Source organism: Amblyomma mixtum, chromosome 7 (assembly GCF_055824585.1).
Source record: "Amblyomma mixtum isolate Tamu chromosome 7, ASM5582458v1, whole genome shotgun sequence".
In the NCBI taxonomy this organism is placed as follows: Eukaryota; Metazoa; Arthropoda; class Arachnida; order Ixodida; family Ixodidae; genus Amblyomma; species Amblyomma mixtum.
Window position 1 is genome coordinate 131,186,268 of NC_143018.1, and position 72,089 is coordinate 131,258,356.

Consider the following 72,089-nt stretch of genomic DNA (forward strand, 5'->3'; position numbering starts at 1 on the left):
GTGTGTGCCTTCTTTGTTCTTGTCTTGCGTCTATTTTCGCTGGTTCCCTTTATATGCAACATGAGTCAACTAGCCCAGCAGTTTGCAATCCAGTCATGAGGGACGATGGAGGATGATAATGATTGCTGGAAAATGTGGGACAAAATAACACTGGTGATTTCCTTGGTGCTTTCGAGCACTTTGGCATTGATGCCCCCGACGCCAGCTGATGAGGTGAAATTTAAAGATTCGATAGTTTCAAGGCCGTATCGCACTTGATATCAGTGATCACTTACCTGTTTTCTTGCGCCTAGACAAACAAATCCATACGAAGGCAAATGCACAGGCTCGGCGGCAACTTATTTCGCAAGAAAGGCTTGAGCAATTTAGGAGCCGCATTGCTTTAGTCGTCTGGGATCCCGTATACAGAGAAAACACAGCTGAGGGCGCTTATCGCAAATTCCTTGAAATGTTTCTTTTATTGTACAATGACTGCTTCCCTGTGGTTGATATAACGCCTTGCAAGAATGCTCGTAAACCCTGGATGAGCCGTCGCCTTACACGACTTGTAAAAAAGAAACACAAGATGTTTGCACAATTTATTAAAACTAGGGACGCGGACGTATTAGCCAGGTATAAATCATTGCGCAATCGTTTAAATAAAGAAATTAGGATAGCTAAGGTCACTTACTATAACAACTTGTTTGATAACCAGCTCCCTAGCAACCCCAAAGAAAAATGGAGGCGCTTAAACTTGCTCTTAAATAGAAACACACATGGCAGGAAGATAACAAGTTTAATAATCGATGGTACAGAAACTTCTGGATCACACCTCGCAAACACATTTAATAAATTCTTCTCGGAAGTAGGTACTAGCCAATTTAATGCTGGCATCTCCAATTTTTTAGGCGGCAAGTTAAAAGCATCTCTATTCTTCGGGCCAACGGACGAAGCTGAAGTTTTCACAATATGCAGAAAGTTAAAAGATACGTGTAGTCTTGATGCACACAGTATACAAAGCCGACCAGTTAAATATATTCTTGACATAATTACGCCATGTCTAACCTATATATATAATACCGCACTCATGACCGCTCAATTCCCTTCTGACATGCAGCTAGCCAGGGTAGCCGTGATATATAAAAAAGGCGATGCAAACAAATTGGGGAACTATAGACCAGTGTCTATACTTCCGTATTTTTCTAAGGGCTTAGAACAGCTAATTCGCATCCGTCTTCAACATTTCCTGTCTAAACATTCCGTAATAACTGACTGCCAATATGGATTTAGAGAAAATAGGTCTACGGAGCATGCACTCCTGGTTCAAAAAGAATACATATTAAAAAATTTTGAGTCACAGCTTTTAACCCTTGGTATCTTTGTTGACTTCAGCAAAGCCTTCGATTGCTTGAATCACGATGTTCTTTATGCAAAACTTGAGCACTACGGCATACGCGGGCATGCTCTCAGCCTAATTAAATCTTATTTGAGTTCCCGGTCCCAATATGTGGTGATTAATCATTCCTCTTCACAGATTCTAAGAATTTCGAATGGGGTCCCTCAGGGTAGCATCTTGGGGCCACTACTGTTCAATATATATATAAATGATATTCCTAACATTAGCAACCATGCAAAATATATTATATATGCAGACGACACCAGCCTATTCTTTTCTTCCAATGATGTACACCGCTTAGTAGATACCGCAAACCGTACGCTATTATCACTTGCCGCATGGTCATCAGTTAACTCACTAAAGATAAATAAAGAGAAAACTAAAGCAGTACTGTTCCTTCCTAAAAGGAAGCAACTATTTCACCGCCCCTCGCTATACCTCAGTGGCAGTGTGATCGAATATGTGGACACCTTTAAATCATTGGGTGTAATATTCAGCAGTACGATGACATGGGATGCACATGTTAATAACATTGTATCAACACTTTCTAGAATCGTCGGAATTACGTTGCGTAACAGGCATAGTTTACCTACCAAAACTAAAATTACTTTGTATTATGCATTTTTCTATTCCCACCTAAGCTATTGTTTCCTTGTCTGGGGCAACACAACGGCATCTAACGTCCTAAAACTGCAAACATTGCAAAAGAAAATGCTTCGTGCAATCGTCAATGGGTCATATGATTCACCTACTAGACACATTTACCTACATTATAATATTATACCTGTCAACAAACTATTTGACTACAGATTTGCATGTTTTTACAAAACAGTGGTAAAAAAGGGTGATTCATTTATTTCTCAGATTGTGCCATTGACATATCGCCAATCATCGTACGACATCCGATTGCAATGTAGGTTTGTACTACCAAAATGCAGAACAAACTATGGATTCTGTATGTTAAGGTATATTGTGCCAAAGTTCCTCAATACCTCATTCAGTGACCAAGTGAATATTTTGTCTTTGTCTGCCATCCGGAAAAGCTTTATTCAGCAATATGTGGTACAGTGATGCGAAGCGTCTGGGTGTACTACGCCACTCTGTGTAATAACCTCACTGTCTTTTATTATAATTATTACTGCCAATTGCTAGATATGTTTCCTATAATACATTGTTCTTCATAAGCGGACTTGTATCCACTTTTCAACAGTGTTTTTTTTTTCTCTCTCTCTTTTTGCCTCGTGCCAACTGCCGACTTGTAAGGATGGTGAGGCCCGTCAAGCGGTGTATCATTCACTGCTTTTTTCTCACCATCCCCAGTTTGCGTGTACAAACTGAAATAAAGATTTGATTTTTGATTGAAGATTCCTTGGGGTGAAAATGTGATATCTGACATGACGGGATGGTTATACGAGGAAATATACGGGAGGTTATCATCTGGTTCTCTTGTAAAAATAGAAGAGAAGGTTAGATTGAGTATTTCCGCTACCTCGTCCCTGGGGATAGGCTGACCTGCCTGATTCATTAATAGAACTGATTTTTCATTCTGTTTGGGGTGAATTACTTTCCAGAATTGTTTTGGGTTAGTTCGAAGTAAGTTAGGCAGGGTAGTTTCATAAAAGCAACGTTTAGATTTAGTAATCTCTGAGTTATATAATTTGGTCCCGGTGCGGTATTTCTGCCACGCCTCTGGACTCCTAGCAAATTTGGCTACTCGGAATAGGCGATTCTTCTTGTTTTTAAGACGCTTGAGTGCAGAATTAAACCAACGGGGGCAACTACGCTCGCCAATGCTTACGGTTGGAATATAGGCATTGATTAGTTCCTGCATTCTAGACTTAAACATTGACCAGTTTTCCTCGACAGATCGCGTGCTAAAATCAATAGATATTAATTCCCAAAACCTGGTTAGTTCTTTGTTGAAATCTAGATAATTACCTTTGTCATATACGGTCAGTTGTTTGTTGCTTTTGGCTGCGCGGTTCAGTCTGGTGAGGAAAGTGTCATGGATTAGCTTATGATCATTAATTTCATCTAGGTATGACAGCGAAGGGATTCTATCGGGGTGGGTTGTAAGTACAAGATCCAAGATGTTAGCTGAATGATGGGTATTACTAGTTGCTGATTCAACAATCTGGGATAGCGAAAATGTTAGCCATGTGTTAGCAAAATTGCTTTCAGTATTATCTTTCGAAATGGAGAGGGAAAGGTTAGACCAAATAATATCGGGAAAGTTGAAATCACCGAACATAACAATAGGGGCATGCGGATATAGAGATCTTACAGAGTTAAGTGTGTCATGGAACTGGGGCACGAATGAGTTGTCGGAACCAGGAGGGCGATAGCATACGCCTAGGATGATATGGGGGTGTGCAGCTGTACAGCATACGAAAAAAGTATGAATGGATATTCGGCGGCAATTCAAATCAGGATGAGTAGCGATGAGAACTCCACCGCCGCGTCTGTTGTTGCGCTCCGCACGATAAATTTGGAAGTCTGGGTGGGAAGGAAAAATCTCTGAATTATCTATAGATAAAATTCAACCATGTCTCGGTTAACGCGATGATATTAGAATCTGATGAATAGATAAGGTTATCAAGGATGTCGCGCTTGGGTAGCACGCTCCTAATGTTGGTGGAAAGGAAGGAGAGAGATTTCTTTCCACTGTCATCGTTGGCACATGCCACTGCTATGTCGAACGAAGAACAACTTGTTGGCTGGTCGGGTCACAAACGTACGTGTCCTTTCCTGCTTCCAGTCTGTTGTGACGAAGAGTGCTGCGAAAGCTTTTTTTTTTAAATTCAATAAGCGTTTTCTGGGCTAAGCGAGTGGCTGGAGAAAGGTCTTGGGCAACACTAATTTTAGAGTGTTTGTTTGCCCTGCTAGTGGTCAGCAGTTTTTCTTTATCCTTAAAATGGGCAAACTTCACTAGAATTGGTCTCGTTTTGTTCTGAGAAAAGGACCCAAGTCTATGGGCACGCTCTATGTCCCTCGCTTCAATGCACAATTTCAAGTGTTCTTTGGAAAAGGCAATTACATTTTCCTCTGGGCTCGCCCAACTTTCATCGCACCCATCGTCCACCCCGTAGAACACCAGGTTGTTTCGCCGCGCCCTATCTTCGGCATCGTTTGCTCGAGCAGTTAACTGCTCAATCTGACAAGAGTTTGCCTCTGCGAGCGTCTGAACATTTTTTATATCTGCCTTGATTGTTGTTAGAGATTGGCACGCTTCTTCAATTTTAGTTATTCTTTCTTTGATATCTTGCAGCGTTTTATCGTTTTCAGTCTGCTTTTCCCGAATATTTCTAACGTCATCTAATAACGTCGCCTGTCCATTCTTAAGGTCGTCCAGAGCTTCTAACAGAGCAGATAGTTCGTCGCCAGCAGCGGCACGAGTAATGGGACCCGGCTTTTGCACGTGCACAGTCACTAAGAATAATAAAAGCTGCGTGTGGGCCTGGCAGCACTAAAAGACCGCGATAGCGCGTGCGCTTAGTTAATAAAGAACAACAGTTGGTTACCTGCGCAAAAAAATAGTGGCGTACGGTGAGACGATGTCATCGCGGCCGTGCTGCCAAGCACACTGAAGCTCGTGACGATGTCGACGATGTGACGGTACTTCAAACGAGGGGCGCCTGTGTTTGGCGCTTCTTGTTAGTCGGCGTGAACAGTGGCCGCAAATCAGTTAATTTTGCCAGCTGTGCTGGCGACGGTGGTCAACCCGTCGTTTTAGGACTCTACATCGGAGAAGGCGACAAAGTGTCGAGCCTCACAAGGGCGGCGGCGCTGGCCCGGGCCAGCCTGGTCGTCGCAGCAGGGCAATACGTTGGAGCCCGTTTGACGGCGGCAGGGTGGCAGGTCTATTATCAGCAATTTGGTACTTACGCGTGGGTAGCCAGAGATCGTATTGCTGACTTCCAAGTGCGCGGTGTGAGATAGCGTGCGTAGTGTTGTGATTCGCGGCCAACGCAGAGGGCGAGGACGAGCTCAGAAGGGGGCGGCTGGTGCCGGCCCTGGGTTTGAGCCACAGTCTAGATTGTTGAACATTGTTTTGGAATGATATAACTGCGGTGGATGTACGTAATCATAAAGGAGGAGATGACGGGCTTATAAAATCAGCGTGTAACTCTTCTCGATGTCCCTAGGAAGTTTTCAATGTGCCCAGAATGCACGCGTTTCTATACAGACCGCACGACCGGTGAGGGGGAAGAACGTTTTTCGAAGAGTCTCGGCCCCAGACAACGCCGTCCCTCAGTTACAAGCACGGCTGAGCGAGGGCGAAGAACTGCATTCGAAGTCTACCTAGCGCACGCTATCTGCTGTGCGTACATATATTTCCAAACACCGTGGCGAGTCCGCGCACGTTCGTTTCATCCTTTTTGTCCACGTATTTTCGCGCTGTGTAATCTACATTACAACCTCGCCTTCACGACGTGTGTTAGCCGGTCTTCGCTGAGTTCTCAAGGAGTCGACCAACTGACCAGCCAAGGTTTGAAGCAGATCATTAGAACAATGGTTGGCTGTACATCACGGTCTTCTTTTTCGTTCACGTCGGTGGGCTAATAAAGTACTTCGTTCCTTTTCCCATTAGATGGCTAACAGGGATCTCACTGGCCAAGTAAGGATAGGGGCATGACGGGATCGTTAGCGCATGTAAACGAAATAACGTTGGAATCACAGTGTCCCGAACAGAAGCACGAGACTTATACTGCGTCCAGGAATCCATCGTTCCCAGCATGTCATACAATGGAAGAGTGGGAGAAAAAAAAAGTTTATTTCTGTGTCACCTCGGACAGTGTTCGAACGAGCCCGGCCTCCGGGAGCGGCAGGTGACGGCCTCGAGAGCCGCCCCACGCGTGAGCCCCAGTTGTTCCCCTTGGTGCGGCGGGGACCTGTGGAAGAACAAAGCGGTGGCATCACGACGTGTAAACACAGCCTAGGCGCAAAGTTGTGATCAGGCTTATGTTGGACTCGCGAATACTTCAGCTCCAATGTGGCGCGTACTGCCGAGATTCCCGGCCGTGGTGGCTGCTTCTAGACAGAAGCTCGCAGTGCGAAAATACTCCTGTACATAGATCCTGGTGCGCGTCAACGGTCCGCAGGGAAACAAAACTAACCACAGACCTCCGCTCCGGCGTACCTCATAAGCGCAGCCCTGTCGAAAAACACGCCAGAAAATAATCTTGGACCCATTAGAAAACCTGTTGGTCCCCGGCGGCACTGTGGTCAAACCTAGCAGCTCCAGAATATGCGAGGCGGATGATCTACCGTATGGCCACCGATGTACCAAGGAAGCTCCACTAAGGACGAACCCTATATTATGGCGCCGTGAGCTATGCAGAAGACCATGTATGCTCTGTATGGGGTCACTGTGGGCGCGTGGAAAGGAATTCTAGAGTGAACGCGCTGTGGGCTGCCCCGCAGCTGTGTACGCCGTTCAGCCAAGTGATGAAAGGAATGTTGACCTCAAACATCAATTAAAAAAGCTTTTAACCAAGCTAAAATAAAAAGAAGCATGATTATAAATTACTTCTACTGACAACATATTATGGAACTTGTTTTGAAGGAGGCGCGTTAAAAACGGTTGGTTGGTTGGTTGGTTTATAACATTTAACGTTCCAAAGCGACTAAGGCTATGAGAGACGCCGTAGTGAAGGGCACCAGAAATTTCGACCACCTGGGGTTCTTTAACGTGTACTGACATCGCACAGTACACGGGCCTTTCGAATTTCTCCCCCAAAGAAACTCAGCCGCCGCGGCCGGGATCGAACCCGCGTCTTTCAGGCCAGCAGCCGAGCGCCGTAACCACTGAGCCACCGCGGCGGGGCGCTCCACTGTTAGGACCGTATAAAGTCTTCCGCCGCGTCGGCAACGCGAATTTTAGAGTAGTTCCTAATGGAAGTGCGGCCATGGGCGGCTACGAACTGATACTGTACCTTTGCGTGGCTCGAAATCGCAGCTCTCGCGTGACTGCAGTGCTTCTCACTCTGTATTTTAATCTACGCTCTCGTTCTGTGCATGATATTCTTAACTTTTTTTCGGTTTCCTCTCCTTATCCACTGTATTTATCAACTTTCCTCTGTGCTTTTCCTGTCGACATTTCCTTTTTTGCTTTTCAATTCATTTGTAAATATTTGCTTCGCACCAACTCGATGCTTTCGTTTTACGGTAGAGGGACTAATGCCACTCGCCTCACCGGCGCTACCTCCGCGCTGATTCAAGAAGAGGACTAAGAGGACACAGTCGCATTAGTGGCGGTTGGGCTGGGCTAGGTTTTTGGGAATCAACTCGGCCGCTCAGAGGTTTCCGTCTACGTCTGCGGCCGCCATTCTTCTGGTTAGTCACAATATTGATGGTCTCTCTTTTGGAATCGTGCCACAGAATGCGCTCGCTTCCACCCACAATTTGGCATGTATTGAACGTATGGGCTTCTATATGAAATGAACGCTACCAGTATATACATGGGGAGCCTGTGCTGACGTTTTCCGCGTGTATTGCAACGCCATAGCAAAAGCCAAGCGAGAGCAGCAAGCAGATTTCGTTGCACTCGGTGAGCTATCTGCACCGAGAGAAGCTAGGCAATAAATGATGTCTGCCGAACACGGGCCCCAAATCTTTAAGAGTGTACACTCGCGTTTGTAGCCGTGCAAGCGCCTGACAGCATCAGGTTTTAGTCGGCAAATAGAACAACTCCAGTGCCACCTGTGCCGAGGCAGATTCTTTATACTTTTATCTTACCTTCCCTGAAAACAGCTATCAGAATGACTTGCTTAAGAGACTGCGACTTGTGCGTCGATCGATAAAGCGAGTAAGTCACCTACATTGAAGAACGGCATTGGCCTCCAGCTGCCGTCGTGAACACGTGCCGTTTCTTCCTCTTAGCTAGACCACTCGATGAGATTATTTTTGTGCCCAGCCGACACAAGAATAATCCCGTGAAAGGCCAGGTACTTAGCTAGCGAGCATTAAAGAACGAAGAGTTATGTGGACAACCAGCCAGTAACTTGTTACAGAGACGCTGGTAAGCCTTTAACGCATATGCTTCTAAAAAATGCGGCACATGATTTCATATAATGTGATAACTTTATTGTACGCAATTTTTTTCATTTTCGGCGCCCTTGACAGTGCTTCTTCTGCGGTAAATATTTCCACTTCTTTCATAAAATCTATGCAGGATGACAAAGCATAGAATGATAGTGTGCCTCTGAGTGACGCCTTGAGTACATTGCGCCCGGCAGAGGGCTTGACGCCAGTCATTAGATGAAACCACCCCTAAATACGGCCTGAATAGAATGAGATGTATTAGCAGCAGCACTCAGAAGTGCAATTTTAAGCCACACATCTACTTGTGGGCAATGTAAACAGCTGTGCCATGGAAGTGATCGCGGTTGTTATCTTATCGAGAGGGGTGTGCACTTCCTTACGTCGACGAACGCCGGCTAACCATCGCCGCATCAGTACCACAACACTGCTCCTGAATGGCGGATATCCAGATGTTAAAACTGCAATTTCTGCTGCGTGGATTCAGTGCAGCGCAACTGTTGCGCTTGGACGAAGAGAACTTGCCGTGGTTGCCGCGACTTCAGGAACTGCCGCCCTCCGATGTTGGCGGTGCTTTATGAAAAGCTGTCCAAGCTGCTGATAGCGACGAATTCCGTCTCCGGCGGACAGCATGCTTGTGCACCTGGATGGCGCAGCGCCAGCGCTTAGATGTGTGGCGGGTCTTCCGTCTTACGACTGTGCCTACTTTTGATGAGTGTCCCGCTCTACTGAGGCTCATTGCGGCTGCTTTGGCAGTTGGCCAACTTGAAGCAACTATCGACTGGACAGTGCACAGAGGTGTGTTCACCGCCTGCCTGCTGAACAAAGAGCCAGACTGCCCTGTAGAGACGTACTGCGCCGTGTATGTAGCTCTCTGACCGGGGCGGCCTTTGCTGGCCGTCGACTGCCTGCGGGTCACCATTCAGCAGCGATTGCTGACAGCTGTTCTCGCAGCGCTGGGATGCAATCTACTGTTGCTGGCATGCGTGGATCACGACAACATTGACAACGTCTACCGCAACGGCTATCTTGCCCTGTGTGATGTGTCTGGCACACCTCCACCTGTGATTCCATGCAACATGTAATTCTACGGCGGCTGCGTGCGCTCGAAGTTCTGTCGCCTCGTCGGTTGAAGGCAAGTGTACGACATAAATTAGATTTTTTTTCTTCTCAAGAACCTTTTAGCTTTAAAATAATGTTAACAATGTTTAGAAAATACGCATTACGGTTTAATACAATATTCACATTAGTTTGGCATTAATTATTAGGAACTGTTTAGGCCATCTGGAATTTGTTGATCTGGAGCATGTTGATCTGGAATTTCTAAAAAATAAAAAATGTACACAGTCGACTTCATGCCGCCGCCATAACGCGGAACGCCTCTCGCTGATTCTTGTGGAACTATTGCGCAGATGCGATGAGAGCCGAAGGCAATTCCTCTAGATTCGTCGTCGGCTTCAGCCTGCTACTACAGCTGCTGGGGGCCGAAGCAAGCGCAGCGATCGACTGTAGCGGCCGGCAACGCCGGTGCACCCTCCTTCTGATTTCCCATGACCTCCTGGTTTTGATCCCATTTTAGAATTCTTTTTAGCCACAGACACAGGTTGTTGTTGTTGCCTGTATTTTTTTTTTTGTTGTCGTTGAGCGTTTTCCTTTGACTCTGCTTTCGCTTCACCATGTTGACTCTTAATTCGCTGTGAATTAAAGACGCATTCTGTGCTTATGAACTTCGTTCCTCCCTCCAGCGTTTGGCTGCACGACAGTGAGATTTTACTGGTAACTGGCCTTCAGAGATAAATTTGAGTGTTGCGTGGGCGCTGGTTGCACTTTCATGGTTGCTCATGCCACTGGGCTCTTGGCGTATTGGACAGTATATAATATGGCCTGTTTGAAAACGAAAATTTATTTGGTAGTTCAGCCCTTGTCCTGCGTTCTTGTGTCTCTCTTTGATTCTTGTTGGTTCGCGCTGCCGCTTTCCCCGATTGTGCTGAGCTGGCCGAGTGCGGCTCGTCTGTCTCTTCTTCCTTTGTACTCATCCCTTTGTTGAGCTGAATTTTCCAAGGTATCCAAACGCTATGTGAAGAAATTCGGAACGCCCCGTGGCACCCTTAGCAGAGGCAAGCGCTTAGAAAGAGCCAGCCGAATGTAGTAAAAGTGCCTGGTTTCAGCCGGTCGAATGTGCAGCGTGCCTCTTAGCGCACAGAGCGCTCTGAAACAAACAGCATCAGATACTATCAGCCTCTCTAATAAAGGAACAAGCAAAATGTTTACTGTGAGATTCGCTGCAAAACACTGAGCCTTCTGCAAGCAGCTAACTTCACGTGGATTGCTTTGAACATTTCAAACAGTGCGATAACTGCAGAAAACAACCGCCGGCCGTGCGCAGCTTAAGGAACATACTTGGAGATCACGGAGACCCAGTGGTGTGCTTCGTGCGCATGCAGCCACTCTCGTCAAGTTTGCCGACTCGTTCTATGATAGAGCACTGATCTAGCGAACAGTCGTAGCTCGAGTGATATTAATAAAATAACCCAAGATAGTACAGCTTCTTGCTCCCTGCAAACCGATGAAACCGCAGATAGTTTTTTTCCTCACCGTCTAATGTCAGGTGCGTGACCACTGCCTCAAAAAAAATCACTGAGGTACCCCACGATAAAGTAATCAGTGGGCTCGGCTGCACTCTACGTGGTCGCTAATAAGGAAAGTTGTGTAGGAGAGCGGCCTATAGATTGAGCACACACCCCCGACCTGCCTTGTTGCACGATAACGTGAATAGTCCTGCGCGCTGGTTGCCTGTGTTTCTTCGCGATTGGGGCGTCCAGAGTAGCCCTTTGAACTACTGCCAGAGCTCCTGCTGCTGTGGTTTCTTTTCGTTAGCAGCGTACTTCGTGCAGCAGCCGAATCGCATGACCAGTCATATTTCAAAACGCGAATTGGTCGGATGGAACGGTGTACGTAAGAGAGAAACTTGTATATAGTGCCGATGAAAGTTGCCAGTGAACAGCGCTCCAGCGGATTAAGGGGTAAGGTGGACAACACAGTGATATTTGACGTGTAGTATGTATCATACATGAAGGGAACACGGCAACGCGCGGTCCGCGCTTCTCTGAGCTGCAGCGTCGCGAGAAGGCCAGAGTTGGAGCATGTGCAGAAAGCTCAAGAGGCGGAACCTATAACGCGTTTTCAGGTCCGTCGTCACGCTCCTACTTGGCGGTTCACGCTAATTTTATCTGACAATATCAGACAGAGAAGCAGGCGACGCCGCACAACAAAACACGACGACGTTCCTAAAGCATGACCATAGTTAATGCAAAGTAACACATTCCTAGCAAAGCAGTGCCACGGTAAAAGTATAAATACGAAAACAAGTAGAATTATTAGAAAGCAGCAGCAAGAACGAAAATATTCCTGTAATTCACAAAATCTTCGAGAGACGTTAGTTCCCGTTATGATATCGAAACTGATAGGATGCCTACCTATCAATTACTGGCTTTGTAGAGAGAGAGAAATGAATTTTACTTTGGGGGAAAACTGGAGAGGTCGGCCTGCAGCTGGCCATGGAAATAATCGAGGCTTCATAGATCTCCAAGCCTTTTTTATATGGATGGTTTCCTGAACTAATTTTTCCAACCTCTGCAGTAGTAGAGCGGCAACCTGGGCTACATGACGGATGCTCATCTTGAAAATGTGGTCACTGCGCCAGAAAACACGCCCAACACAAACAGAAGTGCACAGAAGTAGAACTTGTATGCTACATTACTGTTATAGCGCCCGGCGACGCTATCAAGCGCCGGCGCTGAGATCGGCGTTACAGCGCGTGCTATAAGAAAATAAAGATGGACAGCGCGTGCTCGGAGCGCACGCCCGGCACGAGCAGTTCGGAACTAGAAGCCTGCCACGCTGGTCGTCTCTCTCTGGTGCTCCGCTGCGACACCGCAAACCCTCAACACTGTTATACATGTTACGCTGCGTTGCTGCGTCAGGTACACCAACCAAGGGGGACGGGCGTCGTCAGGCTTACTATTCCTTTTGAACGCTCCCCCACCTCAAGTGTACAGGAAACGCACACTCACAATTGAATTTTATTCGATGAAAGTAGATATATCATCATCATCATCATCATCCTGACTACACCCACTGCAGGGCAAATGCCTCTCTCATGTCTCTCCAATTAACCCTGTCCTTTGATAGTTGCGGCCACTGTATCCCCGCAAACTTCTTAATCTCATCCTGGCACCTAGCTTTCTGCCGCCCCATGCTACGTTTGCCTTCTCTTGGAATCCACTCCGTTAGCCTTAAGGACCAGCGGTTAGCTTGCCTTCGCATTACATGCCCTGCCCAAGCGCTTTGTTCCTATTGATTTCAACTAGGGTGTCATTAACACGCGTTTGTTCCCTCACCTACTCCGCCCTCTTCCGACCCCATATCGTTACACCTATCATTCTTATTTCCATAGCTCGCTGCGTTGTCCTTAACTTAAGCTGAAACCTCTTTGTTAGCCTCCACGTTTCTGCCCCACAGGTGAGTACCGGTAAGGTACAGCTGTGTTAAACTTTTCTCTTGAAGGATATTGGCAAACTGCCATTCATGATCTGAGAGAACCTGCCATACGCGCTCCACCCCATTCTTATTCTTCTTGTTATTTCCCTCTCGTGATCCGGATCAGCGGTCACTACCTTCCCTAAGTAGACATATTCTCTTACTTCTTCGAGCACCTCGCTACCAATTGTGAACTGCTGTTCCCTTGCTAAGCTGTTGTATATTACTTTGGTTTTCTACATGTCAATTTCTAGCCCCACCATTCTGCTCTGCCTGTCTAACTCATTGATCATGCTTTGCATTTCATGTCCTGAGTGGCTTAGCAAGGCAATGTCATCAGCAAATCGCAATTTACTCAGGTATTCTATATTAACTCTGATCCCCAACTCTTCCCATTTCAGGCCCCGGAATACCTCCTGTAAGCAGGCGGTGAATATCACTGGCGAGATCGTGTCTCCCTGCATGACACCTTTTCGTATTGCAATTATATATATATATGATGATATACATATATAGATGATATATATGCGTGATCAAAAAGCACGTGGGCAAGGCTATCAGTTAGTTGCGGTCAGTTCTTCACGTCCAGAAATTGCACCTCACAGTCTAAAAGTGCAACGGAAGGATCGATAGCCCAAACGCGTCGTTCTTCTTTATAACATAGGGTTCGAACAACTGTAATGTACCACGTCACTGTGCCTGTAAATAAATTTTGTGTTGTCTAGAAGCAGAAGGCCCAACTTTTTCAGTTTTTTTTTCGCAGGCAAAACAATGTTTCTCAACGTGGGAATTCTCACCAGAAGACAGATTGTCAAAATCTTCCTTCACCATCTTTCATACAAAAAAATTCAGTTGTCAGTCTGCCCGCATCCCTTCCACTTCTCTTGTGCTGTCCGTGTTTTTTGTGCTGTTTCCTTGTTTTCAAGAGGAACGCCAGCTCTTTCGCTCTCTCTTTGAAATGCCAATCCATATTGACAAATATAGGAACCGCTGTGTGACAAATAAACTTCGTGCACAGTGCCTTTTGCGCCTTTCTTGGAATCCGCAGTTCGTCATTATCTGCATTTGTAGTTCTTTTTCTTGAACACGATACGGATGAATCTGATAGCTTGCATGGTGCAGGAGACAGCATTTTTGTGTTGTGTCTCCTTCTCACCTTTCTTAAATTATTCGAAAGCTTGTGAAGCAGAGGATCTCATATAGACGCTGCAGTTTTGGTCTACAGGAGCTGATTATTTTCAGTCAATCAATCAATCAATCAATCAATCAATCAATCAATCAATCAATCAATCAATCAATCAATCAATCAATCAATCAATCAATCAAATCTTTATTTACATCATCCAGATCATCTTTATTTACATCATCCCTTCGAACGCTTCGCTTGTGCCTCAAAGCTATCTCTCCCGCCATGATGACTGGGCTTTTTTTTTTTCAAGCATCTTCAATGCTGCTTAGTTGTATGCGGAGTTGCAAAGGGTTGTATGAGGAAAACACTCAGAATTTCAGTTACATAGGGGACAAATATAACAAAAACTCGCTTAAAGACTATAATAATGAGTTTTTTTTCTGGCGTCCTGTGGCGAACAGAGAATAAAACTAAACCTATGTTTTGAAAATAACGACGGAGATGCATGCGCAGCCTAAAATATTTTAGAAAGTGCAAAGCGTGTTGAGTCCAAGCGTTAATAATAACACGTAGTTCTATCCTTTTCTTTTGTCTAATTCTATGATTAATTTCTCTAGTACTTGGTCAGCAGCGCACCACAACTTTGACCATCCATATAAGCTTGTGCTGTAATGGTTTTGTAACTTCCACTGCCTGGATGTAATAAAAGCTAGGTGGTCGCAGTAGCTTTACTGTGCAACTAGAGCGCTTGTCTCTCAGTTTATTTCAACTAGCTGTTGCTATTTATTGAAACCCGGGGCTGAGGCATCCACCGAAAGTGAGGAAATTCCCGCGCCTTCCATTTTTTTTTGTTGCATGCGTACTACTGCCAGCTGTCACTGAAAAATATTCGAAGCGTCGCAGGTTGAAGCGTCGCAGGGTATTGGTTGCGGGTTGAGAGCAGTCAAGCCCTCAATTTAAGCCCTCGGTTGCGTGCCAACGTTTGCAAGGCATTTTGCCTTTATTCCGCGTGCCTCCTTTGTGTGCAATAACTTCAAAAACGAACGATTATGAGTTTAGAAATGCGGTCGCACCCTTAAAAAGAAAAATAAACCATGCGCTGACACAGCGAGAAGCTGATTGTCCGCGTAAATACCTTCATTAAATAAACTAAAATTAATTTTTAAAGGTGATTACGATAATAAATACAGCAAAGTTTGAGCGCACCTTTATACCGTTTCGATTTTGTGATATATTCAGGTAAAACACTTGAGAGACACGTGTAAATTGGTACAGTTCGAAAAACAATCTTTATTTTCAACACAAGTTCTTTTGGAATGAGGACAGGGGTCCTCTGGAAGGAATCAACGTGCCTTTGGCACTACGAACTCCTGTGTGCTCTCTGCGGCGGCTATGATCGTGTGCTTCGCAGGCGCGAACGGTAGGATTCTCTCTGGGTCGGCCCTGAGCCTCTGCTCGGGCAGCTTGTTTACGACCAGCGGCAGACGAAGCATGAGACTATTTTCAATAGTTATGGCACTTGCCGGCTGATGCCATTGTCCCTAAGGATTTAATGGTGCTTGCTTACTGCGGAGAACTGGCCAAGACACAGGCGGCGACCACAAGATGGAGAACAACGTGTTCAGGTAAAAAAATGACTGCAGATTAAGTGGTTTAAATTAAGAACAAATCGCAAACTGCGAGGTCGGTAACTAATTGTAACTAATGGAACCGGGGACATACGTGCACTGTTTGGGATGCCTTGAGTACTTATTAATTTTAACATTAATAGCCATAAGAGGGAATTCAGAAAGATTTTCGGATGGCAGCCATTTTGTACCTAAATCGAAACTGAATGGTGGAGAACACAACAGGCAGCTGGTGTTTCCTCACATATCTCCCTGTTCTTTTCGAAACCGCACAGTATTTGGTGATAACGATGATGTGCAATGCACTTAGCAAGTGTGTGCTGTATTTTCAAATCCAACTGACACAACAACAAGTGTGCGCTGCAGTTTAACACCACGTGTGATCGGTTGTGAGAATACGTGTCCGCATGGCGGAATAGCGTGGGTCCAATAGTTAGTCGTATACAGTACTTTGCGGCGGGCATGTGTTGTGCAATCGTGGATTAGCGGACAGACGACAGACGAGAACTAGGTTCGGGAATCCTCATCAATCAAGTTAATGCTGGCAACATGAAGGAGTTGTAGAAGTATTAACGAGAGGATGACAGCTATCGCAACTAGGCTTAATAAAGGGTACAAGCTGATGGTGGTGGAGGTCTACGCGCTTACATCCAGTCATGATGACCAAATTGTTCAAAGATTCTCTGAGGACGTGGCATCGGCAATGAACAAAGTAAAATCACAGTACACTGTACTAATGGGCGGCATCAGTGCGAAGGTAGGCAAGAAACAGTCCGGAAGCCAGCCAGTAGGCGACTATGGCATAGCCTCCAGGAATAGCATGGGAGAGTTATTAGTAGAGTTCACTGATAGAAATAACTTACGCAGCAACAATATCTTCTTCCTGAAAAGAAAGAACAGGAAGTGGACGCGGAAGGACCCCCATAGTGGAATAAAATTTAAATATATTTTATACTATGCGCTCGTCCTGGCATCGTACAGGATGTGGTGGTGCTCGGAAAGGTGCGTTATAGCGATCACAAAGTGGCAAGGTCTCGAATTAGCTGAGACCTGAGGATAGAATGAAAGAAATCAGTTAAGCGAAAGCCGATTAACGAGTTAGCGGTAAGAATTAAAGTAGAAGAATCCAGGATATCGCTACACAACAGATATTCCGCCCTAAATCATGAAGACGATCTTAAACTTCAAACAATCTACGATAATGTCACGGTTATTATTAGGGAGTGCACAGTAGAAGTAGACGGTAGGATCGTTAGACAGGATACCGGTACGCCATCTGAGAAGAAAAAAAGTCTGATATAGAAACGCCAACTGGCAGAGCTACGAAAGTTAATAAATTAGCCCAAGGTAGCCGACAAAAGGAAGTTTATAACAGAGAAATAAAGCGGGCTCTCAAGAACGCAGGTACCCTCAAAAGTGGTGAACAGGAAACTAGGCAAAGGTAAAAACCAGATGTATGCGCTAAGAGACGAAGAGGGCAATGTCACTAGCATGATGGATAAGATAGTTAATGTAGCCGAAGAATTATACACATATCTATGCAGCCGCCAATGTAATCAGAGCGGTAATGAGAGTTGCAGGAGCGCATAGCAATGGGACATACTGCCAGTAACGATATTGGAGGAAAAGAAAGCCTTATGAGCAATGTAAAGGGGCACGCAGCTGGTGAGGATATGGTAACAGCCGACCTCTTGAAGGTCGGCTGGTTAAGCGAGAAAAACTAGCCACACTGTAGACCAGTGCCTTATGACCTCGAGCATAGCTATAATTTCTATGCTACTTACAATGTATAAGTCCTAATGAATGCGGTACAGTGTTTTAGTGTTTAAGTATGTTTCAATGTTTAGAAAGAGCAGGCCAGTCTCAAGTGCGAAACTACCTTTCGCTTCCTTTTCCTTGATTTGCGTAATGTAAGTAAGAAATAAAGAAAAAGAAAAATTTGAAGAAAACTAACTATATCTTAATTGATAAGGAGACGTCTACGTCTTGAAAAATTTTACACTGATCAGCTTCCTGCCCGTCGCCTACAAGGTATGTATACTGATGATAGGGAATTTTTATGGCGCAAGGGCATCTGCAAGGTTTTTACGAAGTTAATCACAAATAGAATTACTGCAACCTTAGATTTCAATCCACCAAATGATCAGGCAGGCTTTCGTAAAGGGAACTCCACATTAGACCATATTCCCAATATAAATCAGATGATAGAGAAATGGTCAGAATATCACCAACCCCTATGTATAGCGTTCATTGGTTACGAGAAAGCATTTGACTGAGTAGAAATCTCAGCGGTCATCCCGGCATTGCGGAACCAGGGTGCAAATGAGTTTTATGTGAAAATACTGGAAGATATCTCTACCGAATGCACAGGTACCATAGTCCTTCATAAAGTCAGCAATAACACTATAGTAAGAAAGGGTGTTAGGCAGGGAGATACGATCTTGCGGATGCTATTCACTGCCTATTTACAGGAGGTTTCCAGGCCCGAATTGCGAACAGTTGCGGACAAGAATTAGTAGAGAATACCTAAGAAATTTGCGATTCGCTGACGACATTTCCTTGCTAAGTCACCCAGGAGATGAGCTGGAAAGCATAGGCAATGAGTTAGGCAGCGCAGAATGGTGGGTATAAAATTAATATTCACAAATACAAAGTAATGCTCAACAGCCTCGCTATGGAACCGCGAGGTGGGCGCATATGGCAGGTTCTTTGAGGTCACGAATGCAGGTTACCAATATCCCTCAAGAGAAAATCATAGAGCAGCTGTATGTTACCGGTACTCACCTATGGGTCAAAATCGTGGAGGCTACCAAAGAGGACTCAACTTAAGTTAGGGAGAATGCAACGAGCTACGGAAAAATGTATGATTTGTGTAGTTTTGAGTGCCATGAAGAGAGCATATTGGGCCAGGGATCAAAGACGTGGTAATGACATCCTCTTAAAAATCAAAAGGAAGAAAAGGGCTTGGTCAGAGAATCTTGTTGGTAAAGCTAGAAACCATTGGTCCTTAAGGGTGTGGGAATCCTGGCTTTCCGCCGTTGCCTCTGCGCGGCTGTGCCGGCTTCCCGCGTTGTTTCTCCTCTTTCCCTTGCTCCCGCCTCAGGCGGTGGAGAGGCGGCTAGGTGACTAATCGCTGTCATTTGGCCACAGCTCCGCCCCGGCTCCCCAACGGCCTTTGCGATTGGTGCCTTTTGGCGGGATTTCGGGACCCGCCTTGGCGGCCGCGTACCGCGCGACTGTCCGAGCGGGGCCCAGAGAGAGATCCCTCCGAGACAGCGTAAGGTGCGTACTACTGTTTGTCCCTGCCGGCCTTTGCCGCTCGGACCAGTGCATATACTCGAGCTCGCCCGCACGTGTCCTCTGACCTGCAGCGGCTCGAGCCTGTCCAGCGTGGTCCAGCGACCTCCGACAGGCGTACCTTGTGTTTATTGCCCACTCTCTCTCGCAACCGGCCCAACGGTCGACACGAGAGAGAGATCACAGCACTGTCGCGGGGACATTCTCCTGCAGCGGCGTGCTAGCGGCGCGCATTGCTCGAGTCGCTTCGTGCGCGCAGCGGAGCCTTGCTCCTCGCGCGCCCCCGGGACGGGGTGACTATTGAGTGCGTGTGTACCTGCTGAAGGACGACGTGAATAAACGCCTCCTTTGTGAACTTGGAGGACTATTTCTTTGCGGCGAATCGCTCTCCTCGCAGCGGAGGTTGAGTGCACTGCATCTGTGTCCCAGTGTGTGTGTAGTGACGGCTGATCGGGGCCCTTGGCTCGCGCGAAGCTCGAACCCGCGGTGGTTTGTGGCCTGTGTCCACGTAGAAACCCACAACTGGCGCCCAACGTGCTAAGTGATTGGCGCTTACGCCTTTGATGGCACATTAGCCGAGCAGGTCGCCTTGCCGCTCACGCTTGCGCACCATGTCTAACACCCCCAGCAGGGCACTCGGCAGCTACATGTCGGCTTCCTACGGGGTTGTAGCGTCGTTTTATCCGCTGGCTGCTGTTCCTTCGAATAGCTAGACACCGTGGTTTGCCGCAGCCCCCATTGGGGTCTACGGCGACACAATCCAAAATGTCGACCGCGCGGCTCCCATTGGAGCTGTACCGGAAGCACCCTGCGGTGCATCCGCTGGTCACATGCCTCAGCTGTGTAAGCTTCCGCCCAGTGCGAAAGCAGTTCGTGTCACGCTGCCGCAACCGGCAGTTTCGAACAGCAGCAGCCGTGCCCCGCGAGCAGTCAATTCTGCTGTGGGAACGGTGAGGCGCTGGCCCGGTTCCCTGTGGAAACCAGGCCGCTCATCGAACTAGGAGCCTTGCCTCCCTCGTTCGTGCAGCCCGCCCAAGCCTCCACTAAGACAGGGGTGCAGTCGCTGAGGCCGGGGGCTCCATTGAGCCAGATGCGGAGAAACTTCGAGCCATACTCGAATTTGCCGCGCCCAAGGACGTACGCGGCCTGCGCCGTTGTGTGGGAATGGCCAACTTTTATCGTCCTGTGCCCGCGTGCAGGCACCCTTGACCTAGCTCTGGGGAAAGACTATCGCGTGGCGATGGGAGCCCGAGCAAGAGCGATCCTTTCGCCTCCCGTCTAGTGCCATTGCCGAGACAGCGCAGCTCAGGCTACCCGACCTGACCAGACAGTTCGTAGTCCAGACTGACGCGAGCGATCTGGGTTTAGGAGCAGTTCTCCTACAGGAATTCGGTGGCATGCTGCAACCGCTGGCCTTTGCCAGCCGCTCCTTGCTGCTCTCGGAGAGGAATTATTCCGTGACCGAGAAGGAGTGCCTCGCCATCGTGTTTGCACTGCGCAAATTTGACGTCTACCTTGATGGAACGCAATTCGTGGTGCAGACAGACCACAGTGCGCTCAGTTGGCTGATGCGGCTCCGTGAGCCTACGGGTCGGCTGGCGCGCTGGGCTCTCCTGATACAGCATTACGACTTTTCGGTGCAGTATCGAAGGGGAGCACGAACGTGGTAGCTGACGCGCTATCCCGTGCCCCACTCGACAGCGGCACCTGGACGCCGGCAAGCGGAGGGGGCGAAACAGCGGACGAGCCGCCGGGCGGCAAGGAGGGGGAGCCCGCAAACGGGTTAACCCATTCCGCTAACCAGGCAAGCAGCGCTTCGCAAAGCGGACGAGAGGCAAAGCTCTTCGTGAGCGCGTCGGAAGTGCCGACGCGAACGGAATTTTTGGCTGCAAACCTGAGTGGGGACGAGACCAGGCTCCCCTCTGGGATAACTGGAATCGTTTTCAGCCCTAAAGAGCTACTGAAAGCCCAGCAAAATGACCCCTTTTGTCGCGAGGTGAGCGACGGTCTCAGGGAGACGGAGCGCCGTGACGCTACTGGTATTGTAGCGGGCGCAGGGGGGCAGAAGCCAGCGTGTGTCGCGGCGAACCCCGGGGAGTCATATTTGCTGGACCATGATGGGCTCGTGCTGATGTACATAGCCACCGATGACGAGTCCATCGACCCGTTCAAGGTGGTTATCCCCAAAAGTCTAAGAGGCGCACTTTTGCGATTCTCTAATGACGAACCACTGGCCGGTCATCTGAGTGGCGCCAAAGTTTTTGCAAAACTGAGTCAATCGGTGACGTGGCCCGGCATGAAGCGTGACATTTTCCGCTATTGCCGTTCCTGCCATGTCTGTCAAGCGGTGAAGTCACGGGGTGGCAAGCCGCCTGGAATGATGAAACCGATTGACAGTGTGCGTCCGTGGCAGATGGCCACCTCCGATTTGATGGGGCCTTTCCCCAGGAGCAAGCAGGGGTTCATTTACCTGAAGGCCTAAGCGTCACAGTGTGACGAGCTTGCGCCGGTACCCATTGGTATCAAAGGCAAGCGCAAAGGCACAACAGGTGCTGCGGAACGCAAGCGTGCGGAGCACCGGTACAATCTGAGGCGACGGTCACCGGTGTGATTGATGCCGGACGGCGGACTTTTCCGCAACCGAAGGCACGCAGCCTCAGCTAGCTGGCGAGCTTTCTCGTCAGGCCCTACCCAGGCGAAGCACGGTGTGTTATTTTTTTTTTTGATTTTGCAGCATGCTCAGTTCCAACCTTGTGTGTTTATCAGTTTATTTATTTGTTTGACTCAGTTTCTAGCCACTTTCGTTCCCCGCTTGTTCGTCTGGTTTTGTTCTAACTTACCGAGATGTACATAGGCAAACTTCAGCCCGCTCGTGCTTGCTCTTATCTTCCAGAAGGAATAGATTGGATTAGGTGTCGTTTGCACGGCGCGCCTTTTCTCATTTCCGGCCCGACTGTGGGTGGTTGGCTCGTTAAGGAGCCGTGTGTCGCGGTGCGAGTTTTGTGCGGCCCGTATGGAGGGGAAGTTGGCGGGGCGTTTGGGGCGATCGGGGGCGGAAAGTGCACCCTTTTACCCTCGCCGCGGCGCCTCTGGACGCTTCTGATGAGGGGACCGTTGTCGCCGACCAGCGTCCGCGCACGTGCCGGTGTATGCGTGTTTGTGGCTGTGCCTGTGTGCGCGCGTAACCATGAGCCAAGGCGACGCCTGTGAATTGTGCCGTTGTGTGCTTCTGCGTGAGCGCGAGGATGAGAAGGACCCCTCGCTGTGGCCAAGGTTACACATCAGGACGCCGCCGAACGTCCTCGCCCGTTTCAGCCGGCGTGAAAGGGGTGCACTAACTGGCTTGTGCCCGAACGTGATGTCGTGCCCAAGGGCGCGAGGTTAGTGCTCTGCCGCGGCCCCGTCGTCATCAACGGAAAGAAGACCGCCATCAGTCGTCTGCCCTCCCAACCCGTTCAACTTGAAGTCTGCGAGCGGTGAGTCGCCGACCGGCCCACTGGACCGCGCCATCGAACTTTGAGGCTGGCATCCACCTGTCACATAGTTGTACAGTTGAATTCACATCTCCTTGTGTACTATGTATATAATCTGCAAGCTGTTTTATTTACTGAAGCGTATGCCAGTGTTTGCTGGTTGCCTAGCTTTCCTTTGTTTGTGTTTTTTCTACGTTGTTCTGGCTGGAACTGAAGTGTAGCTAGTTTTTTTGTGTATTCATTTCTTTATTTTGTAACTGAAGTGTAGCTTATTTTGTTTTGTGTATTGATTTTTTTATTTTGGCCGCGTGCTTTGCCGATGGGTAGGAGGGCATTTAAGGAGAGGGGGATGTGGGAATCCTGGCTTTCCGCCGTTGCCTCTGCGCGGCCTTGCCGGCTTCCCGCGTTGTTTCTCCTCTTTCCCTTGCTCCCGCCTCAGGCGGTGGAGAGGCGGCTAGGTGACTAATCACTGTCATTTGGCCACAGCTCCGCCCCGGCTCCCCAACGGCCTTTGCGATTGGTGCCTTTTGGCGGGATTTTGGGACCCGCCTTGGCGGCCGCGTACCGCGCGACCGTCCGAGCGGGGCCCAGAGAGAGATCCCGCCGAGACAGCGTAAGGTGCGTACTACTGTTTGTCCCTGCCGGCCTTTGCCGCTCGGACCAGTGCATATACTCGAGCTCGCCCGCACGTGTCCTCTGACCTGCAGCGGCTCGAGCCTGTCCAGCGGGGTCCAGCGACCTCCGACAGGCGTACCTTGCGTTGATTGCCCACTCTCTCTCGCAACCGGCCCAACGGTCGACACGAGAGAGAGATCACAGCACTGCCGCGAGGACATTCTCCTGCAGCGGGGGTGCTAGCGGCGCGCATTGCTGGAGTCGCTTCGTGCGCGCAGCGGAGCCTTGCTCCTCGCGCGCCCCCGTGACGGGATGACGATTGAGTGTGTGTGTACTGCTGAAGGACGACGTGAATAAACGTCTCCTTGGTGAACTTGGAGGCCTATTTCTTTGCGGCGAATCGCTCTCCTCCAAGCGGAGGTTGAGTGCACCGCATCGGTGTCCTAGTGTGTGTGGACGGCTGATCGGGGCCCTTGGCTCGCGCGAAGCTCGAACCCGCGGTGGTTGGTGGCCTGTGTCCACGTAGAAACCCACAAGGGTAACGGAGTGAATTCCAAGAGAAGGCAAGCGTGGCGGGGGGCGGCAGAAAGTTAGGTCGGCGGACTAGATTTTAATAAGTTTGCGAGGCTAGGGTGGCCACAGCGGGCGAAGGACAGGGTTAATTGGAGAGACAAGGAAGAGGCCTTCGCCTTGTAGTGTTCGTAGTGGGGCTGATGATGAAGATGATACGTAAAACGTTTGGTGAGTTAGCCGGTTTGATTTCAATGGAATAAAGAAAAAAATTGTGGCAATGACATAGTGCTCTCGTGCAGTGGTCAAAGAAGCTGATCTTTTTGCGCCGCCGCTCGTTCGAATCTGAGTCGAAAAAAATGTTTTGCATTCTTTTATTTAATAAAAATTTGGCTAGGTTCCACCGATGACGAAATAGTGGCTCAACCAACAAACGGCCGCTTAGTAGCTGCGCTATAACAAACTTTCGATTCCGTGCACTCTGCCCACATGTGTACACCTTACACAAAAAGGCGGTGAAATTCTTGGAGTGTTTCATTTTGATAAAATTTTATTAGCGGGCGTCTCGTCCACACACATTTCTTGAAATTTTCAAAATAAATACATGCGACTGTCAAATCCGGGACGATGAGCATAGGCCCTGAATCTCTTTATGGTAACCTGTATAGCAGCTGCGTAACGCATTCCATCCGCGAACGGCCTAAACTACCATCTGGAACTGATGTGTCCTCCCCCCCCCCTCCTTCGGCTTGCACACATGACAAAACTCCTCAGGGAAGATATCTGTGAAGCCTCAGAGCAGCAGTTTCCCAGAGATCACAGTTTCACAGAAATGAATTCATTTTCATCACCGTGTAAAAGACGTCAACACAGAGCACCCTCGCTTTTTTGGCGAACTATTTGTAATAAATGTGCGATTTGCTGGAGCGCAGTCTGCGGTCAGTCACTCGCTATTACGATTCTAAAGCTGAGGTAAAGTGGTACTAACACATCCCGGTGATCATCCTCGAATATTGATTTGACAGAATATTTGTTACAATATTTTCTCTTAATTTTTCTGTGGTTCATTGTCTCTCTCACGGCAACGAGTGCTTTCAGCGCGTGCTGTCTACCTGCGACAAGTGCGGAGGTAGCTTCTCTTCGAGGGAGGGAGCACCGGGAGTGGCACTGGTGAAACCACCACCCTGATTAACCTGTGATGCAGCACTGCAATTCGAATGAAGAAGACGAGTTCCAGTAGTACTGCAGTAAAGAGGAGCTGAAACAAGTGCACCAGTGCCTGTACTCCAGCTAGGCCAGCTGTGCTACCGCTGTTTGTGCAGGCATGAGAATGAGGTTTATCAAATAAAAGAGTTTTTATGGCTCCATAGCGGACGCCTTGTTATTAGCTTAGTACTGAAATAAAAGCTCCGGGAGCCAAGTAAGCTAATTTGCGCTAGTAAACCTGAGCTCCGAGGAAGACCTTCATAAAAAATTTAATGTACTTGTTAATTCTTTTAAGTTGAGACTTCAATGTGCACGGAGATGAAAACAGCCTCTAAACAGCATAATTATTATGCATCCACCTTCCTGCGCAGATTGCACAGTGACAGTGCCTAAACGCCTGAAGGCAGCACAAAATGCGCATCTGGGCGTCACCTGATGTACTTGAGCCGTGCCATTGAGGCACAACGCTTTGCACGAGTACACGCGTACTCTTTGCTTTAGCACGAGACTTATATCAGCGTCCTCTGGGGATGGCATGTCTCTCGACAGCGTCGCTCAGATTGGTATTTCCTGAGTGTACAACGGTTAAGAGGCTGGTGGCTATAAGGCTGAGATCTTGGCGAGTTGGTATGCATTCATACTGGCGAACAGCGCAAAAAAGGCGGGACAACAACAAGACAAGCGGTGACTATCAACTGGGTTTATTGAAGGGCGGAAGGGTATATATACAAAAACATAACACAAAGAAGTAAGAAGATAGTGTGAAAAGGGCCGTGAAAATCAAAACTTATGTCACATGTGAAGTGATGTAAGCCAATTCCTTGTTGCTAAGTGCCACGGAAAGGGAAGCAAGGGAGCAAGAAAGGAAATCGGAACAAGACGGCGGGCTTCCGCGCACAAAGTTCCGCTGCAAAAAGTGCAAGTGCGCACCGGAGTACAAGAAAACCGAAGTTCTGTTCCGCCATAAAGATAAGCTCACGCGCGAAATAATGGAAGCGCATCACATCCAAAGGCAAGGTGACGAATGCATCAGCAGTCCTTCCGTGGCACTTAGCAACAAGGAATTGGCTTACATCACTTCACATGTGACATATGTTTTGATTTTCACGGCCCTTTTCACACTATCTTCTTACTTCTTTGTGTTATGTTTTTGTACATATACCCTTCCGTCCTTCAATAAATCCAGTTGATAGTCAGCGCTTGTCTTGTTGTTGTCCCGCCTTTTTTGCGATGTTCGGCAGTATTGTGGCCATAAGACTGCTGTTGAATTTCTTAAAGGAGCTCCCAAGCACCTAACAAGAGCAATAAGTCACAAATCCATACATTGTCTGAACTTTGACAACTGAACTGAGAAAAATAACACACTTTTACATCCACCAGAGGCCCGAGAATCTTGGGCGAAAATTGGCGAGCCCTTTCCGGCGCCTTTTTACATTCTCTGGATCTCGTCCGTATCACGTGTGTTGCACGGCTGCTGCAGAGCATGTGCATGGCTATGGCAGGTGCTCCCCAGAGAGCAACGTAGGAGACAGGCGGGTCACCTTGGTGACGTAATCTTGCGGCGTCTTCACAACCTTCCACCGGATAGTGAGGAAGCTCGCCCCCATTGCAGCCGTCAGTTAAATTAATAATTGTTCGCCCGGGAAGAGCAACCTGTTACACAAGGCTTGCCACTGGGAGCACCTGACATCGGAGTCAGCGTCGCGTCGCTTAAATGCTGCACCACGGCGCTAGGAGGGATATGAGGATTATCAGGTATCGTAATTAAACCATTACGCTATCCCTTCGTACCGTGAAGGTGTAGCCTAAGTATCCCTTCCAATATTCTTTTTTCATCAAGTGTGCATGGTTCTTCCATCGCATCCAACAAGCGCACTCCGTATGCATGGGGCTCCATGCACCCGCGCCTTTCGGGTCAGCAGCCGAGCACCGTAACCACTGAGCCACCGCGGCGGCATACTCTTTCACCGCCACCACATCCACTTTTCTAAACTGATTCCAGTAGAAAGGAGGGTTTTGGCACTAGAACGCGATACTCCGTTCACTATTCAACGAAAACCAAGATCTTTCAAGACACGATACCATCCTAAGCGAGATCCCTTGCGTTAATTTCTTCACGTGCCACTATTAAAATATGTCCTTGGAGCAACATGGCGTGTGTCTTGGCAGGATGTGCGAGGCTTCCGCAATGAAGGCTCAAGCAAACGTGTGTTGACTAATGCTCTGATTTTTCTTTCGACAGTGCAATGAACAGTGCCGAAACATGGGCATAGACGGTTATTTTCATACTTATTCAACTTACGAGTCGGTTATCAAGCGTTCTTAGTGAAAGCGACCCATCATATTTAGTTCGTCAGATTATTTTCAATGTCCGGCCGATGACGACGACTAAGCGGCTTTGGCACCTGCTCACGGCTCGCACTAGTTATGAGCTGGAGAAACAGAGAAACAGAAAAAAAAAACTATCTTTGGTGGGGGCCGTAGAGCCCCTAGTCCATGTCTCCAGAGGCCTCAGATGTCACGCGAGCCCGGTTGATAAGCTTGAGCTGGCCTTCCAGGCTTCTGCAGCGTCCTATAATGGAGCTGTTTATCTTTGGTGCTAGCTGTGTTTGTCGGCAAACTCTGATGTGATATAAGGTAGAAGATTCTTAGCATTCCGCGCATTTCCGATGTACCGGCTTGTCGAGCGTGCTCACGAGGTAGAGCATGGACTGGGCTCGTCCAATATATTATCCTGTATACCACCGCATGATCTAACGAGAGGCTACTTGCCTATGGGCGAAGTTCCAGCCTAATTAAATAGCTAAACGAGCACAACGAGTACGTGAAAGAGGAGGGCACCATGCTCCCTCCTCCATATCCACATCTCATCTCACAACAACCCCGAATTCGTCGTAATTCAAACCAACGTGCTCCTTACCTCGCACAGACTGTATTTATTCGGCTTCCGCAGAGGACCCAAACTGCCCATATTGTTCTCATCAGATCGCAGACACCGAGCATACATATGCTTTTCACATGCAACGCACTCCTTACCCCTCCGCCCCCCCAACACGCGCACACGCACACACGCGCACACGCACACACAACCTGGAGCGCTTGGCAATACTCGGTGGCGCTGGATAAACAGCGGGCTCTAGCCGAAAGGTGACCCACCCTCTGGGGTCTTCATCTGGCTCCGAAATAAGGCTGTTCTGACTCACTGACTGAGTCTCACTCGATTAATGAGAAAGACGGAGAGGCTGCCAGCTGCTCGTTCATATAACGCTGCGCAGAGAACGGTTCAACCTTGGGGCTGCACATGGGTTTTGAGACACGCCGCAGTGGAGGGCTCCAGACTTATTACGGATGCCTAGGCTTTCTGAAAGTGCACTGACATCGCGAGCCGCGCAGACGTTTTGTCATTACGGCTCCATAAGCACAATGTCATCGGCACTGCCGCGATCCTATCCCACATCCATGTTCGGAAGACAAACGCCATGGCCACTCTTCCAACAAAGGCAGCGATGTTGCTGTTCATACTTAGCTGCTGCCTTTCATTTTTTCACACTCGCCTTTTTGTAACGTGAGTTAGCCCGGATCTTTATGTGATTTTAGTAAGTTTTGTTCTATATTGTCTTTATCCTTTCCGCCTTCCGACGACGTTGCGAGCTACCTCTGGCAATTGTACAGGATTAGCCGGCTGGGCAGAGAACTGCTGGCAAGCCATCGTGTCGGCTTTCGAAGCGTGTCGTTATAGAAGACCTTTCGGTACTTCAAACGAGGGGCGCCTGTGTTTGGCGCTTCTTGTTAGTCGGCGTGAACAGTGGCCGCCAAGCAGTTAATTTTGCCAGCTGTGCTGGCGACGTTATTCAGCCCATCATTTTAGGATTCTACATCGGAGAAGGCGGCAAAGTGTCGAGCCTCACAAGGGCGGCGGCGCTGGCCCGGGCCAGCCTGGTCGTCGCAGCAGGGCAATACTTCGGAGCCCGTTTGACGGCGGCAGGGTGGCAGGTCTATTATCAGCAATTTGGTACTTGCGCGTGGGTAGCCAGAGAGCGTATTGCTGACTTCCAAGTACGCGGTGTTAGATAGCGTGCGTAGTGTTGTGATTCGCGGCCAACGCAGAGGGCGGGGACGAGCTCTGAAGGGGGACGGCTGCTGCCGGCCCTGGGTTTGAGCCACGGTCTAGATTGTTGAACATTGTTTTGGAATGATATAACTGCGGTGGCTGTACGTAATCATAAAGGAGGAGATGACAGGCTTATAAAGTCAGCGTGTAACTCTTCTCGATGTCCCCAGGAAGTTTTCAAGGTCCCCAGAATGCACGTGTTTCTATACAGACCGCACGACCGGTGAGGGGGAAGAACGTTTTTCGAAGAGACTCGACCCGAAACAACGCCGTCCCTCAGTTACAAGCACGGCTGAGCGAGGGCGAAAAACTGCATTCGAAGTCTACCTAGCGCACGCTATCTGCTGTGCGTATCTACATTTCCAAACACCGTGGCAAGTCCGCGCACGTCAGTTTCATTCTTAATTCAACGTATTTTCGCGCTGTGTAATCTACATTACAACCTCGCCTTCACGACGTGTGTTAGCCGGTCTTCGCTGAGTTCTGAAGGAGTCGACCGAATGACCAGCCAAGGTTTGCAGCAGATCATTAGAGCATTGGTCGGCTGTACATCACGATCTTCTTTTTCATTCACGTCGGTGGGCTAATAAACTATTTTGTTCTTTCTCCCGTTAAATGGCTAACAGGGATGTCACTGGCCAAGTAAGGATAGGGGCATGACGGGATCGTTAGCGGATGTAAACGAAATAACGTTGGAGTCACAGTGTCCCGAACGGAAGCAGAAGAGTATACTGCCTCCAGGAAGCCCTTTTACACTTTTATTGGTCCTCTAAAAAAAGGTAAAAAAAACATAAAAGAAAGAGAGAGGATGCCTGGACCAGCAATACTTTGCCAGGATTAATGCCAATTCAATATTAATGAAAAATAATTAAATGTTCCAAAGAAGAAAAAAAAAATTAAGGGAAAAAGAGAGCATTAATAAAAAACTCAAAAGAAAAGAAATAAAAGGTTCGTCACAATAAAAGATAGTCCCAGGCAGATAGCCAAAGCACAGCGTGCAGTCCGCGGAATGAATAATAGTAATAAAAAAAAGAGAAATCCCAAGTCACTGCAAAGTCATGGTCACCGTAACAGTCGAAGAAAGCACTGAGCGCCGGCCACAAAATAAAAATAAGAAAAATAAAAACATAATCAAGACAAAAGAAAAAACCGATGTCGCAGTCACACACTCAGGGACACAGACACAGTAACACAGTCAAGACAGAGTCACAGTCACAGAGTGAAGAACGCAGTCACAGTCACAGTCACACCACGACAAAGCCGCCTATGCTCAATAAAGGAGCACGGGGCGCTCCTCTGTGCAAAGCTTGGGGAAGAGAAATTAGAGGAAAGAGAGGAATCAGCGTAAATAATTTGGAATTGTACTACTTATGAGGTGAACCATTTGAAGGAGAACAGGACAAGCAGCAGTGACTCGAAGAACGGAGGGGCAAACAGATGGTGTGATGTCCGATGAGCAAAGAGATTTTAAACGGGAAACTAAAGGAGCAGTAACGGCACAGTCCCAGAAGTAATGACTGATATCTTCACATAAATATCTGCAGGAACAAATTGAAGACGGAGACAGGCCAAATCTTTTAAAACACAACGGAAATCTACCATGCCCAGTAAGTAAAGTTATTAGAGGATTCCTGGGTAGACGAATAGGGGAAATATTAAGTGTATCAGGGATACAATTGAATATTTCAGTGCCACCATTACTCTCGCGCCAAAAAATGCCCCATGAATGAAGTGAATAATGATGCAAACGGGAATGCACGCAACGACGTGAAAGGGTAGAAATATGTAAACTTCCAAACTGCCCGGCACTACCAGCAGCTTGGTCGGCTAACTCGTTACAGAAAATTCCGGAATGACACCGTGTATGAAATAAAAGAAATGGGGCTAGAGAAGACAAACGATAGAGATCTTTCTTAATTGCAATAATAGTAGGATTGTAAGAAGTAACTGAAGACAGGGCAGAAAGCAGAGATACAGAATCAGTGTAAAAATGAACAGGCGTAGAGTGAGGGTTGTGAATAGCATAAACAACAGCAGAATGAAAGGCTACAAGCTGAGCGGCATAGGCGCTAGAGGGTGCCAAGAAGCCATCGATCGCAGCATGTCATACAATGGAACAGTGAGAGAAAAGAAAAAATTACGAGGAACTTTAGCGGCTAAAGTGGTGAAAGGTGAAAGCCTGAGTGCTGCATTCTGCTACGCGATTGTTCACTGTACATTTTGTTGGTGGATTAATTAACTGCCAATTAATGACGCTCAAGCTACGCCTTTAGGAGTGGAAGGCGACAGCGTGTTGTAGCGCTGCCACGGAGTTCAAGGAACGCCACTACCCGTTCGGAGCGATGCGTTGCCCTTTGAACGCAACGCTTTTTGAGGAAAGGAAATAGGGCTGTAATTCTCTTTCATCTCGGTGGACACCTGAGCCGCACCACAGGAAGGGAGCAAGTGTGAGTCAAAGAAGAAAGAGGGGCCGTAATGAAGAAAATGAAAATTGTATTTGAGGAAAGGAAATTACGCATTAACGGTCTCACATATCTCAGTAGACACTAGTCGAAAATTGTATTTGGCGAAAGGAAGTTGCGCAGTAACTGTCTCACATATTTCAGTGGACAGCCGTCAAAATTCGCACGCGCTGACGTCACGACAATTTGCACCAATCTGAAACGCGGACAAATACGCCTTGCTCGTCGGTAAATTGGTTTTTGAGGAAAGGAAATGTATCTGTCTCTCATATCTCGGTGGACACCTCAACCTCGCCGTAACGGGAAGAGAGGAAGATGGGAGTGAACGAAGACCCCATATTTACTAGACGCTCCTTTGTTCATTCCAAACCATCGAGTTGGCATGGCGGAGTCAATAAAGAAAAAAAAAGTTGGCATGGCGGAGTGGCAGCGTGCTCGACTCGCACTCCGGAGACCGGGGTTCGATTCCCAAGCTCGGCCAATTTCTCACTCGGTTTTATTTATTTATCTGGTCTGACTAGAAAGATTAATTAGACTAATTGGTTAAGTAAGCAATTAACTAAACTCAGTCATACTTGGAGCATCACTATATGATCCCTTTAATTGGTTGCATGGTTAGTAGTCAAAGTACAATTGGCCCCGTTTGAAATTCGCGCACTGTGACGTCACGACCTTTTCGACGAATTGAAAAGCGTGACATTTCTGTCGACAGCTCCTGCTTACAACGATGAGGCATTAAAGGCTTCCGCCTTAAAAGTTTATTTCTGTGTCACGTCAGACGGTCTTCGCACGAGGTCGGCAACCGGGAGCGGCAGATGACGGCTTCGGCAGCCGCCCCACGTGTGAGCCCCAGTTGTTCCCCTCTGGTGGGGCTGTGCTTGGCCCGGCGGGGACCTGTGCAAGAACAAAGCGGTGGCATCACGACGTGTAAACACAGCCCCAGCGCAAAGTTGCTATCCTGCTTATCTTTAACTCGCGAATACTTCAGCTCCGGTATGGCGCGCACTGCCGAGATTCCCGACCGTGGTGGCTGCTTCTAGACAGAAGCGCGCAGTGCGAAAATACTCCTGTACATAGATCCTGGTGCGCGTCAACGGCCCCGAGGGAAACAAAACTAACCGCAGACCTCCGCTCCATCGTACCTCATAAGCGCAGCCCTGTCGAAGAACACGCCAGCAAATAATCTTGGACCCGTTAGAAAACCGGTGAGACCCCTGCGGCACTGGGGATCGCGCCCAGCACCTCCCGAACGCGAGACGGATGCTCTACCGCAAGGCCACCGCTTTACTAAGGAAGTTCCACTAAGGACGAACCCTATAATACGGTGATGTGAGCTATGCAGTAGACCATGTATAATCTATGTATGGGCTCACTGTGGGCGCGTGGAAAGGAACTCTAGCGTGAGCGCGCTGTGGGCTGCCCCGCAGCTGCGTACGCCTTTCTGCCAAGTGATGAAAGGAATGTTGTCCTCAAACATCCATTAAAAAAGCTTTTAAACTAGCTGAAGTAAAAAGAAGCATGATTAGAAATTACCTCTACTGACAAAATATTATGCAACTTGTTTTGAAGGAGGCGCGTTAAAAAAAAGAGATACTCGTTCACCGCCACTACGTCCACTTTTCTAAACTGATTGTAGTAGAAAGGAGGGTTTCGCCACTAGAACGCGATACGCCGGTCACTATTCAACGGAAACCAAGACCTTTCAAGACACGTTACCACCCTAAACGAGAGCCCATGCATTAATTTCTTTACGTCCCACTACTAAAATATGTCCTTGGCGCAACCTGCAGGAGGCCTGAATTGGGCTTCAAAGCAGCCACCACGCGATTGCTCGTTGAGGCGTAGGAGAATTCGCCATTATATGCTTGCGTCATGTGAATTTGTTAAAAGGGAATATAATGTGGAGACAAAACTCTCCGTGTTTTCTAATAAGCAGGGAACTGGCCTGCCCTGTGTGCTACCGTTCATAAAGACACATTCCCGCTCTCACCTGTCCGCCCAACGTGGCCGCCTCCCGAGGATGCTCTCTGCATGGCCCAGGTTTGTTGCGAGCGGCATCTCTCCATGCTTCCCAGTCGAAGCTCCTGCCTGAGAAGCTCGTTTTCTCGCAGCATCCGACGCATTCGTGCCTGAGCCTCCGGCTCCGAGAGCATGCACAGCACTTCTTCGCGATGTCGCCGCTGCAACTCCTGCTCTTCATGCCCCATCACCTGGCACGCCGGGACTTCATTGTTTCGCCAGAGGGCTTGATATGGACTTGGAAAGAGGGAATGCATGAACACACTTCGGGGCTCTTTACAGTAGCTGGACCCACCATACTCGTTGGGGGAGGAAGACGGCTCTGTGTGGCCCAATCCAGCTGATCGCGGTGTTGTACTAATTTATGTTTGCAGCTGTATCTCTGCAAGTGGTTGACGGGCCGGGGCCAAGTGCAGCGGTGCAGCGGTGGCAGTGGAATTCTGGGTGGACGGCCCTAGGTCGTTCATCGGGCTTTCGTCTTCGACGTAAATGCTGATCTCGGGCACGCCGTACTCAGAACCCTCGCCAGGCGGCAACGTGCTTTCAGGGAAAGGAGTTGCATCGAGAATCTCGCCGAGTGGTGTTGACGTCCTGTACAGGTGACTGGGCCGCTCAGTTACCGGCACTGTACCCGTCGCTTCACTGTTGCTGGTGGCTTCCTCGTCGTCGTACCAACCAAGTGAGCCACGGGACAATTGGCAGCAGACTTGTGCGGAACCTGGCCGTCCTTCGTCTTGTGGTTCACTGTATTTGTTCCCTTGTCCTGAAAACTGAAGCTTCTCCCCCGCGCTGCTCTCAGCAGCGACGCTTCAGCGGCTGTTAATTGTTCTACGTTTTTCTCATTCAACACATGACTTTGGGAGCTTAGGTCTTGAGCCAAATTTACCGATGTTTTCTGCTGAGCCATGTTTACTTCGTTGGTAGTCTCTTCAGTCTTTTTTGGGCTTTTGAAGCTCCGCACTATAGGCAATACAACGCTCACCTCTTCAGGTGTTATGGCGACTTCAGGACGTCGACGCGTCGGCATTGGGGCCACACGAAGCGAACGTCGCTTTTGATCAGTCGGAACCAGAACTCGTGCTGAGCCACCTTTGCAACGTAGCTTTGTAGCCGCAAGCTTGCGCTGCGGGTTGGTAGTAGAGGGGGCGTTCGTGCAGCTCATGAGTGCACGCAGCTCGCTGCGTAGAATGTTCCTCAAACAGCATTGGTCATTTACTTTCGGAGGTTCAGCGGCTCGCTTAGCGGCGTGGCGAGCTTTACGCGGCCGTGTTGAGTTCTCTGAAGCCATCGCAAGAGGCGCGAAATCTCCGTAGGGCGCACCGGTCCTCAAGGGGTGCCGCACGCAATCTTCTCTCTGATGTCTCCGCCTGCGTAGCTCTGTAGCTGGTCCCTGATGGTATGAAACTTGATGGCTCTTCCATCAAAGCGGGTGCGAGACTGAAATTTCTAACCTCTTTTTTTTTCTTTGCAGTAACACACTCCTTCCTCTTCTCTCAGTCTGAGATATCTGCGCGTAGAAAACGGAAATGAAAATTGCTTGTGACGGAAGCATATCATTTCAAACGTTCGTGGTCGCACATCGGCTACATTTTTTGCGTAATCTGAATGCCAGATCGCAAGCAATAACTATGAGCGCCTTGGATTCCCATTTGTGTGAAAGGAATATAACAAACCCATTGGCTCATCGCCGCAGGAATGGCTAGCACCGTTAAATAATTGTGTGACGTGCGTCTTAGAAGAATAAGAAGGCCTATAATCCCCATCGACCGCGCACTAAACGCTCCTCTCACAGTACAGGTGTGGACTGTTCACATTTTCTCGAAGCGCACAGACACGATTTATATTCCTTGCAAAATGCGTCTCGACACAGCACTACCTGTCCTATGAAACTTAAATAATTTATTTAACTTATTATTTATTTATTAATTCATTTCTATTACTTAACTTTGTAGTTAAATGGAACATGCCTCAAAACCCTTGTTACTCACACTGAACTCTTAGTTGGCTTGCTAGCGTGCGCGAGATTGAGGTCATGTAATAGCTGCTAAGAGAAAAATATCGTATAGCTCGATCTTGAAGCTTTACGGCACATCTGTATTTGTAGACACTCTAGGGGAGCCGAGGAGGAAGCTAGACGCCTCGCGCCTACACGACGAAAGAGCGCGGGTTACACCGACGCTGGCATCATCAAACGCCCAGGCGCTACCCCCCCCCCCCCGCCCCAACTTCCCATGCAACCAGGAGGAGAGGCACGAAATTTTTGGATGCGTGCTTTTTTTTTGCAATTATGCGCAACACAATAGCGTACATGAGTCACGACGTGGAATTTACCTAGTGCAGTTAAATAATTCATAACTGACTTTTTTTTCTTACGTTGTTTCGGTTTCAGCAGTCGAACGATGGCTGTGACGTCATGGACTATTTAAGGTGACGCGAGTCATGCAAAAACTGCGATATATTCGCTGTTTCTTTTTTGAGATCGCGACTCTTGGACTGGCTTAATAGTTGGAATGCATTGAAACGAAGAAAGCAGCGACCCTATACTGCAGTTTTTGTATGCCTCACGTCACTTGAAATAGCCTGTTACGTCACAGCCACGGTTTGGCTGCTGAAACCGAAATATGCATGTCAGAAAAAAAAATAAATTATCTTATAGTCAACATTACACTAACTGGGAGACCTGATATTATATCCTTTATTGATCAGACTGCACAGTGGGTGCATATCATATACGCTGAGAGCCCGATCGCACCAATGCTCTTGTTCCTTCCGGCGTCTTGGTTTTCTGCCATTCCCACGAAATGAGACGAAGAGCGTTGACAGTGTCCACAAATGCTGGAGAAAAGCAGTTGCCCTCGATGACCCTGAAAGCGGCCCCCATCAACTCAATGTCCGAGCTTTCATTTGAAAGAATCCATGGTGGTCGTCCTGAACAAGGCGTGTGTCTTGGCAGGAGGTGAGAGGCTTCCGCAATGAAGGCCCAAGCAAACGTGTGTTGACTAATGCTCTGATTTTCCTTTCGACAGGGCAAAGAACAGAGCCGAAACATAGGCACAGACGGTTATTTTCATACTTATTCAACTTACGAGTCGGTTACCAAGCGTTCTTAGTGAAAGCGATCCATCATATTTATTTCTTGAGCTTATTTTCATTGTCCAGCTGATGTCGACGACGAAGCGGCAATGGCACATGCTCGCAGTTCGCACTATGGGCCGGAGAGAGAGAGAAAGAGGAAAAAGAAACTATCTTTGTTGGGGGCCGTAGGGCCCCTAGTCGAGGTCTCCAGAGGCCGCAGATGTCACGCGAGCCCGGATGATAAGCTTGAGCTGGTCTTCCAGGCGTCTGCATTGTCCTATACTGGGGCCGTGTATCTTTGGTGCTAACTGAGATTTTTGGCAAACTCTAATGTGATATAAGGTAGAAGATTCTTTGCATTCCGCGAATTGCCGATGTACCGGCTTGTCGAGCGTGCTCACGAGGTTAAGGCTGGACTGGGCTCGTCCTGTATACATTTTTTATTTATTTATTTATTTATTTATAGATACTGCGATCTTGTACAGATCATAGCAGGGTGGGACAAAACAAAATACAAGCATATAAACACACACAAATTCACAACATTTACAGGCACTTTTCAAACAGAAGTAAAGAATTTTGATTAACAGTCTCGCTATTAAGTTTGTTCCAATCAGTAATTGTCCTCGGAAAAAAAGAATATTTAAAGCAGTTATTTCGCGCGTTCAAAGGGGTGATTGTTAGTGCATGCCTTTGTCTCGTGTTATAACCTGAGGAGTAAGAAAAATAATTAGAGGTATCAACTTTATAATGTCCTTTTATAAGCTGGAAAAAAAACTTTAATCGACAAACACGATTGCGCTCAGTGACGGGGGGTAACCCACTTCGCCTCACGAGCTCACTTACAGATGCACGGCCATATGAGTTAAAAACAAATCTAGCTACTTTATGCTGTATTCGCTCTAATTTGTGAATGTTTGTTAACGTGAAAGGGTCCCAAATGATTATGGCATATTCTAGTAACGGACGGATGAGGGAATTGTACGCCAATAGACGAACACTAGATGGGGATGAATTTAGGGAGCGCCTCAAGAAAAATAGTTTCCGCATTGAGTTTGTTACTACAGCGTCTATGTGTTTTGACCACGAAAGGTTGTTAGTAATCCATAGGCCCAAATATTTATACTCTGTCACTTCTAATAATGATATGCTGTTAGTACCGTACACAAAATGAATAGGCATTTTCTTGTTTGTAATTTTCATGAACACGGTTTTTTCAAAATTAATGCACATCTGCCATTTGTTGCACCACGCAACCACCTTCGCTAGGTCATTATTTAGACGCACCTGGTCGTCAACTGAAGACACCATTTGATACAGGACACAGTCATCCGCGTACAGCCTCACGCGAACTGAAAGATCTGCCACAATGCCATTAATAAACAACAGAAATAAGAGTGGTCCCAAAACAGATCCCTGGGGGACGCCAGACATAACCCGGACACTGCTAGAAGAAATATTGTTCAGAGTGACGAACTGACATCTGTTCGAGAGATAAGCTGTGTGTGCGTGTGTACCACATATACCACCGCATGATCTTGCGAAAGTCTACTTGCCTATGCGAAGTTCGAGCCTAATTAAACAGGTAAACAAGCACAACGAGTACGTGAAAGAGGCGCGCACCTTGCTCCCTCCTCCATATCCACATCTCATCTCACAACAACCCCGAATTCGTCGTAATCCAAACCAACGTGCTCCTTACTCCTCACAGACTGTATTTATTCAGCTTCCGCAGAGGACCCAAACTGCCCATATTGTTTTCATCAGATCGCAGACACCGAGCATACATATGCTTTTCACATGCAACGCACTCCTTACCCCTCCGCCCCCCCCCCCCCAACACGCGCACACGCACACACGCACACACGCCCACACAACCTGGAGCGCTTGGCAATACTCGGTGGCGCTGGATAAACAGCGGGCTCTAGCCGAAAGGTGACCCACCCTCTGGGGTCTTGATCTGGCTCCGAAATAAGGCTGTTCTGACTCACTGACTGAGTCTCACTCGATTAATGAGAAAGACGGAGAGGCTGCCAGCTGTTCGTTCATATAACTCTGCGCAGAGAACGGATCAACCTTATGTCTGCACATGGGCTTTGAGACACGCCGCAGTGGAGGGCTCCGGATTAATTTTGAATACCTAGGCTTTCTGAAAGTGCACTGACATCGCGAGCCGCGCAGACGTTTTGTCATTACGGCTCCATAAGCACAATGTCATCGGCACTGCCGCGATCCTATCCCACATCCATGTTCGGAAGACAAACGCCATGGCCACTCTTCCAACAAAGGCAGCGATGTTGCTGTTCATACTTAGCTGCTGCCTTTCATTTTTTCACACTCGCCTTTTTGTAACGTGAGTTAGCCCGGAGCTTTTTGCGATTTTCGTAAATTTTTGTTCTGTATTGTTTTTATCCTTTCCGCCTTCCGACCACGTTGCGAGCCACTTCTGGCAATTGTACAGCATTAGGTGGCTGGGCAGAGAACTGCTGTCAAGCCATCGTGTCGGCATTCGAAGCGTGTCGTTACAGCAAACCTTTCAGGTACTTGAAACGAGAGGCGCCTGTGTGGCGCGCTTCTTCTTAGTCGGCGTGAATAGTGGCCGCAAAGCAGTTAATTTTGCCAGCGGGTCTGGCGACGGTGTTCAGCCCGTCGTTTTAGGATTCTATATCGGAGAAGGCGACAAAGTGTCCAGCCTCACAAGGGCGGTGGCCCTGGCCCGGGCCCGCCTGGTCGTCGCAGCAGGGCAATACGTGGGAGCCCGTTTGACGGCGGCAGGTGGCAGGTCTATTATCAGCAATTTGGTACTTGCGCGTGGGTAGCCAGAGAACGTGTGGCTGACTTCCAAGTACGCGGTGTGAGATCGCGTGCGTAGTGTTGTGATTCGCGGCCAACGCAAAGGGCGAGGACGAGCATTGAAGGGGGACGGCTGGTGCTGGCTCTGGGTGTGAGCCGCGGTCTAGATTCCTGAACATTGTTTTCGAATGCTATAACTGCGGTGGCTGTAAGTAATCATAAACGACGAGATGACGGGCTTATAAAATCAGCGTGTAACTCTTCTCGATGTCCCTAGGAAGTTTTCAAGGTCCCCAGAATGCACGCGTTTCTATACAGACTGCACGACCGGTGAGGGGGAAGAACGTTTTTCGAAGTCTCGACCCGAAACAACGCCGTCCCTCAGTTACAAGCACCGCTGAGCGAGGGCGGAGAACTGCATTAGAAGTCTACCTAGCGCACGCTATCTGCTGTGCGTAGCTTTATTTCCAAACACCGTGGCAAGTCCGCGCACGTTCGTTTCATCCTTTTTGTCCAAGTATTTTAGAGCTGTGTAATCAATATTACAACGTCGCCTTCACGACATGTGTTAGCCGGTCTTCGCTGAGTTCTCAAGGAGTCGACCGACTGACGAGCAAGGCTTGCAGTAGATCATTAGAGCATTGGTCGGCTGTACATCACGATCTTTTTCATTCACGTCGGTGGGCTAATAAACTATTTTGTTCCTTCTCCCGTTAAATGGCTAACAGGGATGTTACTGGCCAAGTAAGGATAGGGGCATGACGGGATCGTTAGGGCATGTAAACGAAATAATGTTGGAGTCACAGTGTCCCGAACGGAAGCAGAAGAGTATACTGCCTCCAGGAAGCCCTTTTACCCTTTTATTGGTCCTCTAAAAAAAAGGTAAAAAAATATAAAAGAAAGAGAGAGGATGCCTGGACCAGCAATGCTTTGTCAGGCTTAACGCCAATTCAAAATAAATGAAAAATAATTAAATGTTTCAAAGAAGAAAAAGGAAGTTAAGCGAAAAAGAGAGCATTAAAAACAACTCAAAAGAAAAGAAATAAAAGGCTCTTCACAATAAAAGATTGTCGCAGGCAGATAGCCAAAGCACAGCGTGCAGTCCGCGGAATAAAAATAGTAATAAAAATGAGAAAACCCAATTCACTGCAAAGTTATGGTCACCGTAACAGTCGAAAAAAGCACTGAGCGCCGGCCACAAAATAAAAATCAGAAAAATAAAAACATAATCAAGACAAAAGAAAAAACCGAAGTCACATTCACACAGTCAGGGACACAGACGCAGTCACACAGTCAAGACAGAGTCACAGTTACACAGTGAAGAGCGCAGTCACAGTCACAGTCACGCCACGACAAAGCCGCCTATGCTCAAAAAAGGAACACGGGGCGCTCCTCTGTGCAAAGCTTGGAGAAGAGAAATCAGTGGAAAGAGAGGAATCAGCGTGAATAATTTTGAATTGTACTACGTATCAGGCGAGCCATTTGAAGGAGAAGAGCACAAGCAGCAGGGTCTCGGAGAACGGAGGGGCAAAAAGATGGTGTGATGTCCGATGAGCAAAGAGATTTTAAACGAGAAACTAAAGAAGCAGTAACGGAACAGTCCCGTAAGTAATGACTGATATCTTCACATAACAATCCACAGGAACAAATTGAAGACGGAGACAGGCCAAATCTTTTAAAACAGAATGTAAATCTACCATTCCCAGTAAGTAAAGTTATTAGAGGATTCCTGTGTAGACGAATAGGGGGCATATTAAGTGTATCAGGGATCCAATTGGATAATTCAGCGGCACCATTATTCCCGCGCCAAAAAATGCTCCATAAATAAAGTGAAGAATGATGCAAACGGAAATGCACGCAACGACGTGAAAGGGTAGAAATATGTAAACTTCCAAACTGCCCGGCACTACCGGCAGCTTGGTCCGCTAACTCGTTACCGAAAATTCCGTAATGGCCCCGTATATGAAATAAGAGAAATGGGGCTAAAGAAGACAAACGAGAGGGATCTTGCTCAATTGCAATAATAGTAGGATTGTAAGAAGTACTTGAAGACAGGGCAGAAAGCAGATGTAGAGAATCAGTGTAAAAATGAGGAGGCGTAGAGTGAGGGTTGTGAATAGCATAAACAACAGCAGAATGAAAGGCTACAAGATCAGCGGCATAGGCGCTAGAGGGTGCCAGGAAGCCATCGATCGTAGCATGTCATACAATGGAACAGTGAGAGAAAACAAAAAAACTCTGCCTCTCCCGTAACCGAGAGTAGAGTAAGCATGAAATGTTTACGGGCCTAATGTCATCTCGGTGGACACCCGAACCGCACCGTACAGGAAGGGAGGAACGCCACCACCCGTTCAGCGCGATGCTTTGCCATTTGAACGCAAGGTTTTTTTGAGGAAAGGAAATGGCGCAGTAATTCTTTACCATCTCGGTGGACACCCGAACCGCACCGTAAAGGAAGGGAGGAACGCCACCACCCGTTTGGCGCGATGCCTTGCCCTTTGAACGCAGCGCTTCTCCCCCGGGCCCCTGTGCGCCTGCGCGGCTTTGCTTCGATGCGCGAAGCCCCTAAGAGATCACGTATGACAACGAAGTGTATCGTGGCATTTATGTGCTTTTTGCACGCGTTATTAGAAATCGGAAATTATAATTCCGTGCATTATCAAACGCACAGCTTGACTGATATTTTGATAAACATAGAGGGCACTGGCAGCAATTATTTCTTGTGACTCGTTTGGAGACCAACCGGCGCTTGCATGCCGGTCGCGTAGGAGGGCTTACAGAGTCTCGTTAAATCTCGTTAAGTCTCGTACGGTGCCAGGATGTTCTCGTTTCAGAGCCCGGGTGACTACTTTCGGTCTCGGCGTGACGTCACCACACGGCCGACAACGGGAGCTACAAGCATTTCATGCTTAAAAGTTTATTTCTGTGGTACGTCACACGGTCTTCGCACGAGGCCGGCCACCAAGAGCGGCAGCTGACGGCTTCGGCAGCCGCCCCACGTGTGAGCCCCAGTTGTTCCCCTCTGGTGGGGCTGCGCTTGGCCCGGCGGGGACCTGTGCAAGAACAAAGCGGTGGCATCACGACGTGTAAACACAGCCCCGACGCAAAGTTGCGATCCTGCTTATCTTGAACTCGCGAATACTTCAGCTGCGGTATGGCGCGTTCTGCCGAGATTCCCGACCATGGTGGCTGCTTCTAGACAGAAGCGCGCAGTGCGAAAATACTCCTGTACATAGTTCCTGGTGCGCGTCAACGGCCCCGAGGGAAACAAAACTAACCACAGACCTCCGCTCCGGCGTACCTCATAAGCGCAGCCCTGTGGAAGAACACACCAGCAAATAATCTTGGACCCGTTAGAAAACCGGTGAGTCCCCTGCGGCACTGGGGATCGCACCCAGCACCTCCCGAATGCGAGACGGATGTTCTACCGCAAGGCCACCGCTGTACTAAGGAAGCTCCACTAAGGACGAACCCTATAATACGGTGTTGTGAGCTATGCAGTAGACCATGTATAATCTCTGTATGGGCTCACTGTGGGCGCGTGGAAAGGAACTCTAGCTTGAGCGCGCTGTGGGCTGCCCCGCAGCTGTGTACGCCGTTCTACCAAGTGATGAAAGGAATGTTGTCCTCAAACATCCATTAAAAAAGCTTTTAAACTAGCTCAAGTAAAAAGAAGCATGATTAGAAATTACCTCTACTGACAAAATATTATGCAACTTGTTTTGAAGGAGGCGCGTTAAAAACAAGAGATTCTGGTTCACCGCCACCACGTCCACTTTTCTAAACTGATTGTAGTAGATAGGAGGGTTTCGCCACTAGAACGCGATACGCCGTTCACTATTCCACGGAAACCAAGACAAGATGCCCCAGGATGTCACCTCTTTGGGTACAAGGTAGGAGCAGCGTCGTGCCTGAGGCACTTCTCTGGAAAGAGGCGTGTGAGGGAACCCGATGCAAAGTGCAGCGAGCACACGAAGTCGTCTTCCTTCTCTTGCGGCATCCAGTCAAACAAGTCGTCGCGGCGAAGACACTGTCGCACAAAGTCAATCCACTTGTGGCTATTGGGCTCACGCTCTGGTAAAGGATGCGGCACAGTGTTGTGGGACCGCTGCAGGCCATACTCGATGCAGCATGGAGAAGTGGAGGCGCTGAATACTTTCGGTCTATAGGAGACAAGGTCCGAGACGCGAAAGCTACCGTTTGGAGTCCGTGTGGACCCAACTGCTGGAGGACTGCTCCCAGTCCTACATCCGAAGTATCGGTAGAAACAACAGTGGGCAAATAGGGATCAAACATCAGTGCATGGAGAAATTCCTCTGTATGTGGCAGTGGGAACACATCAGGTACCACGGCCTTATTGACTTCACGCAAGTCAATACACAAGTGCCGCCGCGGTGGCTCAGCGGTTATGGTGCTCGGCTGCTGACCCGAAAGACGCGGGTTCGACCCCGGCCGCGGCGGCTAGAATTTCTTTGGAGAAGAAATTCTAAAGAACCCCAGGTTAAAGAACCCCAGGTGGTCGAAATTTCCGGAGCCCTCCACTATGGCGTCTCTCATAGCCTTTGTCGCTTTGGGACGTTAAACCCCATAAACCAAACCAAACCAAACCAATACACAAGCGGATTTTTCCATTGAGTTTCTGGATAACCACGATTGGTGAAATCCATTCTGAAGCATTTACCCTTTCAATAATATCTTGCTTCTCTAACCGTTCGAGTTCTTCAGAGACTTTGGAACGGATAGCAAGTGGTAACCGTCGTAGTTTGGCAACTAGAGGTTGCACATTCGGACGCACTTTCACTTCATGCTGGAACCCTTTAGCTAGTCCCACTTCGCCTGAAAAAAGTTTCGGAAACTCTGTCGCTAATGCCGAGGGAATTTTCTCAACTGGATTCGCCACCGTCTGAAAACCCTGCAAAGTTGCTCCTGCAATAAATAAATTCAGAGCACGAATGGCATCCAAGCCAATAAGTGTAGTACCTTCAGAAACAACATAGAAAAGAATAGGAACAGTTCTGTCATGATACTTGACTGGTGCAGTGAAACATCCTAGCACAATAATAGAATGCTTGGAATAATCCACAAGTGTTGCACAAGGTGCTTCAAGTAGTTGAGCGGTTGAAAAATACCTTGAAAAAGTACTGTTATCAATAATGGAAACTGCAGACCCAGAATCAACTAAGAAAGACAAAGTGACGTCTGCCACTTGCAACTGAATATGAATGCGAGACCTCGGGTCCTTATCAATAACATAAACATTAGTGGCCAAGGATTCTTCTGTATAATGTTCACTCTGAGTTCCTGTGACTTCAAGTCCGGTAGACATGGACGCTGTTTTTTCAAGTTCCGAGACATGACCATTACTTGGTGATGATTGAACGCAAGAATGCATAAGATCAATTTGTGACCCTTGGTTAAGACTTGGTTTGTCCAGCGTTCGGCTGTGCGACTGCGGTATCAGCTGATCACGGAGCGGCGTTGCAGGAAAGAATATCCTCGCTTGCTCTGTCACTTGGATCGTTTCTACAGGAAATTGTTCTTGCTGGCTTGTTTCTTCCTGTTCTTGCTGTATTTCCCGTACAGCTGAGCGCTGCCTACACATGGAAGCGAAGTGACCAATCCTTCCGCAGAAGAAGCATGTCTTGCCTTGAGCTGGGCAATTAGACGCTGCGGCACTCTGACGACTTGATCCGCAACGAAAACAAGACGACTGCCTTGAACGCTGATTTTGCGGTTGAAAATGCCTGGTATTAGGCTGTCTCATAGACTGTTGCGACATCGACGATGGTATATTATTTTGCGGAGGATAACTCGGACGCGGGTGCCGCGGACTGTATTGTCTATGTTGATATTCTGCAGCCTGCGACGCAGGAGGTTGCTGACAAAAGCTCGGCGCTTGTGATGGAAAACTAGGACAAAATTGTCTGGCTGCCGGCCTTTGTGAGGACGCTGAGTGATTCGATGTTGTTTTCCTTATGGGCTGGACAGGGGCCAAGAATTCTTGCGCCTCGCGAGTCACCTGTTCGTACTGCAACGCAATGCTAGACGCTGCGGAGAATGTAACTCGGGATCCTTCCAGCAAAAGTCGCTCTCTAACCGTTTGGGAAGAGACTCCTCTCACAAATCGGTCCCTCAGCATTTCTTCAGCGGAAGCATAATCACACAGCTGAAGCAATTCACGCAAGGCAGCTATGTATTCTGTGATTGACTCGCCCGGTAATTGTTGCCTGTTTTGAAATCTCCGTTCCATCACTAAATTGGAAGGGGTAGTAAATTCTTGTTGTTGTAAGGCAACAGTTGATTTGTAGACGTCTTTCGTCTCACTTTCAACGCGAGCGTCTGTCGGCGAGTGAGCTAGCGTCTCACTTGTAGATGCGACGCGAGCGTCTGTCGATGACTGGGCTAGCGTCTCACTTTGACATGCTGCGCGAGTAAAATAAATTCTCCTTACCTCATCTCCTAGACTATAGAGGAGGAGGGCTTTTTTGAGCTCGGCGGTCGCTGCCGATCCACCTGATACAGTCAAGGAAAGTTCAAAAGTTTGTATCCATTGATTAAATGGAACTGGGGGACGACCCGGATGCTGAAGAAATGGGTCCGGTGCGCGAACGCCAGTGAAAGATGAAAAAGCCATTTTGACCTTGCAGACGCTGCCTAGTGTAGAAAACGAAGAACGCGGCAGTAAATGCATGAATATTTCCTCTCTTAAAACCGAACCAAGGTTTTCTTTGTTTCCCTCGACGACGAGGCTTGATTAAGCTTGACACAACATACTTCAGTCACGAAGACGAACGCTTACATTTGTGACTCAGCGCACGAACGCTCTTTGTTCCAATACTACGCTTGAAAACTTCTGAGCATGAATGAACTTCTGTAAATACGCACAACGTCTGACGTACGGTAACTCACATGAGCTAGGGCCAACATGAAAATTTCTTGCCTGCCTTCTTGAAATTCTTCACAGAATGAAAATGTTTGTTGACTCACGGACTTTTCACGATGACTTCGGCCCAGGACAGCGTTCCAGCAGGCTGTGGCTCATCAGGCGACGACCTCGCTGGCGACGACCACGCTAGTCGGCAAAGTTGAAGGAAACTGGAAGAAAACTTGCAATACCTCCGAAATATGACATTCTGTCGACGGGGCTTCTCCGTACAGCTCACATAGCAGATAATGGCAGGACGATTACTTCAAAAGATGACGGATGTCATCGGATTACTTTAAGATACTGGGATTACATGCCCCTATTCCGTTAGGCCTATCCCATCCTCGATCGCCAATGTGGTGTTGGCCGTCTTAGTAACAAGAGCCGAGTCCGTGCTGCTGTCCCATGACCAAGAAAGACCAAGACGCTTTATTGTTGTTGTTGTTGTTGTGACTGAGAGAAGGATGAAAAGGAAATTGCACGGGCCTGCTACTGGCTCGAGCCAAGCCACCACCGCTGCCACGTGCAGATAGAGGAGAGTTAAAAGAACAGAGGAAGGAGAGAGAGGAAAGGAAAGACGCGCGTCGCAGCAACAACTGCGTCCGCCGGAGCGGACGCTGCTCAAAAAACAGATAAGCGGCCGAAGCCGCGCTCGCCGAAGCGAGAACGGATACCACGGAGACAGCGTATATATACATGAAATGACGTCACAAGACAGAATCCAAGACAATCCACAAAACCGAAACAAGAACTGAAACAAATACAGAAAACACATGAATCACAATAAAACAAGCTGGACCCACCATACTCGTTGGGAGAGGAAGACGGCTCTGCGTGGCTCATCCTAGCTGATCGCGATGTTATACTAATTTCTGGTTGCAGCTGTATCTCTGCAAGTGGTTGACGGGCCGGGGCCAAGTAGTTGTCTGCAGCGGACGCAGATAAACTCTGGGTGGACGGCCCGAGGTTGTTGTCCGGGCTTTCGTCTTCGACGTAAATGCTGAACTCGGGCACGCCGTACTCACGACAACCGCCAGACGTCAACGTGCTCTCAGGGAAAGGCGTTGCATCGAGTAACTCGTCGAGTGGTGTTAACCCGTCGCTTCACTGGTGCTGGTGGCTTCCTCGCCGTCGTACCAACCAAGTGAGCCACGGGACAATTGGTAGCAGTCTTGTGCGGAACCTCGCCGTCCTTCGTCCTGTGGTTCACTGTATTTGTTCCCTTGTCCTGAAAACTGAAGCTTCTCCCCCGCGCTGTTCTCAGCAGCGTCGTCCCTGTTGGTCGTTGTCTTCGCCGACGCTTCAGCGGCTGTTAAATGTTCTGGTTTTTTCTGCTTCAACGCATGAGTTTGGGAGCTTAGGTCTTCCTCAGCCAAATTTACCGAGGTTTTCTGCTGAGCCATGTTTACTTCGTTGGTAGTCTCGTCAGTATTTTTTGGGCTTTTGAAGCTCCGCACTATATGCAATACAACGCTCACCTCTTCAGGTGTTATGGCGACTTCAGGACGTCGACGCGTCGACGTTAGGGCCACACGAAGCGAACGTCGTTTTTGACAAGTCGGAACCTGAACTCGTGCTGAGCCACCTTTGCAACCTAGCTTTGTAGCCGCAAGCTTGCGCTGCGGGTTGGTAGTAGAGGGGCCGTTCGTGCAGCTCATGCGTGCACGCAGCTCGCTGCGTAGAATGTTCCTCAAACAGCATCGGTCATTTCCTTTCGGAGGTTCAGCGGGTCGCTTAACGGCGTGGCGAGATTTACGCGGCCGTGTTGAGTTCTCTGAAGCCATCGCAGGAGCTGCCTAATCTCCGTAGGCCGCACCGGTCCTCAAGGGGTGCCGCACGCAATCTTCCTTCGCTCACTCTCTGATGTCTCCGCCTGCGTAGCTCTGCAGCTGCTCCCTGATGGAATGAAACTTGATGGGTCTTCCATCAAAGCGGGTTGTTGTTGTTGTTGTTGTCCTCTAGAAAATGGCGCATACCCACTGCGGGGGATTGGCCAAGACACAGGCGGCAACTGATAGGTGTACAAAATGTTAAACAAGAAAATAATGGTGGGGAAAAATAAAATAATCATGATAATAATAGCAATTAGGAAATAAATGAAAGGATCTCAGATGTGTAATTGAAATAGGTTAAACAAATGCTGTGAGATCGGTGACTGAAATAGAGAACGGGGCTAAATATTCCACGTTTCAGAAAGCTTTCATTCTAGAGAAATATTGATCATGAGAAAGAGCAGAGCTTAAGACGGCAGCCGTTTAGTGTCTGTAAGGAAGTTTTGCATGGCGGAGAGCACATTCCAGTTGCTGTGCCCAAGGGAGGAAGCCCCAAGAGACAGAGCAACCCCAGCTGACAGACTTAGACCAAGCTGTCGTAACGGAAGCTCCAGCAGGCGGCTCCGTAAAGAGGAGAAACGGCGGCAGGTCAACAAGAAATGATCTATCGTTTCGGGTTCTCCGCAGAACGGGCACAATGGGGAGACCGCCAGACCAGATCTATAAAGGTAGAAGTTTAAAAGAGGCACGCGACAACGTAGACGCGTGAAGGAAACCTCAAGCTTGCGTGATCGCCATCCTTTACTGCACCACGGGTAAAGGAGATGCCGGAATTCGGGAGAGGAGGTCAGAGCTGATGCTGCGAATTCTTTCAAGAGCAGATACCTGCGAAACCTGGCCGCGGTAATATATGCGCTGGGTGGAAGCACAGATACGACTGGGCATTTAAGAGATGCCTTCGCCAGGGTATCAGCAACCTCATTCAAATGGATTCCTCTGTGCCCAGGCACCCAGACCAACCGTAATGAACACACGTGGGGTGGAACCAAGCATTTGAGTAACCGAAGTGCCTGAGATGTTGTAGGCGCGGTGAGAGAGGAACACAACGATAATGAATCTGTCATAATTATGACAGAAGACAAGGAGCTGTTTAATTTGCGCAACGCTAAGACTACTGCTAGAAATTCGGCCAAATAAATAGGGGTGTAATCGGGAAGGCGGAGTGAGAATGACCAGTCAAGGGAGATGGAGAAAATGCCAACACCGGCCTTTTCTTCACACTGTGAGGCGTCTGTCGCTATGAGCACATGAGATTTAAAGCACAGCAGGTAATCCTGCAATAAACCGCTGAGCAAATGAAAAGGCATTAACTTTGCATGTTTTGGAAAGATGTCATCGAAGACAATCTCAATAGATGAGTTGGCGCATACCGGACGGATGTCCGAAATGCGGACGTTTAAGGGGTCCAGGAGGGATTGCACCAAACATATCTGAGGGGTACGGAAACGAGACCAGGTTTCGTTGAAAAATAGCCTAGGCTGACGAAGGAAGATCAAATTGGAGGCATGGAGCGAAGAATCGCACATCCTTACGAACGTTTTCACCGTTAAGAGCCGAAATCTAGAAGTCAATGATGGAGTACGCGCTTCCAGGTACAAAACGGAATTCGCCACAAATTTTGGAAGGCCCAAACAAAGGCGCAACGCCTCCCGCTCCAAGAGAATCAAGGGGCGAAGTTTATACGCTGGTGCACCAGAGAATAAAACACAGCCGAACTCTAAGACTGGACGGACGTACATTCTATAAATCATAAGAAGTGAGTGCCTTCTCATGCCAGAACGAACACTGCTCAGCCTGCGCAGCATACCGACTGCTCGGACTCCTTTCACAGTGATCTGCTCGATATGGGCCGCCCAGGAAAGAGAAGGATCATAAATTACTCCGAGGTATTTGACACTTTGCACTTGAGGAATTACATGGTTCCGGTAAACAATAGAGATATTAACTGGACGAGAGAGCGGAAAAACCAATAAAGCACATTTATTGACATTAAGGGACAGATTAATATCTCCTAACCATTGGTCTAGGACATTGAGGTAGGACTGTAAGGACTGGTACAAAGAGGAAATGTCGTTCTCTGAAGCAAAAAAGGCGATGTCATCAGCATACACATAGGTGGACACCTGAGGACTGCAGGGAATACTGCTGAGTAAGATGCTAAAAAGTACAGGGGAGAGGACCGCCCCTTGGGGCACTCCTCTCGATTGTCGAAATTTGCTTGATGAAACACCGTTCTGAAAGCAGTAAAATTCCCTGTCAGCAAGGAATTCAGCAACCCAAGCCACAAAGTATCTCGGAAGTCCTACTGCCTGCAGTCTTTGCAAGAGCGTCCTGTGCTCAACGCTGTCATAGGCTTTAGATACATCTAAAGTAACAAGCGCTGCGTATTGGTTTCGGCGCCGAGCTAACTGTATGCGGCTCTCCAGATCGGTATGGGCGCACCATATAGAGCATCCTGGTCTGAAACCAATCTGGCAAGGGTTCAACAACCCAGCCTCTGAAATAACAGACGTTATTCTACCATGCAACACCCTCTCAATTAACTTAACGAGATTCGAAGTTAAAGAAATTGGCCTTATATTGTCTAACACATAACCATCTCCCTGCTTTTTAAGCAACGGGATAATCTTTGCTAAACGCCACTCATTTGGAATCCATGGCCCCTTAAGAGAGTAATTTATAAGCGCCAGTAAGTCGGTGGGAGATTCCTCGAACAAAATTTTAATCATAGAAGAAGTCACACCATCAGGGCCAGGGGCCGCGGGAGGAAGGCGGGATACAGTGTTCGAGAGCTCAGTGATGGTGACCTCCTCGAAATCGTCCAAAGTGGCAAGAAATCTCTGAGGAGAAGGAAGAAGAGCCGTAAACCGGCGCTCAAGACCTCTGCCTATCTCTTCCAGGGACTGTGCAAGTTCAGCCGGTGACTGAACTAGGGAGACAGCGTTCATGGTGGACGAGATTAGTTTCCTGGATTTTAGGTAATTGAATAAAGCGCTCCTATTACCAGATTTTGAAAGGAATTCGTAGCGTTCAGTATCGTGCAACTCCTTTGCACGAGATACGGTGCGCTTAAACGTAGCTGCAACGAACTTATAATCGATCCAGTTTTTGGGACACTGATTATGGAGAAGTTTCTTCCAAGCAGCCTTTCGGCGCCTATAATCGCGAGAGCACTCTGCGTTCCACCAAAGGCACGGCGATGTTCCCTTATGTGCCTGAACCAAGAACTCCGATTTTTTACGAGCTCCATCCAAAATTGAACAAATGCGGATGACATTATCTCCACTGTTGGAATGAGATAATTCCTGAAGGTCTGCTTTGAGGGCATTTTTAAAACTGTCGTAATTTATGAATGTGCGCCGTGTGCTGTTAGGAGATGTCAACTGGCACATAACTTGGAAGCTGATCGGAAGGTGATCACTATTGGAGGCACAGTCAACTGGCGCCCAAGAGGACACAGTTATTCCGGGGGAAGAAAATGACAAGTCTAACGCTGAGCGAGCCTGACCACGGACAAATGTGGGGAGACCTGAATTTAAACATATGAGGTTATTCACACAAGCCCAGTCCCATAAGAGCGTACCGCAGCGATCTGTACGAAACCCCCACGAAACATGATGCGAGTTGAAGTCTCCAACAATTAAAACCTGTTTCCTGCAACTAGACAAAAACGAGTCAAGAGGCCGAACGTCATGCACACCTGTTGGAAAATATACATTTGCCAGAGTGAGTGGCTGATATCCAGGAATATTGAGATCAAGTGCCTGAATTTCGCACTGCCTGTCCATATATTGAAATGACACAGTTGCCCTGTGCGAGACTGAAATTTCTAACCTCTTTTTTTTCTTTGCAGCAACAAACTTCTTCCTCTTCTCTCAGTCGGAGATATGTGCGCATAGAAAACGGAAATGAAAATTGTTTGTGACGGAAGCATATCATTTAAAACCTTCCTGATCGCACATCGGCTACATTTTTTGCGTAATCTGAATGCCAGATCGCAAGCAATAACTATGAGAGCCTTGGATTCCCATTTGTGTGAAAGGAATATAACAAACCCAGTGGCTCATCGCCGCAGGAATGGCTAGCACCGTTAAATAAATGTGTGACATACGTCTTAGAAGACTAAGAAGGCCTATAATACCCAACGAGCTCGCACTAAACGCTCCTCTCACAGTATAGGTGCGGACTGTTCATATTTTGCTCGAAGCGCACAGACACAATTTATATTCCTTGCAAAATGCCTCTCGACTCAGCACTACCTGTCCTATGAAACTTAAATAATTTATTTAACTTATTATTTATTTATTAATTCATTTCTATTACTTAACATTGTAGCTAAATGGAACATGCCTAAAAACCCTTGTTACTGACACTGAAGTCTTAGCTGGTTTGCTAGCGTGCGCGAGGTTGAGGTCATGTAATAGCTGCTAAGAGAAAAATATCGTTTAGCTTGATCTTGAAGCTTTGCGGCACATCTGTATTTTTACACACTCTATGGGACACGAGGAGGAAGCCGCTTACCATGCAACCAGGAGGAAGGGCACGAAATTTTTGGATGCGTGCTTTTTTGTTTGCAATTATGCGCAACACAATAGCGTACATGAGTCACGACGTGGAATGTACCTACGGCAGTTAAATAATTTATAACTGTTTTTTTTCTTACGTTGTTTCGGTTTCAGTAGTCGAACGATGGCTCTGACGTCATGGAAAACTTAAGGTCAGCGAGTCATGCAAAATCTGCGATATATTCGCTTTTTCTTTATTTTTTCAGATCGCAACTCTTGGACTGGCTTAATAGTTGACATGTCTTGAAACGAAGAAAGCAGCGACCCTATACTGCAGTTTTTGTATGCCTCACGTCACTTCAAATAATCTGTTACGTCAGAGCCGTCGTTCGGCTGCCGAAACCGAAAGAAGCATGTAAGAAGAAAATTAAATTATTTTGTAGACAACATTACACTAACTGGGAGACCTGATATTATGTCCTTTATTGATCAAACTGCACAGTGGGTGCATATCATATACGCTGGGAGCCCGAACGCACCAATGCTCTCGTTCCTTCCGGCTTCTTGGTTTTCTGGCATTCCCAGGAAATGAGATGAAGAGTCCAAAAATACTGGAAAAAAGCAGAAGTCCTCGATGACCCTGAAAGTGGCCCCCATCAACTCAATGTCTGAACTTTCATTTGAAAGAATCCATGATGTACGTCCTGCACAAGGCGTGTGTCTTGGCAGGAGGTGCGAGGCTTCCGCAATGAAGGCCCAAGAAAACGTGTGTTGACTAATGCTCTGATTTTTCTTTCGACAGGGCAGAGAACAGAGCCGAAACATAGGCACAGACGGTTATTTCCATACTTATTCATCTTACGAGTCGGTTACCAAGCGTTCTTAGTGAAAGCGATCCATCATATTTAATTCGTGAGCTTATTTTCATTGTCCGGCTGATGTCGACGACGAAGCGGCAATGGCACATGCTCGCAGTTCGCACTATGGGCCGGAGAGAGAGAGAAAGAGGAAAAAGAAACTATCTTTGTTGGGTATAGTATTATAGTTCACTATATGGGGGCCGTAGGGCCCCTAGTCGAGGTCTCCAGAGGACGCAGATGTCACGCGAGCCCGGTTGATAAGCTTGAGCTGGTCTTCGAGGCGTCTGCATTGTCCTATACTGGGGCCGTGTATCTTTGATGGTAACTGAGATTTTTGGCAAACTCTAATGTGATATGAGGTAGAAGATTCTTTGCATTCCGCGCATTGCCGATGTACGGGCTTGTCGAGCGTGCTCACGAGGTTCAGGCTGGACTGGGCTCGTCCTATATACTCAATACCACCGCATCATCTAGCGAAAGTCTACTTACCTATGCGAAGTTCGAGCCTAATTAAACGGTAAACAAGCACAACGAGTACATTAAAGAGGAGCGCAACTTGCTCCCTCCTCCATCTCCACATCTCATCTCACAACAACCCCGAATTCGTCGTAATACAAACCAACGTGCCCCTTACCCCGCACAGACTGTATTTATTCGGCTTCCGCAGAGGACCCAAACTGCCCTCCTTTTATTGTAAACTCTCAAGAAATAAAATAAACAAAAATTGGAGAGCAAGCCCGCACCAAACCAGAGGTTATCGCAGGCGATCCAATTAAACATAAAAGAAAAGGGGCCAACGCCCAAGAGAAAATTTAAGAAAAACCAATTACAAGAGAGGAAAAAAAAAGAGGCACAAATGATGGGCGGGGAAAAGTGATTTTTAAATCAAGACGCCCCTGAAGGATTAAGAAGTACAAAATGAACATGAAACAGGGAAGGGGCCAGCGTGCCCAGATTCTTCAGACAGGCTCGCAGGCGGCCAGGAGGAGGGAAGGTGCGGGGATCTGTAAGCAGGAAGAAGAGACAGGAAAAGAAAGCGAGGAGAAAAGAAAAAAAAACGAACAAACAGGAGATACTGGGCTTAAGAAAGCAGACGGGGTACATAAAAAAGGGGAAATAGAAAAGAGGAACAAGTAAATGACAAAAAGGCATGTAATAACGCAAGGAAATAAAACGAGCGAAAAGTTACAAAAAAAAATCAAACAAACAATTAAAACGTGAAAATATAACAGCGAAAGTTTACTTACCTATGCGAAGTTCGAGCCTAATTAAACAGGTAAACAAGCACAACGAGTGCATTAAAGAGGAGCGCACCTTGCTCCCTCCTCCATCTCCACATCTCATCTCACAACAACCCCGAATTCGTCGTAATCCAAACCAACGTGCTCCTTACTCCGCACAGACTGTATTTGTTCGGCTTCCGCAGAGGACCGAAACTCCCCATATTGTTCTCATCAGATCGCAGACACCGAGCATACATATGCTTTTCACATGCAACCCACTCCTTACCCCTCCGCCCCCCACGCACGCGCACACGCACACACAGCCTGGAGCGCTTGGCCATACTCGGCGGTGCTGGATAAACAGCGGGCTCTAGCCGAAAGGTGACCCACCCTCTGGGGTCTTCATCTGGCTCCGAAATAAGGCTGTTCTGACTGACTGACTGAGCCTCACTCGATTAATGAGAAAGACGGAGAGGCTGCTAGCTGTTCGTTCATATAACGCTGCGCAGAGAACGGATGAACCTTATGTCTGCACATGGGCTTTGAGACACGCCGCAGTGGAGGGCGCCGGATTAATTTTGAATACCTAGGCTTTCTTAAAGTGCACTGACATCGCGAGCCGCGCTGACGTTTTTTCATTTCGGCTCCGTAAGCACAATGTCATCGGCGCTGCCAGGATCCTATCCCACATCCATGTGCGGAAGACAAACGGCATGGCCACCCTTCCAACAAAGGCAGCGATGTTGCTGTTCATACTTAGCTGCTGCCTTTCTTTTTTTCACACTCGCCTTTTTGTAACATGAGTTAGCCCGGAGCTTTTTGCGATTTTCGTAATTTTTTGTTCTGTATTGTTTTCATCCTTTCCGCCTTCCGACCACGTTGCGAGCCACTTCTGGCAATTGTACAGCATTAGGTGGCTGGGCAGAGAACTGCTGTCAAGCCATCGTGTCGGCATTCGAAGCGTGTCGTTACAGCAGACCTTTCGAGTACTTGAAACGAGAGGCGCCTCTGTGGCGCGCTTCTTCTTAGTCGGCGTGAATAGTGGCCGCAAAGCAGGTAATTTTGCCATCGGGTCTAGCGACGGTGTTCAGCCCGTCGTTTTAGGATTCTATATCGCAGAAGGCGACAAAGTGTTGAGCCTCACAAGGGCGGCGGCGCTGGCCCGGCCCAGCCTGGTCGTCGCAGCAGGGCAATACGTCGGAGCCCGTTTGACGGCGGCAGGGTGGCAGGTCTATTATCAGCAATTTGGTACTTGCGCGTGCGTAGCCAGAGAACGTGTGGCTGACTTCCAAGTACGCGGTGTGAGATCGCGTGCGTAGTGTTGTGATTCGCGGCCAACGCAGAGGGCGAGGACGAGCATTGAAGGGGGACGGCTGGTGCCGGCTCTGGGTGTGAGCCGCGGTCTAGATTGTTGAACATTGTTTTGGAATGATATAACTGCGGTGGCTGTAAGTAATCATAAACGACGAGATGACGGGCTTATAAAATCAGCGTGTAACTCTTCTCGATGTCCCTAGGAAGTTTTCAAGGTCCCCAGAATGCACGCGTTTCTATCCTCCTGAGATCCGTGTATGGCAATTTGTCCAATATATTGGACATTAGCTTTTAAGCCAGTACTCCCGCGCCGAAAGATTCATCTTCATAAAACCCACTTGTCCAATACATTGGACAAATGGTGGCGCCATCTGTGCATCTTTTTTAAAATTAAACTGCTCACTTTCCCGCCAAAACACTTTGAAAACGTCGGCGTTCAGCGGCGCGGCTTCTATGGCACCTGCCGGAGAAGTAAGAGTTGTTTCTGCGATTTTACCTACTTTGAACGAGTAAATTTTGTTGGATATCAACAAAAATAGAACAGAAAACATGTAGATATTATAATTGTAACTCTACATGACTTATCTTTTCTGTGCGTTCAATCTATTTCACGTGTCCAATATGTTGGACGCTGGGACTCAGCCCGGTTATTTTGACCGCGCTTTTGAGATGGCTTTCGCAATAACTGTAAACGAATACTGCTGGTATTTAACGGCTGGGGACGAAATAGCGTCTTTTTTGTTTTAGGAGACAGGCCTCGCGTTCCTGATGAGACGGCCGAAGCAGTTTTACAAAGAATTGCACATGCCAACACATCAGTTGGTTGGTTTAGTTGGTTTATGGGGTTTAACGTCCCAAAGCAACTAAGGCTTTGGGACGTTACAGTACACGGACAGTACACGGGCCTCTAGAATTTCTCCTCCAAAGAAATTCCAGCCGCCGCGGCCGGGATCGAACCCGTGTCTTTTGGGTCAGCAGCCGAGCACCTTAACCATTGAGCCACCGCGGCGGCCTCCAACACATCAGACATTGACCTATCGGACAGCGACGACGACACTATTGTCGATCCAAAAACAGCAAGAAACCCAAGAAACGTCTAGAAGCAAGAAACGTGAAGGAAAAAAAAAACAACAAGAAACAGAGAGTGACAGTGAAGTTGAGGGGAGCCCACCATCAAAGCAAGCTCGACGAGGAGAGACCAACAAAAGTGCCTACCACTTCCCAAGGCTGTCTGACGCAGCTAACACTGCGCGCTGCAGGTTTGAGGGGTGCACCATGAAAACAAAGTTTTTTTGCACAAGATTTCAGCAGTTCTGCATAACAAAAGACAGAAGATGCTTCGAAAAGGCACACAGCAAGTGAGCACAGCGAAACTTTTTTATTCAGTTGACGCATATTTTGCTACTTTGACTTTTGTCATAATAAAGTATTTTTTTCGCACAACTTTCACAGCTTTATCTGAAGTATTTTGTGGCACGCCCACTGGGTGGAAAAATACGGCTAGAGTCCTAGTGTCCAATATATTGGGCATCGTGCTGAGCTGAAACTATTAGTTCTGTTGAGAAAATATCTCTCACTTTTCACCTTTGTACTCCTACCAGCTTATTCTGAAACCCTACAAAGTTTTTGTGCACTCAAATTCACTTCGGGTCTCAGGAGGCTATACAGACTGCACGACCGGTGAGGGGGAAGAACGTTTTTCGAAGAGTCTCGACCCGAAACAACGCCGTCCCTCAGTTACAAGCACGGCTGAGCGAGGGCGAAGAACTGCATTCGAAGTCTACCTAGCGCACGCTATCTGCTGTGCGTAGCTATATTTCCAAACACCGTGGCAAGTCCGCGCACGTTCGTTTCATCCTTTTTGTCCAAGTATTTTAGAGCTGTGTAATCTACATTACAACGTCGCCTTCACGACATGTGTTAGCCGGTCTTCGCTGAGTTCTCAAGGAGTCGACCGACTGACGAGCAAGGCTTGCAGTAGATCATTAGAGCATTGGTCGGCTGTACATCACGATCTTCTTTTTCATTCACGTCGGTGTGCTAATAAACTATTTTGTTCCTTATCCCGTTAAATAGCTAACAGGGATGTTCCTGGCCAAGTAAGGATAGGGGCATGACGGGATCGTTAGGGCATGTAAACGAAATAACGTTGGAGTCACAGTGTCCCGAACGGAAGCAGAAGAGTATACTGCCTCCAGGAAGCCCTTTTACCCTTTTATTGGTCCTCTAAAGAAAAGGTAAAAGAAAAACATAAAAGAAAGAGGGAGTTTGCCTGGACCAGCAATGCTTTGTCAGGCTTAACGCCAATTCAAAATAAATGAAAAATAATTAAATGTTCTAAAGAAGGAAAAAAAATTAAGCGAAACAGAGAGCATTAAAAACAACTCAAAAGAAAAGAAATAAAAGGCTCGTCACAATAAAAGATAGTCGCAGGCAGATAGCCAAAGCACAGCGTGCAGTCCGCGGAATAAAAATAGTAACAAAACAAAGAGAAAACCCAATTCACTGCATAGTCATGGTCACCGTAACAGTCGAAGAAAGCACTGAGCGCCGGCCACAAAATAAAGATAAGAAAAATAAAAGCATATCCAGACAAACGAAAAAACCGAAGTCACAGTCACACAGTCAAGACAGAGTCACAGTCACGCCACGACAAAGCCGCCTATGCTGAATAAAGGAACACGGGGCGCTCCTCTGTGCAAAGCTTGGGGAAGAGAAATTAGAGGAAAGAGAGGAATCAGCGTGAATAATTTGGAATTGTACTACTTATGAGGTTAACCATTTGAAGGAGAAGAGCACGAGCACCATGGTCTCGGAGAACGGAGGGGCAAACAAATGGTATGATGTCCGATGAGCAAAGAGATTTTAAACGAGAAACTAAAGGAGCAGTAACGGAACAGTCCCGTAAGTAATGACTGATATCTTCACATAACAATCCACAGGAACAAATTGAAGACGGAGACAGTCCAAATCTTTTAAAACAGAACGGAAATCTACCATGCCCGGTAAGTAAAGTTATTAGAGGATTCCTGGGTAGACGAATAGGGGGAATATTAAGTGTATCAAGGATCCAATTCAATAATTCAGTGCCACCATTATTCTCGCGCCAAAAAATGCTCCATAAATGATGTGAAGAATGATGCAAACGGGAATGGACACAACGACTTAAAAGGGTAGAAATATGTAAACTTCGAAACTTCCCGGCACTACCAGCAGCTTGGTCGGCTAACTCGTTACCGAAAATTCCGGAATGACCCCGTATATGAAATAAAAGAAATGGGGCTAAAGAAGACAAACGATAGAGATCTTTCTTAATTGCAATAATAGTAGGATTGTAAGAAGTAACTGCAGACAGGGCAGAAAGCAGAGATAGAGAATCAGTGTAAAAAATGGCTGAGGCTTAACTTGGTTAAGCCTGGAGAATGCGAAGCATCATCGTGTCGCGTAATTTGGAGGCGCACAACCACAGCGACGGCGCGAGGTGGGCCCCCGTTTCTCCACTGTCGTGACGTCACCGTTTCACGTGGTGTGACGTCATGTATCACGTGATTTGGAGGCGCACAACCACAGCGACGGCGCGAGGTGGGCCCCCGTTTCTCCACTGTCGTGACGTCATCGTGTCACGTGGTGTGACGTCATGTATCACGTGATTTGGAGGCGCACAACCACAGCGACGGCGCCAGGTGGGCCCCCGTTTCTCTACTGTCGTGACATCATCGTGTCACGTGGTGTGACGTCATGTATCGCGTGATTTGGAGGCGCATAACCACGGTGAAGGGCTGAAGTGGTAGCTAAAGTAGTATGCTTCGCATAAAATGAACAGGCGTAGAGTGAGGGTTGTGAGTAGCATAAACAACAGCAGAATAAAAGGCTACAAGCTCAGCGGCATAGGCGCTAGAGGGTGCCAGGAAGCCATCGATCGCAGCATGTCATACAATGGAACTGTGAGAGAAAACAAAAAATTCAGGGGGCACTTTGACCGTCTAAGGTGCATAGAGGCGAAAGCGTTTTCCGCACCACTTTCGCTGCTACTGTGGCACTGGGGGCGTCACATACAATTGAGTACCAATTACTAAGTGATGACAAATCACTAATTAATTGTTAACTACTGATTAATGCCTGAATACTAATTAATTGCTAATTAATTACGCTTAAGCTTCGCCTTTAGGAGTGGAACGCGACAGCGTGTTGTAGCGCTGCCAGGGAGTCCACGGAACACGCCACCACCTGTTCGGCGCAATGCCTTGCCCTTTGAATGTAACGCTTTTTGAGGAAAGGAAATGGCGCAGTAATTGAAGAAAAAAAGGGGCCCGTAATGCAGAAAATGGAAATGGTATTTGAGTTAAGCAAATCACGCAGTAACTGTCTCACATACCTCGGTGGACATCCGTCAAAATTCAGGGGGGGGGGGGGGGGGGCACTTTTTTGACCTGAAATATGGTCACTGATGTGTGGTTAAGATGTTAAGCTTCGCCTCCAAGAGTGGAACGTGACAACGTCTTGCAACGCTGCCAGGCAGTCCATAGAACGATATCGCCCATTCGGTTCTACGCCTCGCTCGTAGGTAAATTGGTTTTTGAGGAAAGGAAATGTATCTGTCTCTCATATCTCGGTGTACACCTAAACCTCGCCGGAAGGGAAGGGAGGATGATGAGAGTGAGCGAAGACACCGTATTCACTAGACGCGCCTTTGTTCATTAGAAACAATCGAGCTGGCATGGCGGAGTGGATAGCATGCTCGTCTCGCGCGCCGAAGACCGGGGTTCGATTCCAGAGCTCGACCAATTTCCTTCTCGGTTTTATTTATTTATATGGCCTGACTATAAAAGTTAATTGGGCTAATTGAGTAATTAAATAATTAACTAAGCTCAGCTCCACTTACTTGGAGCATCACTATACGATCCCTTCAATTGGTTGCATGGTACAATTGCCAAAGTACAATTGGCCCCGTTTGAAATTCGCGCACTGTCACGTCACGACCGTTTCGACCAATTGAAAAGCGTGACATTTCTGTCGACAACTGCTGCTCACAACGATGAGACATTAAAGGCTTCGGCCTTAAAAGTTTATTTCTGTGTCACGTCAGACGGTCTTCGCACGAGGCCGGCCACCGGGAGCGGCAGGTGACGGCTTCGGCAGCCGCCCCACGTGTGAGCCCCAGTTGTTCCCCTCTGGTGGGGCTGTGCTTGGCACGATGGGGACCTGTGCGAGAACAAAGCGGTGGCATCACGACGTGTAAACACAGCCCCGGCGCAAAGTTGCGATCCTGCTTATCTTGAACTCGCGAATACTTCAGCTCCGGTATGGCGCGTACTGCCGAGATTCCCGACCATGGTGGCTGCTTCTAGCCAGAAGCGCGCAGTGCGAAAATACTCCTGCACATAGATCCTGGTGCGCGTCAACGGCCCCGAGGAAACAAAACTAACCGCAGACCTCCGCTCCGGCGTACCTCATAAGCGCAGCCCTGTCGAAGAACACGCCAGCAAATAATCTTGAACCCGTTAGAAAACCGGTGAGTCCCCGGCGGCACTGGGGATCGCACCCAGCACCTCCCGAACGGGAGACGGATGCTCTACCGCAAGGCCACCGCTGTACTAAGGAAGCTCCACTAAGGACGAACCCTATAATACTGCCACCTGATGTTCTCAGGTGGCGCTGAAGTGTCTTCGAAGACGTTGAAGTGTCTCGCGCTGGCTGGCTGGCTGCTTGCTGTATTCTGCCGGTTAGCGACCTGTCGCCCTATTTTCCGTTACATATTTTGGTGGAGGTGCTGGGTAAAGATCCCCGTATATGTCTCATACTCCTCCGGATACCCTGGGCTCCAGTCCTTCGCTAGTGGACACCCCCGTGCACCGTGCTAGCCGGAGAAACCAAGGCCTACCTCCCGAACACGGGCTTTTGGAGTCTGCCAGAGCACCCACCCATCGACCTGCGATGCCAGCTGCAGCCTACTACACCTTGCAGAATCCGCGACTGCCCAAACCATTCCACGGCAGTCAGCTCGAAGACGTAGAAGACTGGCTTCTCGAGTTTGAACGCGTGGCCTCATTCAACCAGTGGGACGACGCCGCCAAGCTTCGAAATGTCTTCTTTAGTCTCGAGGATGGTGCGCGTACCTGGTACGAAAACCGAGAAGACGCCCTAACATCATGGCACGAGTTCCGCCGACGCCTGCTGGAGACCTACACCAGCACGGATCGTCGAGAACGGGCTGAACGGGCTTTGCAGTCTCGCATTCAGATGCCGAATGAGACTGTAAGCATGTACGTGGAGGATATGACTCGGCTCTTCCGGCGAGCTGACCCGGCCATGCCCGAAGATAAAAAGGTGCGCCAACTCATGCGCGGCGTTAAGGAGCAACTTTTCGCTGGCCTCGTGCGCAGTCCACCTGGGACTGTTGCTGAGTTTCTCACGGAAGCGGTCACGATGGAGAAGATGCTCCTGCGTCGGTCTACCACCTACGACCGGCCGGTGCTCGCCGCTTCATTTACAGAACCGCTTCCTGCCTTCGGGGCTAACCCTGGTCTTCTCCGCGACCTGATCCGCTCCGTTGTGCGCGAAGAGCTCCAGGCGCTTTTCGGTGCTCCCCTGCCGACGGCCGGCTCTCTCGCTAGCCTCGCCCGCGAAGAGGTCCAAGCCTTGAGACCTTCGTTCCCGTCCGTTGACCCGCCGCCTTTACCCACGGAGTGCCGTCGTCCAACGTATGCTGAAGCCTTGCAACGTCCTGCGCCCTCTTCGGCGCAGTTTCCTCCATCCAGTCAAGGCTCGCTGTTTTCCGCGCACCCCGACACGTACTACATCGACAATCGACGATCACCCCTGCGGAAGACGGACCTGTGGCGTACTCCAGATCGGCGGCGTCTCTGCTTTCACTGCGGGGAACCCGGTCATTTGTATCGCCAGTGCCCGTATCGACAGCTTGGGCTGCAGGGGTTCCCTATCGACATGCCCCGTCCACCAAGAGGTCTACGACCCCGGGAGATCGAGGACTACGTAGCCCAGCAGCGCATGGCGACAATTCCCCAGCGGCAGTCTCGGTCTCCATCACCACGCCGACCTTCGCCACAGCCCCAAAGCTCCTCCTGGATGGCGCAGAGACGGTCGCCAAGTCCCCGCCGGGAAAACTAAAGAGAGCGACCTCAGGGGGCGAGGCCGCTGGCAATCGATGCGAACAAGACCCCCCGACAACGCGAACAGCGACCGACCGCGATTTAAAGGCAACGACTGCAGTACCTGAACTCGGAGATCAATTCTCGTTGGATATACCCGTGCTTCTCGATGGCTATAAGGTTAGTGCTTTGGTGGACACTGGCGCTGATTTCTCGATTTTAAGCGGAAAGCTAGCGGCGCTTCTTAAAAAAGTAATGACGCCATGGTCCGGCACGCAGATTCGCACGGCTGGCGGACATGTCGTAACTCCGCTTGGCCTATGCACAGCAAGAGTCCAAATTCGCAGCTCCACATTTGTTGTCAGCTGCCTAGTTCTACCTGACTGCTCCCGTGACTGTATCCTTGGCGTTGATTTTCTCCGAGAGTATGGAGCTATTATTGACCTCCGAAAGCGCACTGTCACATTTTCTACCGAGAAAGCTGATGTTTACTCCGAGGACTGTCCACGCCGCGCCGCCCTTCGAATATCCGCCGAGAGCGTTTGGATTCCGCCACGCGCCAGTGTTTTTGTGAGTGTTCACTGCGACGGCCTACGTGAAGGGACAGCGGTCGCAGAGGGCAACCTGTCCCTTTTGCTCACCCACGGCATCTGCTCAGCGCGAAGTCTCATCCATCTCCGCGACGGCTGCTCTGAGCTCCTGGTGACTAACTTCTCTAACGAGCCCCGGCACCTTTTTCGTGCTACTGCCATCGCATTCGCCGACCCCTTAGCGGAGGTTTCTGAATGTTTCGCGTTCGAAGCTGTTAGACCTGTGCGCCCATCCCTTGACATCAGCCCGGACCTTTCGGTGACTCAACAGCGAGAACTACGTGCCCTCCTACTCGAATACGCTACCTGTTTCGCTTCTTCGTCGAAAGTCCGGCAAACGGCTCTTCTCAAGCACCGCATCATTACGCCCGACGATGCCCGCCCCATCCATCAGCAGCCGTACCGTATCTCACCGAAGGAGCGTGAGGCGATCCAAACGCAGGTGAAGGAGATGCTTTCAGATGGAATCATTCAACCTTCCAGCAGCCCCTGGTCTTCACCTGTCGTGCTAGTGAAGAAAAAGGATGGGACACTCCGCTTCTGCGTGGATTATCGAAAACTGAACAGCATCACTAAAAAAGACGTCTACCCGCTGCCTCGTATCGACGACTCGCTCGACAGACTTCGTCGCGCCCAGTACTTCTCCTCCATTGATTTAAAGAGTGGGTACTGGCAGATAGAGGTCGACGAGCGGGACCGCGAAAAAACGGCGTTCGTGACACCCGACGGACTGTACGAATTTAAAGTGCTACCTTTTGGGCTATGTTCAGCGCCGGCAACTTTCCAGCGGATGATGGATACCGTTCTCGCTGGACTAAAATGGCAAACTTGTTTGGTGTATCTGGATGATGTCGTCGTCTTTTCCGAAACCTTTGCCGAACACCTTGAACGCCTGAGGACAGTATTAGATGCCCTCCGATCGGCCGACTTAACGCTAAAGCCAGAGAAGTGCCACTTCGGGTACAAAGAGTTGAAGTTTCTCGGTCACCCCGTGAGTGCCGATGGCGTTAAGCCCGACCCCGAGAAAACGGCTGCCGTCGCCAACTTTCCTGTTCCTGCAACAAAGAAAAGTGTGCAACGTTTTTATACTCTTTTCTTTCCCAACCGTTGTCGCCGTTCAAGCGGCTTACCAGAGCCAGCTCCAGCCGCTTAATTGCCCAGTTAACTTCGTTGCCTTGGTTCAAATCTTTTTACAATTATCAGTTTCATTCGGCGTGTGCTCTTGATCATGTCCTCTCAAAATTTAACGCCACCTTTATGTCACTTTACAAGAAAAACTTGCGTTTGGTTAAACCACATTTTCCCGAGGGTTCCATTTGGTGGACGGCTGATTTGAGCATGGAGAGGTCCCGTGTGCGCGCTCTTCGTCGCCGTTTTCAACGCATTTCAGACCCACAGCTGAGAATTCTTCAGCGTTCAATTTATTATAAAGCTCTTGCTCAGTATCGCTCTAACATCAGAACCACACATGATAGTTATATAAAAGAGATCTGCTCCACAGCTACACGTAAATATCTCTTTGGTAAGCCATATAAACATGCTTTTGGCAAGCTCAGGTGCCCTTCCATTATCCCTCCTCTACGGTACGCTGATGGCACATATACTGAAACGCTTCCTGACGCTATACAGTTGCTCCTTCGTACTCACGTCGCTACAGATGATTCTTCCCGTGATCTCCCTTTTCATACTCATGTTCGGGACATTACTGCGCAGCCTTACAATAACCCAGTCCAAGATTTACCGTTCACTGCTGCGGAGATCGAAGCTGTCATCAATTCATTAGATTTGTCTTCTTCTCCAGGGCCTGATCTTATCTCTCCCCGTTTTGTTGTCGCCTTGTTTAACGCTCATCCCTTGTTTTTCGTCTCCCTCTTTAATTCTGCCTTGCACTTGGGTTACTTTCCGCAGACATGGAGAATTGGCAGAATTACTTTCATTCCCAAACCGAACAGACCAAAGCACCTTCCAAATTCTTACCGACCGATCTGTATTAATTCGTCTTTCGGTAAGGTGCTCGAGCGTTTAATATATGGTCGGCTGTATTACTTCCTGCGCCAAAACAAATTACTTCATAGAAATCAGTATGGTTTCACGCATGGTCGCAGTTCTGTTCAGGCTCTATATCATTTGCGGGAGTTCTTACATAGTTATAAACAACAAAAAATTCCTGTGGTTCTAATTTCTCTGGATTTCAGAGGAGCATTTGATAGTGTTTGGCACCCTCTGGTTTTACATTTTTTACGAAAGCATCGTTGCCCTCGAAATCTATATTCCCTTCTGGAGTCTTTCCTTCATAACCGCCATTTGACCTATCAATCTCCTTCTTGTACTCTTTCTGTGCCTTCTTCCCTCGGCAGTCCGCAGGGTTCACCACTTTCGCCACTGCTTTGGAACATTTTGCTATATGATCTCCTAAACCTTCCTGTGCCCTCACCTATCCACATTCAGGCATATGCAGATGACACCATTGTACTCATCCCTGGCAAAACTAGCCGCGAGTTGTCAACGCTGGGCTCAAATGTTAAACTTTAATCCAAAACTGGTGTACCACGTCCCGCGTTCAGTTAAACCCAGAAAAGTGTTCTTATGTTTTGTTTTTTAATGGAGCTCCGGCTTTACATAAGCGTAAGCCGACTATTCGACTAGACACTTACAGTCTCAAGTGTGAACCGAGTATTAAATTATTAGGTGTTGTCTTTGACTCTTACTTAAGCTTTATTCCCCATGTTAATTATTTGCAAACGAAAATTCTTGCATCTACCACCAGGCTCCTTAACTGGTTCCATTTCCATTTTCGTGTTTCTCCTTCCCATATGCGCCAAATTTATCATCAGGTTATTCTCCCTACAATTACCTATGCCGCCCCAGCTTGGTGGTTTCATTGCCCCCTTTCTCGGCTAAGAGATCGTGTTTTATCGCTTCAACGAATTCCCCTTCTAGCTCTTACTTGTGCCTATCATACTACGCGAACCGCTGCTCTTCATGTTCTTGCGAAACGTTCTTCCTCTGCCTATCTATCTGGATCAGTTATGCGCAGAGTTTATGCTTTTCACGTTACGTCAATCCGTAGTGTACGGCAATACTTTTTATGATCCCTCTCACATTCAACCTTTATTTGATCCCTGGTCAGACCATCCCTCATTAAAATTTAAATTTTCTTTTGTTCAACTTAGTTCTCAAGAAGCTGTATTCTTTTCTTGTCAACGTGCCCTGCATATTTACACTGATGGGTCTTTCACTCCTCGCTCAGCTGGTGCAGCATTTGTTGTTCTTAGCTCAACACAAAATATTGTCCATGTACACCGTCTATCTTTAGCACCACCCTCTAGCGCCTATGCCGCTGAGCTTGTAGCCTTTCATTCTGCTGTTGTTTATGCTATTCACAACCCTCCCTCTACGCCTGTTCATTTTTACACTGATTCTCTGTCTCTGCTTTCTGCGCTGCCTTCAGTTACTTCTTACAATCCGACTATTATTGCAATTAAGAAAGATCTCTATCGTTTGTCTTCTTTAGCCCCATTTCTTTTATTTCATATCCGGGGTCATTCTGGAATCTTTGGAAACGAGTTAGCCGACCAAGCTGCTGGTAGTGCCGGCCAGTTTGGAAGTTTACATATTTCTACCCTTTCACGCCGTTGCGTTCGTTCCCGTTTGCATCATTCTTCACTTCTTTTATGGAGCATTTTTTGGCGCGAGAATAATGGTGGCACTGAACTATTCAACTGGATCCCTGATACACTTAACATTCCCCTTATTCGTCTACACAGGAATCCTCTAATAACGTTACTTACTGGGCATGGTAGATTTCCGTTCTATTTTAAAAGATTTGGCCTCTCTCCGTCTTCAACTTGTTCCTGTGGATTGTTATGTGAAAATATCCGTCATTACTTCCGGGACTGTTCTGTTACTGCTTCTTTAGTTTCTCGTTTAAAATCTCTTTGCTCATCGGACATCACACCATCTGTTTACCCCTCCCTTCTCCGAAACCCTGCTGCTTGTGCTCTTCTCCTTCAAATGGTTCACCTCATAAGTAGTACAATTCCAAATTATTCACGCTGATTTCTCTCTTTCCTCTAATCTCTCTTCCCCAAGCTTTGCACAGCGGAGCGCCCCGTGCTCCTTTATTGAGCATAGGTGGCTTTGTCGTGGCGTGACTGTGACTACGTCCTTGACTGTGTGACTGCGACTCTGTATTGACTGCGTGACTGTGACTGTGTCCTTGTCTGAGTGACTGTGACTTCGGTTTTTTTTTTTTCTTTTGTCTTGATTATGTTTTTATTTTTGTGATCTTTATTTTGTGGCCGGCGCTCAGTGCTTTCTTTGACTGTTACGGTGACAATGACTTTGCAGTGACTTGGGTGACTGCACGCTGTGCTTTGGCTATCTGCCTGCGTCTAACTTACTATGACGATACTTTTGTTTTCTTTTCTTATGAGTCTTTTTTTATGCTCTGTTTTTCGCTTAATTTTTTTTTCTTCTTTGAAACATTTAGTTATTTTTCATTTATTTTGAATTGGCGTTAAGCCTGGCAAAGCATTGCTGGTCCAGGCATCCTCTCTCTTTCTTTTATGTTTTTTTTACCTCTTTTTTTTTGAGAGGACCAATAAAAGGGTAAAAGGGTCTGTGCGCATATTACCGCCGCTTCATCGCCGACTTTTCAAAGATTGCCGCACCCTTGTACCACGTCTCGCGCAATGATACACAGTTCGTGTGGGCTGCCGAGCAGCAGGAGGCTTTTGCCGAGCTGCGCAGACGACTGCTAACAACCCCTGTTCTTGCGCACTTTGATGAAGAGGCTGAAACCGAAGTCCACACCGACGCGAGTAACGTCGGCCTCGGCGCCGTACTCGTCCAACACCAAGGTGGCGTGGAAAGGGTCATCGCGTATGCAAGCCGCACGCTTTCTCGCGCTGAAACAAACTATTCGACCACAGAAAAAGAATGTCTTGCGGTTGTGTGGGCAACCATGAAATTTCGTCCGTACCTCTACGGCCGCCCGTTCAAAGTAGTTACCGACCACCATTCGTTGTGCTGGCTTGCCAATCTTCGCGACCCATCGGGGCGCCTAGCCCGATGGAGCCTCCGCCTCCAAGAATTCGACTACACCATTGTGCACAAATCTGGCCAGACGCACGAAGACGCTGACGCACTCTCTCGCGCACCCGTCGGGTTAGCGGATGATAGCATAGAGGACGAGAGTGGTTTTATTGGAGTTGTCAGCGACTTAGACCTAATGACCCGACAGCGAGCTGACCCAGACCTGCGACCTATCATTGATTATCTGGAGGGCCGAGCCTCTGTCGTACCCCGACAATTTTCTAGAAACCTGCCGGCCTTCTGTCTCCGGAACGGCATTTTGTTTAAGAAAAACTCCAGCACTGTTGACCGAGCGCACCTCCTCGTCGTTCCGGCAGATCTCCGCGCCGATATCCTTCTGGCTTGTCACGATGAGCCGACCTCCGGCCACTTGGGCTTTGCCCGCACACTTGCACGCGTGCGCCAGGCGTATTATTGGCCCAAACTTTCTCACGCCGTCCAGCGTTACGTCAGAGGCTGCCGCGATTGCCAACGTCGTAAGGCGCCTCCTCTCAAGCCAGCGGGCTTGCTCCAACCTATTGAACCACCTCGGACGCCTTTTGATCAAGTCGGCATCGATCTTCTGGGCCCATTCCCTGTGTCATCGGCCGGTCATAAATGGATCATAGTCGCGACCGACTATTTAACAAGGTATGCGGAAACTAAGGCGGTGCAGCGCGGTACGTCATCTGAGATCGCCCAGTTTTTTATGCAACAAATCGTGCTGCGTCATGGCGCACCGTCCCACGTAATCACGGATCGAGGTACGGCGTTTACGGCACAGCTCATGCGCGACGTGTTCGAGCTCAGTCACACGAACCATCGCAAAACCACTGCCTATCACCCACAGACGAACGGGGGCTCACAGAGAGACTCAACAGAACGATCGCCGACATGATCGCAATGTGCATAGACTCGCAGCACAAAACCTGGGACGAGATTCTCCCGTACGTCACGTACGCTTACAACACGGCCACCCAGGAGACGACCCGATTTACACCATTTCGTCTGGTCTACGGACGTGACGTTCAGACGATGCTGGATGCAATGCTTCCATGCTGCACTGATGACCACCCACTCACGCCAGACGCCGAGCAGTTCGCTCAGCGCGCCGAGGAAGCACGTCAACTTGCCCGTATTCACATTCAGCGGCAGCAGAGCACCGATGCGCGCCGCTACAACCTCCGTCATCGGCACGTCGAATACCATCCGGGTGACCAAGTTTGGGTGTGGACCCCGGTACGCCGCCCAGGCTTGTCTGAAAAACTGCTGTGCCGCTACTTTGGACCGTACCGAGTTTTGCGCCGCGTCACCGAAGTGACCTACGAAGTTCTTCCTGACGGGACTGTGCAGCCTCAGCGTCGTCCACCCCGCTCCGAGGTTGTGCACGTTGTCCGCATAAAACCCTACTTCACGCGGTAATGGATAGTACGCCCAGTGTTCCGCTAGTTTTCGCGTGGGACACCTTCGCCCACCTCCCTTGTACATTTTTATGTGCTTGTGCTGTTTTTTTTTCTCTTTCCATGGCCCGTACTGCAACCCCGCTTTTATGTTTTTCTTTTTTTGGGAGGGGGAGTAATGCCACCTGATGTTCTCAGGTGGCGCTGAAGTGTCTTCGAAGACGTTGAAGTGTCTCGCGCTGGCTGGCTGGCTGCTTGCTGTATTCTGCCGGTTAGCGACCTGTCGCCCTATTTTCCGTTACAATACAGTGCCGTGAGCTATGCAGTAGACGATGTATAAGCTACGTATGTGCTCACTGTGGGGGCATGGAAAGGAACTCTAGCGTGAGCGCGCTGTGGCCAGCCTCGCAGCCGCGGACGCCGTTCTGCCAAGTGATGAAAGGAATGTTGTCCTCAAACATCAATTAGAAAAGCTTTTAACCTAGCTCAAGTGAAAAGAAGCATGATTATAAATTACGTCTACTGACAAAATATTATGCAACTTGTTTTCAAGGAGGCGCGTTAAAAACAAGATACTCCTTCACCGCCACCAAATCCACTTTTCTAAACTGATTGTAGTAGAAAGGAGGGTTTCGGCACTAGAACGCGATACGCCGTTCACTATTCAACGGAAACCAAGACCTTTCAAGACACGATACAACACTGAGCGAGAGCCCATGCATTAATTTCTTCACGTCCCACTACTAAAATATGTCCTTGGCGCAACCTGAAGGAGGCCTGAATTGGGCTTCTAAGCAGCCACCACGCGACTGCTCGTTGAGGCGTAGGAGAATTCGCCATTATATGCTTGCGTCATGTGAATTTGTTAAAAGGGAATATAATGTGGAGACAAAACTCTCCGTGTTTTCTAATAAGCAGGGAACTGGCCTGCCCTGTATGCTACAGTTCATAAAGACACATTCCCGCTCTCACCTGTCCGCCCAACGTGGCCGCCTCCCGAGGATACTCTCTGCATGGCCCAGGTTTGTTGCGAGCGGCAGCTCTCTCCATGCTTCCCAGTCGAAGCTCCTGCCTGAGAAGCTCGTTTTCTCGCAGCATCCGACGCATTCGTGCCTGAGCCTCCGGCTCCGAGAGCATGCACAGCACTTCTTCGCGATGTCGCCGCTGCAACTCCTGCTCTTCATGCCCCATCACCTGGCACGCCGGGACGCCGGCGTATTCGCCAACTGCAGCCTGTACAGCCACATGGCTTGAAACCACGGTGAATTGATCACGGTGACTGAAGATTGTCACAACGGCTTACCTAAAAGGGATAATAAATCCTCTTAAACGGCGTTATATGCCACTAAGCATCACGATTTGCGACCTAAAAGGAAAAAAAAGAAAAAAAAAATGAAATTAAAAAAACAATAAAATTACAGTACACAGAGCGGAGTCGAACGGCCGACCTTCCATACGCAACACGTGGCTCTAATCCACTGCGCCATAGCGGCGATGTCAAGCCGTCGTTCTGAATGAATATTTATAACCAGCCTTAATGTGGCTGCTACCTGCCGGTGGGCGGCGCTGTCATCGCTGGCTGTACCGGCTGCATTTGGCGAACACGCCGCCGGGACTTCATTGTTTCGCCAGAGGGCTTGGAGTGGACATCGAAAGAGGGAATGCATGAACACACTTCGGGGCTCTTTACACTAGCTGGACCCACCATACTCGTTGGGGGAGGAAGACGGCTCTGTGTGGCCCAATCCCGCTGATCGCGGTTTTGTACTAATTTCTGGTTGCAGCTGTATCTCTGCAAGTGGTTGACGGGCCGGGGCCAAGTGCAGCGGTGCAGCGGTGGCAGTGGAATTCTGGGTGGACGGCCCTAGGTTCTTCACCGGGCTTTCGTCTTCGACCTAAATGCTGATCTCGGGCATGCCGTACTAAGGACCCTCGCCAGGCGGCAACGTGCTTTCAGGGAAAGGAGTTGCATCGAGAATCTC

General features: G+C 48.4%; 1 protein-coding gene and 1 long non-coding RNA gene across 3 annotated transcripts; both read right to left on the reverse strand.

The window, feature by feature from the left end:
* Positions 1-6,128: 6,128 nt before the first annotated feature.
* Positions 6,129-47,424, reverse strand: LOC149337604 (uncharacterized). The gene is made up of 2 exons (XR_016284410.1): positions 46,265-47,424; positions 6,129-6,267 (listed from the first exon to the last, which is right to left on the reverse strand). It is a non-coding gene; the product is annotated as an uncharacterized LOC149337604 (long non-coding RNA).
* Positions 32,128-46,400, reverse strand: LOC149337605 (uncharacterized). 2 transcript variants are annotated; one of them, XM_089553468.1, is made up of 3 exons: positions 46,261-46,400; positions 33,377-34,912; positions 32,128-32,280 (listed from the first exon to the last, which is right to left on the reverse strand). In XM_089553468.1, exons 2-3 carry the CDS (start codon positions 33,660-33,662, stop codon positions 32,156-32,158), a joined length of 411 nt encoding a protein of 136 aa, XP_089409594.1. In that variant the 5' UTR covers positions 33,663-34,912; positions 46,261-46,400; the 3' UTR covers positions 32,128-32,155. The 2 variants fall into 2 exon arrangements, 1 of the variants encoding a protein (XP_089409594.1); XR_016284409.1 differs by lacking the exons at positions 32,128-32,280; positions 33,377-34,912 and adding an exon at positions 42,175-42,326.
* Positions 47,425-72,089: the final 24,665 nt, after the last annotated feature.

Coding starts and splice junctions, on each gene's coding strand:
- LOC149337605 (XM_089553468.1), bottom strand. CDS start 33,662: ATGCATTCCCTCTTTCCAAGTCCATATCAAGCCCTCTGGCGAAACAAT. Junction 32,281..33,376: donor CGGCCACGTTGGGCGGACAG/GTGAGAGCGGGA, acceptor GTTCTTGCACAG/GTCCCCGCCGGGCCAAGCAC.